Source organism: Engystomops pustulosus, chromosome 2 (assembly GCF_040894005.1).
Source record: "Engystomops pustulosus chromosome 2, aEngPut4.maternal, whole genome shotgun sequence".
Lineage (NCBI taxonomy): Eukaryota > Metazoa > Chordata > Amphibia > Anura > Leptodactylidae > Engystomops > Engystomops pustulosus.
In genome coordinates this window covers 132,910,741-132,982,829 of record NC_092412.1, presented here as the reverse complement: position 1 = coordinate 132,982,829, position 72,089 = coordinate 132,910,741, and the positions used below count along the sequence as shown (strand labels likewise).

The following is a 72,089-nucleotide window of genomic DNA, read 5'->3' as shown; positions in this document are numbered from 1 at the left end:
ACGGCACATGATCCAAGGCACACCACATCCTCTGTAAAACATGGTGGAGGCAACGTGATGGCATGGGCATGCATGGCTTTCAATGGCACTGGGTCACTTGTGTTTATTGATGACATAACAGCAGACAAGAGTAGCCGGATGAATTTTGAAGTGTACCGGGATATACTTTCAGCCCAGATTCAGCCAAATGCTGCAAAGTTGATCGGACGGCGCTTCATAGTACAGATGGACAATGACCCCAAGCATACAGCCAAAGCTACCCAGGAGTTCATGAGTGCAAAAAAGTGGAACATTCTGCAATGGCCAAGTCAATCACCAGATCTTAACCCAATTGAGCATGCATTTCACTTGCTCAAATCCAGACTTAAGACAGAAAGACCCACAAACAAGCAAGACCTGAAGGCTGCGGCTGTAAAGGCCTGGCAAAGCATTAAGAAGGAGGAAACCCAGCGTTTGGTGATGTCCATGGGTTCCTGACTTAAGGCAGTGATTGCCTCCAGAGGATTCGCAACAAAATATTGAAAATAAAAATATTTTGTTTGGGTTATGTTTATTTGTCCAATTACTTTTGAGCTCCTAAAATGTGGAGTGTTTGTAAAGAAATGTGTACAATTCCTACATTTTCTATCAGATATTTTTGTTCAACCCTTCAAATTAAACATTACAATCTGCACTTGAATTCTGTTGTAGAGGTTTCATTTCAAATCCAATGTGGTGGCATGCAGAGCCCAACTCGCGAAAATTATGTCACTGTCCAAATATTTCTGGCCCTAACTGTATATGGGCACAGCACAGTACTACCACTCCCATCCTGTATATATGGAGGCTGCACAGTATGCCTCCTCTCCTGTATATATGGGCACAGCACAGTACTACTACTCCAATCCTGTATATATGGAGGCTGCACAGTACTACGCCTCCTCTCCTGTATATATGGGCACAGCACAGTACTACTACTCCAATCCTGTATATATGGCCGCTGCACAGTACGCCTCCTCTCCTGTATATATGGGCACAGCACAGTACTACTACTCCAATCCTGTATATATGGAGGCTGCACAGTACGCCTCCTCTCCTGTATATATGGGCACAGCACAGCACTACTACTCCAATCCTGTATATATGGAGGCTGCACAGTACTACGCCTCCTCTCCTGTATATATGGGCACAACACAGTACCACTTCTCCAATCCTGTATATATGGGCACAGCACAGTAATATTACTCCAATCCATAATATATGGGCACAGCGCAGTACTACTACTCCTATCCTGTATATATGGGCACAGCACAGTACTATGGCTCCTCTCTTTTATATATAGGCACAGCAATATTATTCCAGTCCTGTATATATGGGCACTGCACGTTACAAGCCAGGGTGACAGATTATAAATAAAGGATTTTCCTTTGGTACATGGACAGCCATTTTTACATGAAAGTGTAAAGACTCTGAGGGTACCAGTACCACTGGAGATAAGGTGAAATTGGCCTCCTCTCACCAGCCCCACAATACCTCTTCTCCTCCTCTTTTTTAGTGCGACTTTGGGCAGAGGTGAGCAAAATACGGTTACACCTCTAAACCCCTGCTGTATAAAGACATGTTAAAAGTTTAGGGGAAACAGATTCCCCTAAATGCCTACCAATGAAAATCTGTTAACTGTATCTATTCCAGCGCAAAGGCAGTAGATGGATTACAACAGATAACAAAGGACCCTATGTTCTGCCACTGTACTTCGTTAGGAAAATAGTGACGCCTAAAAGGGGAAGCCTCGGCGACATAGTAGGGGAAGCCTCTGAGGAGAATGGTGTAATAATTCATGTGCCCTAGACATGACACACAGTAGCGGAAGAACGAGAGCTGGTTGCTAGGGGCAGGGTCTGCCTCTTCCTGCTCTGGCAGTGCACGGAGACGACGGGAAGATGGCGGCGCACTGTGTGAAACGCACTTTGCCTCTCGTAATTGTTCTAGGGGCCACAGGAACCGGTAAATCCAAACTGGCTCTACAGCTCGGGCAGAGGCTCGGAGGGGAAGTGATCAGCGCGGACTCTATGCAGGTGACAGGACCAGGGAAGGCATAGGAGCTTCACTGTATCGTCAGTAGTTGTATCACTCCCAAGTTATGACACTGAAGCAGTATACAGCGTTTCAGGACTCCAGACCACCAGGGCCAATTTCATTTCTGGCTCCCTCTTTTCTTCTGTGGTGCAGTGTACAAAAATTGTATCAATAAATTCATTGTAGATTCATGACACCTCTCATTTATCTGTTGCAGTTACAAATTGGACTTTTTATACAGTCATCTTCATCTAAATATGGCTTCAGAGAATGATTGATTGATATTTGATACTAGAATTTGCCTTAAGTTATAGGGATATTAAATCGTGATGTTATAATATTATAAGCTCTTCTTGGAGACTGTACTGTTCTGTGCTAATTTTTACGCCTGAGGGACTCCAGTCTTTATAGGTTTTAATGGAGCCTAGAGCCCCTCAGGCTCATTTGCATAGAGTCCTTCATCCTGGTGGTAGATGCCCTGTAAGTTGGCTATTAAAAACAAACTTATGCTTTTCATTTCCCAAACCCCAGAGTTACTTTTTTTTTGCCCATGACTGAAGTATATTCTGTCCAAAGTAACATATGGGATTTTTTTTTCCTGCAGTTAAAAGTGGGTCACTTTGACATAAGGGTCTTTCACATGGCTAGAACGGTGTAATTTACTGCATGTTGCAACTTTTAATAAATTGATTCACAGTTCTACTAGTGCAGGAAACGAAGCCATACAGAGGTATCTAGAAAAAAAGAAAATTATACCTGTAGCTATCCAATGTCATCCATTAAACACATGGTATCCAAGGTTTCCATCAGGAAATTCTGGAAAGTGAATCATCGGTGATCCTTGGTCTGACGCCATGTGTTTTAAAAATGGGCTTGGCAAATTGGATTTAATATACATACATTCTTATAAATCTGAATAAGAAGATCTAAAATAAGAGTCAGAAAAGATGCTGGTTCAGGCAGATGAAGCAGCAGCACCTTAAAGGGGTTGTCCACGTTCAGCAAAAAATTTATATGGTTTGTGTAAAGAAAAGTTACACAATTTTTGTATCAATTTATCGCATGTTTCTAGACCTCCCCTTGCCGTCCTGCTATAGAAAGCTTCTACAAAGCTTCTATCCACTGGAAGTAAATGTAGAAGCTTTCTATAGCAGGACAGCAAGAGGAGGTCTGGAAAACTTCGAGGACTTAATGCAAAAACTATATTGGAAAATTGTATAACTTTTCCTTACACAAACCATATTCATTATTTGCTGAAATTGGACACCCCCTTCTAATTCTAATGATTGGGAGGGTCTCTTTGGATGATGTGACATGTCAACAAATCTGTAGAGGATCATGCATAGGGCATATCTGACACTGAAAATTATAGAGAAACGAGGGAGTATTTTAAGCAGTGAGAACATAGGAACATTGCCTGTCACAAGGAGACCGATTTTTTTTTTTTTAGTACTCCCCCACTCCTCCATGTGTTATTTATGACACATGGAGGAGTACTTTCTCAAGGGTGGGGGAAACTGCTCCTTTCCAGCCACTCCCAGGTGCCTAGTCACAAAGCACATGGCATTGAAAGGTACAATATAACATATCTTTTTTTCTTTATAACCTATTTTTTATAGGCAGTGTATGTACTATGCTCTGTGTGGACCAGGGGTGTGCTAAAAATTGGTCTCTTGGTGACAGGTTCCTTGTAACCCTGTGCTGCCGCAGCCCTTTTCCGTTTTTGCGTTTTCATTTTCCACTCCCCACCTTCAAAAATCTATAACTTTTTTATTTTTCCATGTACAGAGCTGTGTTATGGCTTATTTTCTGCTTAACAAATTACACTTCAAAATGGTGGTATTTAATATTCCATGCCATGTACTGGGAAGCGGGAAAAAAATTCCAAATGCAGTGAAATTGGTGAAAAACGCATTTGCGCCGTATTCTTGTGGGGTTGGATTTTACGGATTTCAATGTACTCCCCAAATGACAAGTCTATCTTATTCTTTGGGTCACTATGATTACAGGAATACCAAATTTGTATAGGTTTTATAATGTTTTCATACATTTACAAAAATGAAAACCTACTGTACAAAAACAAATTTGTATTTTGCCATCTTCTGGAGCTAATAACTTTTTTATACTTTGTATACAGAGCTTTGGAAGGTGTTTTTTGCAACTTTTGATGACGTTTTCAATGTTATAATTTTTAGGAGTGTACGACCTTTTGATAACTTTTTATAGAATTTTTAATATTTTTTAAAATGGCAAAAAAGTGCCATTTTCAACTTTGGGCGCTATTTTCGGTTACAGGGTTAGAAGCAGTGAAAAACAGTTATTATATTTTGATTGGGCATTTTCGGACGCGTCAATACCTAATGTGTTTATGATTTTTCCTATTTATTTATATTTATTTCCGTTCTAGGGAATGGGGGTGATTTTAATTTTTATGGGTTTTTTTAATTATAATTTTTTTTAAAACCCTTTGTTTTTTAATTTTTACTATTTTTCAGACTCCCTAGGGTACTTTAACCCTAGGTTGTCTGTACGATCCTATCATATACTGCCATACTACAGTATATGGGGATTTTCCTCCTCATTCATTACAATGTGCTGATAACACATTGTAATGCATGGGTTAAAACAAAGCAGCCTCGGGTCTTCGGAAGACCCGAGGTTGTCATGGCGACGGATTGCCGCTCCCCGATGGCGTCACGGGGAGCGACAATCCTCGGCAAGATGGGGGTTCCCACAGGAAAACCGCCAGCACTGATCGCGGGTGTTGCCGGTAAGCCTTTGCTGCAATATGCAGCAAAGACTTACCGGCTATTGAGAGGACTTAGCCCGTGAGCCCTTTCCATGCACCCGCACCCGGCATGTGATGTAGTATTATGTCACCTGTCAGTAAGGGGTTAAGACAGGCAATGTTGCTATGTTCTCACTGCTTAAAATACTCCCTCATTTATGTGTGAATGGGTCTGGTAGCAGGTTCCCTTTAACAAATGGGGATAAAATGAATGCTGGAATCCCATAAACCTTGCAAAATACAGTCCAAGGACATAGGCCGAGATTTATTATATGCTGGCACTTTGAGTTTGATGGTGGGTTAGTTTTCAAGAATTTACAGAAAATTGCCATAGAAGCACTGATAAGTCTCACCCCAGACTTTAAAAGACTTAAGTAATTGTTTTCCATGGACATAGACTTCCACACATATGAAAATTGAACATTTTACATACTTTCATGTGATCTTAACCTATTTAGTATTTGGTTGTTGCATAGTTTGCACAGTGGACATTAGCATTATGTAGGTACATTTGTGATTCTTTCACAACTCAGAGTTTTGGTATCCAGTGTAACCACAAATGTCTTATGAATATAATGAAAATCTAGGTAAAGAATAGAGAGAAATTAGAAATGTCCGGGTTGTTTAATAGTTGCATCCTTTTTTTAATAGTGAATATTCACCCTGGGGAAACCCATATCTGAACAAAATCAGATCATCTGTTCCCTCTTCTTCTTTATGAAAAATAATCCACTTCCTGAAATTAGTTCCTGCGCCCCAGAGCCATATTTATTCACTGTGCTTCAGGAAGTTCCTGCTTACTCTGATAATGAGATAAGCTGTAACGTGAATCACAAAATTGGAAGAGGTGGCTAAATAGTGCAATTTCTGGCTACTGGAAGACTTTAAACTACATGTAGTATCAATCACACTGTACACTTTGAGTGTGTTGAAGTGAGTTGAAGTTGGTAGAGGTGATAAAAGGTCCACTATGATGACTAAACTCAACATTACCTTTTACATGAAAATATAATCTTAAGTTTACATTGACACTAATATTTAGATATTTACTATTTTTTACAAATGTTTACTAATATTATTTTTATATTCCTAATATTTACTAAGATGGGTTACACCCCAGAGTTCTTAAAGAACTCAGTTCTGTTATTGCTGTACCGCTGTCTAACATCTTCAGGGATTCCGTAATGTCTGGTGTGGTGCCAAGTGACTGGCGCAAGGCAAATGTGGTGCCAATATATAAAAAGGGCTCTAGAACTTCGCCAGGCAATTACAGGCCTGTAAGCTTAACTTCCATTGTGGGGAAAATACTGGAAGGGTTAGTAAAAGACTATATACTGGAGTATGTGACATCAAATAGTATAATAAGTGACAGCCAGCATGGGTTTACTAAGAATAGAAGTTGTCAAACTAACCTTATCTGCTTCTATGAGGAGGTGAGCAGGTGCCTGGATGGAGGAGCAGCTGTGGATATTGTGTTCTTGGACTTTGCAAAGGCATTTGACACTGTCCCTCATAGACGCCTGATGGGTAAAATTAGGACTATTGGTTTGGCAGAAATAATTTGCAATTGGATTGCAAACTGGCTAAAGGATCGTATCCAGAGAGTTGTGGTCAATGATTCCTACTCGGAATGGTCACCAGTTATGAGTGGTGTACCCCAGGGTTCTGTGCTTGGCCCACCACTATTTAATATATTTATTAATGATATAGAGGTAGGAATTAATAGCACTGTGTCTATTTTTGCAGATGACACCAAACTGTGTAGTGTAATACAGTCTATGGAGGATGTTCACAGGCTGCAGGGTGACTTGGACAAACTGAATGTTTGGTCATCCACTTGGCAAATGAGGTTTAATGTGGATAAATGTAAGGTTATGCACATGGGGGCCAATAATCCAAAGGCAAAATATGTACTTGGGGGAGTAAATCTGGGAGAGTCCCTTGTTGAGAAGGACCTGGGGGTACTAGTAGATCATAAATTGAGTAACAGCATGCAATGTCAAGCAGCTGCCTCTAAAGCTAGTAGGATCTTGTGATTTATCAAAAGTGGTATGGACTCTCGTGATAGGGATGTAATATTACCACTGTACAAGGCATTGGTTCGGCCTCGCCTGGAATATGCTGTCCAGTTCTGGGCACCGGTTCATAAAAAGGATGCCCCGGAGCTGGAGAGGGTTCAACGTAGAGCCACAAAAATGATAAGGGGTATGGAGGGTCTCAGTTATGAGGAAAGATTAAAACAACTAGATTTATTTAGTCTGGAAAAGAGACGACTACGAGGGGACATGATTAATTTATTTAAATATATGAATGGTCCATACAAAAAATATGGTGGTAAGTTGTTTCAGATTAAATCAAATCAAAAGACGAGGGGGCACTGTCTCCATTTGGAGAAATCAAGGTTTAATCACCGGGGACGACAGGGCTTATTTACTATGAGAACTGTCAATCTGTGGAATAGCCTGCCTCAGGCGCTGGTCACAGCAGGGACAGCAGAGAACTTCAAGAGGGGTCTAAATGCCTTTTTAAACCTTAATAACATTGATGGTTATGTTATATAGAATTGTTTCCCCTAAATCCCTTCCTCATCCAATCCCTTCCCTTCCTTGGTTGAACTTGATGGACAAGTGTCTCTTTTCAACCGTATAAACTATAATATAAATCTCTCCTTTTATTTTATTTCCTGCAGATGTGCAGTTTGTGACCTGCTCCTAGTTTTAGGCACACTTCCATCCCAGTAACATATGTCTAATTCCCAGGATGCTGTTGTCCATACTGTCTCATGCATCAACAGAGATGCATTACTTTACTGCTTTCTAGTAATTTAACTCATAAGAGATTCTTTGTAGTTGAAGGGTGTGTGATTTCCCTCTCTCCACCAGCAATATCTACTGTACGTGCTCTCCTTTCCCTTTACACTAACCCATTTCCGGAAGATGGATGTGCGTATACCTATGTAATTTGCTTTCCCTGCATTCGTGCATGCTTTCAGATACACTCACACACACTCTGCTTAACCATGAAAAACCTTAAAGGGGTTGTCCCATATCAACAAATAAATATTGTTTGTATGATGAAAAGTTACACCATGCCTCATGGTTTTCCATATATTTGCTGGTGTGTATAGGAAGCTTCATTGTTTACTTCCAGTGTATAGGCTTCTACCCATGGTCATGTAATGTCACACAGGTCCACGGCACGGGTCATTATATAATACACAGCTATGATTACTGTCTGTGCTATAATGAGCTTTGTACCTTTGTGACATATGATGACTAGGGACACATTTCTGTAAACTGGAGGTAAACAATTAGGCTTCCCATAGAATGATAGTAGATACAGAAAGTGTATTGGAAACTTGTGTAACTTTTCATCATAAAAACAATAACATTTGTTTGCTAAAATGGGTGAGATAAAACCAAAAGTATTAGCCCATCACACTACTAAGTCCTGCAATGAAAAGTAAAGATTATATAGAAGTCCAAAGTTTAACTGCTTGCCTCATTATCACTGATGATCTTTTGTGGACAGATGTGTGTACCATTTGGTAAATCCCATACATTTCGTGTTTGGAATAATAAATACTAAGGTCGGTATTGTCATGTCTCTTTCAGGTATACAAGGGTTTGGACATCATCACCAATAAAGTGACAGCTGAGGAACAAGAACTTTGTAAACATCACATGATCAGCTGTGTGGATCCACTTGTCACTAATTTTACAGTAGTTGACTTTAGAAATAAAGCCTTGGCTCTGATATCCTTTCTCATTGTGGCAAGCAATACTTGTAACCATTCCAACTGTAATAACTGATAATAAATGTTTATATAGTGCCATCATATTCTTCAGCACTTCACAGACATTAGAGTTAAACATAATCATGTGAAACAAAAGGGCCCTGCCCACAAGAGCTTACAATCTATAAACTGTTTGTGCTCCTTAATTCTATACATTGAAGATATATTTTCAAGAGATAAAATTCCAATTGTGGTCGGAGGAACCAATTACTACATTGAGTCCCTGCTATGGAAAGTTCTGGTCAACACAGTATGTATGCAGTATCCCATTTTTTTCACCTATGTGTTTTTTTTTTTTTTTGTTAGCTAAGTTTTTTTTAATTTTTTTTGCCTTAGGGCTCTCCACCAGGGGAAAAGACTGCTGCCCACATACATCAAGTCGGAGCTGACAGGAAAACTGAATTGGAGAAATTAGACTGTTCTGAACTTCACGCACGCCTGAAAAATGTGGACCCAGAGATGGCTGCAAAATTGCACCCACATGATAAACGTAAAGTGGCAAGGTTGGTGTTAGAGTCTTAGAGTGTGGTCACATGTGGCGTTTGTATTACATTTACAAATGCAGTAGAAATGCCTGGGGGTGCTGTTCTGCAGTGTTTAAATGCAAGATGGTGGGTGCTGGTATACCAATTTCATGCATTTTAATAGAAACGCATATGCGATCGGTCTGAGCCCCATCCCTGCACATTTGAATTGCATTTGTAAGCGTAATATAAATGCCACTTGTGGCCACATTGTCAAATTCTACTAAGGAAAGACTTCACATGAGTGTATTTAAAATACACACAGACTCCTGGCATCAAAGTAATTTGTGATTGTAAGTGTCTCTGCCTTCCAGTGGGACTAGTGTCCCATGCTGAAATAGGCAGGCAATGATTACTATGACTTGGGTAGTCTGGTTCAGTCCAGGACATACATGTGGAATACACCTTTGTAGAGGTGGCCTAAGGTTGTGAATTAGTTATGGTATCATTCCAGTATATGCTTCCACGGTGCTGATACACAGAATTTGCAGTCACTGCTATGGGTCATTATATCATGTGAAACCCTATTTAAGTGATGTTGGCCAATTCCAGATTATCATATACCCTGGATTAGCATTCAAAAATGAAACGCATCACCTATTAAAAATGGATGGAACATACTTAGTATACACTATAAATGTCATTTTATAAATGTATACAATAGAGCCTGTGAGGGTAAATGGAGAACACTTAACTTGGCAGCTTGACTTGTATAATGTTGTTCTTTGTATGAACAGCAGGTGAATAGTTGCTAAGCCTGTCTAGTGACATACTTCTCAGCAAGATCTGACTTGCTGTAACCCATTTAGGAAATCTAGGTAGTTTTGTACTTCTCCCTTCCCTGAGGCTCTGGTATATCTGCTGCTTGTTTCATGTGATGCTAAGTAGGGCCTTTGTGACTTTAGGGGTAAGAGTTTTCCCATGTCCTAAACACTGTCAATAGGTCAGAGGGCACTCTTTCTCTCATACAGGAGCCTGCAGGTTTATGAAGAGTCGGGTATCTCCCATACAGAACATCTAAGACTCCAGCAAGAAGAAGATGGTGCTGGGCCCCTAGGAGGGGCCTTGAGATATCCACACCACTGCATTCTATGGTTACACTCAGACCAAGAAGGTAAGAGTGCATGATGAAATATACTGTATAATAATGTGATATAACCTTGTATTAAATATGAACATCATATTTGATTTTCAGTTCTTAATTCCAGACTAAGTGCCAGGGTGGATGAAATGCTGGAGATGGGATTGATTAAGGAGCTCCAAGACTTTCATAAACGCTACAATGAGAAGATTATTGCTCAAACAGGGTAGGTCTGGTTCCCAAAGATGCACTTAGTTTGGGAGTTACTTTGATAAGAGGTGTTATATCAGGAAAAGTTAGCCTGATATAGGGCATGGGAATGATTCAGAGCATTTGACTAGGTAACCATTACTTTTTGTTTAGCTATGGCAACATCATCTAGGTAAATTGCCTCACACCAAATTTCCTTTTTATAGCCAGGATTACCAGCATGGCATTTTTCAATCTATTGGCTTTAAGGAATTCCATGAATACTTGGTGACAAAGGATATTACACCCGATAAGGCCGATATTCTTCTACAGAAAGGTGAATAGTGTTGTATTCTTAAGTTGTTACATTTTTTTAAATTCATGTTTAGTCTGGGGAAATAAAGTCCTATCTCATTTAATCAATCGCATGTGTCCTTTAAGGTGGTGCCAGATATAGCAAAGGACTGAGCTGTGCTCTTCTGGTACTCCCATAGAGATTGAATTGAGTTGTTGCAGGCATGTCTGACCTGCAACTCCATCAGTGGGTAGAGGACCTGCACTAATCATACAGTTATATCTTATCCTGAAGAATAATGAAACTACAATTAAACCTGGAATTACGCCTGTAAGGGTATTATTTTGAATATCTTCTGTTCTTTAGGATATTTTAGTATATTGAGGACTCTTTGGATTTATATTTAAGCAAACCTATTTGGGGCACTAAACTAACTGCAGGTCCTTCTTGATGTCTCTGATAAGGCACATCTCTTGTGTTCTCGCACCTGTGTATTGCTTTAATGAAGTTTAGTACACCCCCCTTTTCATTGTGCAAGTTCCATACAACATCGGGATTACTGAATGACTGCACCATATTATTGTTTTTTTTTTTTCTCTGGCTCAGATAAAGTAGGTTCATTTTGGACACTAAATTACCAGCCCATTTTTTACTGCAGTGTGTTAATGGAATCATTTATTGTTTATGGCTCATGTTGAGAGGATATTATAACATACACAATAAAATGTCTTTTCAGGGAAACCATCCCTTTAAGCAAGGAGGATGCATGTGCTTGGTTTTAAGACTAGAAAATTGCTTCGCCATATACTAAGGCATTGGAGACCGCATGTCTGGTGAGTGCGGTCTTTATTGTCCTACTATTTGGTGCTATTATAACATTGTTTAATGTATTTTTTTCTGACATAAACGGATAAACGCAATGGGCTGGTTTTTCCATGACAATAGGAAAAAAGCTACGGATATGTGCCCAAAATACACAGAATTATGTATATTACATTTATTTTACAGGTATTGAAGCTCTGAAACAGAGAACGCAAAAATATGCCAAAAAACAAATTAAGTGGGTACAAAACAGATTCTTGAAACGTACGTAGGCTTATTTAATGTTTCTACTTTTGCAATGTTGCATGGAACGTCTTCAATTTTATTTCTGTAATTAGTAATTTAATTCTTTTGTATACCTCCTCGCATCGCTTGCATAGTATCTGTTGGCCAACTACCAGGAAACGGCTACCCCCAACATCCATTACCATAACAATACATCACAAAATAACTTTGTGTAAAGTATTAGCCCTCCCCTTGTGGTATTTCTTGGACATTTCCACGGCTGACCTGCTACTGCATTTTCCTATCGCTGGCCTATTTCTCCTAACCCTTCCCTCTTGGGTTCTAGCCAATATCAGCAGCTGCTCTTCACATATTATGGCAAAGCCTGCAGCAGGTGCTCCTCCGAAGTTTCATATTTAAGGAAGAGCAGATGGAAAGTAGGCCTCATACTTGCTGTGTTCATAACAATACACTACCTACTGCACATGCTTTTTCTTTTGCTATTTTGGAAAGGCTTTCATTTGATCATATGAAATTATGCATACTAGCTGTGAGCATAGTAAAAATGATGCTGTGCACTTTTAAGCCGTTTTCATGTCAAGATGTCACACCCCCTATAGATCGTAAATAGGACTTTTTAGTGTTAACAGATTGAAAATTAATCCTAGAGTGAGTCAGGTCAATGGCAGTGATATAATGAGCCTAATTTATGAATTACATAGTATTGTTTACACTATCACCTCAATTGTAGGTCCTGGACCAAATGTACCTCTTGTGTATGGACTAAATGTAACTGATATCACTGCATGGGAGACATGTGTTCTGTCACCTGCTATACAGATTGTCAAAAGCATTCTACAGGTTTGTACAAATAAAATAAAATGGGGTTTCTCACTTTCTATTCTATGAATGTTCCCTTTTTTTTTTCATTTTTATGAACACCTTACCTATCTAGAAGATTGACAGGAGACATTACATCCATTCTTCATATGCCTTGTTTGAAGTTTACTCCTATTCAAGTTATTAGGGCTGAGGTGCAATGCCAATCACAGCCAATATACAGGCTTGGCCACTGTTCTTATTAGCACTTCTCTGAAAGCCGCTGTCTCCTCAAACTCCTGATCCATGAGAGAGCCAATTATTTCAGCCCCCCCATTCCTTTGGACACACAAGTGTCCAGAGGATGTAACTTGCGTGCAGTGGATTATGTCACAACTTATGTAACCACTACTGTACCTTCATGCTTGCCCCATTTTTAATCTAACATACTGCACATGGTGCCATCTGAACTTTACAGGATAAAACAGCAGGTGATCTTAGTAGGTAACTATTTGTTCACCTTATAAGAGTGCAATGGTTGTGTGAATACCAACCTCGAATGGGCTAAACAATACTTCTGTTATACTTTTATAAAAATAAAATCCACCTTCACCTGTGAGAGCTCAAATTTTCTTTTTGTAAAAATCCAAAGGGAAATAATACAACCTTTGGGCCAACTTTAAACCTGGGGCTTGATGGCTAAATCCACCCTTATTTGGGGCCCTATTGGTAGAGAGTAGGGATGAACGGATCAGGACCCCAATAACACTTGCAATAGGTGCTGTAGTCCAGCAGCTCCTCCTCATGTCTTCTTCTCAGCATTCAGCACTTAATGTCATGTGACCCAGGTTATGTCATCTAAGGTCCTTTACCTATTAACATTTGCAGAATCTGCCCCATGTATGTATCTGATCACTTGAAATCACAAGGCATACTGTGATTTTTAATTCGATCAGATACATACATGGGGTATACTTTGCCTAATGGGACAGTTGATATGCACAGTGGGACCACCACAAGAGGGAGCAGTCTAGCCATCACTGAAGCCAGATCCTATATTGGGGTGAAAGAATGAATACAGGAGTGGTCTATGGATAGCATCCATAATGATATTAGTACTAGATAGTAGGCAATATCAACCTAGCCTAGACTAAAGATATGCGAGGATTAGGAAATCATGCGCTTTGTGTTGACCATCTTCTTTCTTACCTCTAGGGTCAGCTTCCTGACATAAAGCCTGTGGAGGTTATTTCTGGTAGTAATGAAAGCAAGAGAGCCAGTCGACTTTGTGAGATTTGCAATCGAATTATCATTGGTGATCGAGAGTGGGAAGGTGGGCAGATGACACTCTTCAGTCTAATTATTTGTTTGTAAATAAATAACGATACATTCTTAGGCGAATATTTATCATTTATTTTGCAGGGCTTTTTTGGCTTATAAAAGTCGCATAGAGGGTTTTTGAGACTTTTCATTGCTCAAAAGTTGCACAAGGCTATTCCCACCACTTCACTATACTGGCATAGGCATAGAACTACTGCTAGTACAACGTCGTGCAAAGCCAGATTCATGACTTGTGCCATTTTAAATAAGTCGCAAAATCCCTCCAGCCCCCTGCATAACTAGAACTGTTTTAGTTATCCATGGCAACCAATCAGAGCTCAGCTTTTATTTTCCCACAGCTGTTTACAAAATTAAAGCTGAGCTCTGATTTTCCATGAGCAACTAGGACTGTTTTGCCTCAGAAACTGGATGATTTCCAAAGAAGCCTATCTAATGATAAATCTCCCCCTTAGAGTCTTTTTACTGTAAGGAGTTAAAAAGTATTTCTTGTTTTTAACTTTAGCGCACACAAAATCCAAATCACATCTTCATCATGTAAGAAAAAGGAGAAAACAGGAAGAAGAAATGAGAAATGTAGAAAAAAGGAAGATGAGCTCCTGCTGTAATACAGAAAGTTTTCTCCAAGGGGTGGAAGAGACCTCTCAAATAGACTGTGTACATGGCATTCAGGAAAAAAGAGTGTGTACCCATCATATGAACTACATATCTGATGTTCAAGACCTGGATTCTCTGAAGCCGTCTTCAATTGAATCTAAAGATTTATGAGCAGATATATCCTTTTATTTTATTTCACCAAAATCAACAAGGTCTTTAAAGCTCTTTGTCTGGATTATATTAATGTGGGCAAAAATGATGAAGTGGATTAACCTTGGGTTTTTCCTATTAATTATGTTTTCACATTAGTTATGTTTGCACTTTCATTGCTCTACTGTATAATAGAAAAGTAATATTTTTTTTCTCAGAAGACGTAATATAGATTTTCTCTAATCAAATAAAGCTAATGTTCTGTCAATTACCAGATAAATTTATGAAACACTTTTTTAATATTAAAAATTTTCTTGTCAATCTGTACTTTAAGTACAAGTACAGAATGTGTGATCAAAACATTGGAGCAAATCAATAAGTTGCTCAATGAAACACTCCAAAAATAACTGTTCATAGTTAAGCTTGTGATATTTCTTGTTACTTGTAAAATTTTTAGTTTATTCAATAAGGTAGGGCTGCATCGATACCACCAATTTGAGTGTGTTACGATACCTGGAGAATTATTGTGATACTCTATACCAGTGGTGGCGAACCTATGGCACAGGTGCCAGAGGTGGCACTCAGAGACCTCTATATGGGCACCCGCGCCATCAACCCAGGGCAGGGTTCACCAGACAGGACTCGAGGCCTCTTGCAGTCCCAGGCCGCCCAGGACCATAGAAGGAAGCAACAATGATAATCCTAACTTCTCCTTCTTTCTACTGTATTGGTGTCCTCAGGTGCCTATACAGTTTAAACATGTGAAAGAACAGGGATTTAATTTTAAGTTTCTGCTTAAATTGTCGCATTGGCACTTTGCAAAAAATATGTGGGTTTTGGTTGTAGTTTGGGCACTCGGTGTCTAAAAGGTTCGCCATCACTGCTCTATACCAATACAATACTTTCATGAAAAGAAAAAAGTATCCGAATTAAATGTTATTATCTGAGTTCAATGTTTTCTAATATGAAATATAGTTATAAAACGTATGCAATTTACCCAGGGGCGCTCAGGCTATGGCACCCGAGCGTCTCAGAGAGCCTAGTTTAATTTATGCATTCCCCAGCATAGCCCTAGCGGCCTTTCTATGCATAGTCGGGGGGCAGGGCTGCTACGGGGAAGGGGGAGGGGTTGCATAAATCAAAATACTAAGTACCCCTGTGAAGCTCTGCTGAAGTAGCCTGAGCGCCCCAGGGTAATTTGCCTAACTTTTATAACTATATTTCTGTAATTGCGGCATGTAGAGTTATATGTTCCTCAGGAACTTCTAATTAATATACATCTACCATCAGTTTACCTGATGATAGGTGACTATCACTTACCTCACCTCCCCGTCCTAAGTTTATTTCTTATATCTTTACATGGCCACATTTCCGTAAAAAATGTAAGATATGCAAATTAGCCTTTGGTGCTCTGCAGAGCACCATCAGGCTCCACCGCAGTATAATGGCAGACGCGTTTTGAGAGGCAGTGATTTTTCTCTTTTCAAATCTCACCGGATCTCAGAATGTGGCTGGTGCGGACCCGGGGCATGCTTAAATTATGGTGGAGCCTGATGGTGCTCTGCAGAACGCCATCAGGCTAATTAGCATATCTTATACATTTATTTTTTACAGAAATTAGGCCATGCAAAGATATAAGAAATGAACCTTGGGGCACACAGGGACGAGACGGGGAGGTACACAATAGTCATCTACCATCAGGTAATCTGATGGTAGATGTTCTTTAAGGGTGCAGTTACATTTGTTTAGAAATGCAACGCAAAGGTCTGCATGCATTGCGCAGCCTTATTGCATATGCGTTGCAAATGAAACACATCCGATCAGTAACGATCATCCAGCGTTTTTCGAGGAGTGCTTTAGTTTTTTATGACCGTTTGTCATGTATTGTGAAGATTGTCCTGGTAATGTTACTATTAAATGTATAATTTATTTTGTGTCTTCTTCATTTTTTATTCAATTTAACTGTATTAAAGGGGTTTTCCCATGAAAAAAAAATTCTAAAATTTCAATCCCCCTACTGGTGATTACACAACAAAAATAATTTTTAACCCAATACTTTACAATTTTACTCAGTTTTATTGCTTTTTTTTTTAGTTCCTATCACTCAGGGATGGTCAGTATAGAATTCCAGGGTGTGGACGGGGACTCTTTAAGCAGGCTCTTCATGATCCCTCTATTGCTATGAGATGCTGTGTACTGACAAAGTGATTAGATTATAAAGGTCCAGGTTTATCTACACTTAAGCTGAATATTCTACTAGTATCTGACACATAGAAAAAGAGAGATGAGATGATAAGTTCCATGTGACAGATATAACGTACAATGACACACTTAAGCTCTGCTACATCTGAACAAACACTGTCAGCTCTGCTAAAATTCCTTCCCCTGCTATAAAGATTTTATTTTTATCTGTAGCTTGTAGATTTAGTCTCACACTGCTGCTTGCCGGCAGGAAGTGTCTGTGTGTGAATTTGTCTTGGAATGCAGAGACACCCTGCAGCACGCAGGCAGGAGAAGATATTAATGAGAACAATCTGCAGTTCCTGACCCTTAGAAAATTTTCGGTCCGATCCCGGGGCAATTGAAATTGTATACACCAGGACTGATAGAGACAGGTTGGAAAAATATCTGTGAAATGCTGTATTTTTGTTAATAATATATTTGTGACTTTTGAGAATGTGTTATTTTGTCATCCTGAGTATTTTTATGAATCTTGTCTTTTTGGGGATACCCCTTTAAATATATGTATAAAAAGGATAATATAGTGATGTATAGAGAGATCTCTTACAAGATCCATCTCTATATACCAGTGCATTGAGCTTGTGTCACAGTGTAACTCTATGGAAGCACTAGTGAGATAGAATCATCCAATTGATAACCAGTAAGCCCATATTCTAATGAGTACTGGCTCTGTATCTCTATGGCCAGTATCCCGGCTGGGCAAAAAGAATTTAATTAAATAACATGAAATAATTTAGAGACCTTGTTTCAAAGAAAACCCTGTGAGATGTTGAAACACCATAAAGGGACAGTTTGATATTTTCCTAAAGATGTGGTCCCTGTTATGCCGCTGGCCCGCCACATGTATACAAAGGATTCCCTGACCCGGGCAGAAGTCATTCAGTATTGAAAATGACAGAAACCCAGTATTGAACCATTCCACGTTTAAAAGTATTGAACAAGTACCGAGATACATTGTGCAACCCTACTACAAAGAGGAATTTAAAGGGATTTCAAACATGCCCAACATCAAAATATATAGAAGAGCTAAATAAGGAATTGATGTTAGATTAAATATGCTACATTCATTCCTTCTTTGCTTAAACTGATGCAGTCATGTCAGTGTTCTTCTATGTTACACTGCCTGTTTAACCTGTATCTGGATTGCTTACGACCTTCCTGCATTATCTAAATGGCTTCTTTTTAACTTGCAGTATGTTTTTCTTAACTATAATGCTCTCTAACTTCCTCCTTCTATGTGCCTTTCCCACCCGTATTACTCATAGCACTCCCGCCAATTTGCGCTCCACAGTGCTTGGCGGCAAACCCTTTGTTTTGTACGCGGGGAAAGTTTGACACTCCCTGTAGTCTGGCAGTTAGCCCAAGGTGAGGACAAAGAGTGTATCCTTTGTACATAATTACACCTAAACTGTAGAAAAGTGATGGGATAGTGACATGCAAGTCAGTAATGGCTTATACAATACTAAAGTAAAATGTGTAAGCTTTTAACTGAATGCATAGAATGAAAAGGTTATAGGTTAATTTGAAATGGTTAAGACTTTCTTGTACGCTGTGTTCCTGGTACAACTGTTTGAGTTGCTTAGGTTTGTTCCTCTTGAATTGTTTGGTTTTGTAAATACATCAAATTTAAGTTTTTTTGCACAACGTATATTCAGTTTTCCTGGTAGAAAACCATTACAAACCTTAATAAGCTTCAAGTGCTATACAAGAACCGGCAAAATAATATTGTGATCTCCACCAAGATGTATAAAGTTCACTTACATTTATTACAATTTTTTTTATACATTTTAAATTAACCAGTATATTTAGTTACATACTTGGGTGATTCTGTTGCTTAGGTAGCCCTCTACAGATAAATTGTGTAGGTTTTTGACTAACTGCAAGGATAATTGTTGCTGGATTCAATCAGGTACTGGAATGTGGATTGTCAAACTTGCAATTCATTTGGCTCTGGCTACACAGGCCGGCGGAGTCTAAGGAATTGACAAGTTTGTAGCCTTAAAGGGCTTTGCCCATGAAAGAAAGTTCTCCAATTTTAATCCCCTAGTCATGTTTACACAATAATTTTAGACCTCTTACTTTGTAACTTTATTGTTGTTTTAGCTCCTATAACTTACTGATGGTCAGTGTAAAGTGGGAGTGACACTATCTCAGCAGAAACATCTGATTCCTCTGTGCTATGAGATGCTGTGTGATAACAATGTGCTTAGATTATCAGGGTTTCAGGGTTTATCTACACTTTAGCTTCTGATCAGTCTACTAGTCCAGAAATAGAAAAAGAGATGAGACAGATCAGAGTCATGAGATGGATATAAGACACTAACACACTCAACTCTGCCCCCTCACCTAATTAACAAGACAAAGTCTGCTATACTTTCTCCTCCCTCAGATAAAGAGCCTATCTTGTTTGTAGAGCTCCTAAAGTCTCCTCTGTACGCTGTGGCTGAGAAAAGTGTATAAGCACGCTGCTGCTGATCCAGGAAGTGCCTGTGTCTGTAGAGTGCTCTGCCTACTACCCCTCCCCCTTTTACTGCAATACAAGATGAGCTAGAGGAAATTGTCCGACCATAGTCAGAAGACTTACGATCGGATCCAGGGACAACCAAAATTGTAAACATCAGGACTGATAGACAGGTTGGAATTATATCTGTGAAATGCTGTATTTTTGTTAATGGAATTAGAGAATTTTGTTATGCCGAGTATATTTAAGAGTCTTTCCTTTGTGGGAAATGCCCCTTTAAACCCCAAAGAAACACTGGAACACCATAAGGTCACAGTCACCAACAGGAATCAAATGAGATATCAAAAATTACAGATGCAAAAATAGCAAAGCTTAGGTCAAGAACAGAGGCAATTGCAAAGAGAATGGCAGCTACGACAGTAATGATAATACCAGGTAAGGTGTGGAATTACAATATACAGGCGGTCCCCTACTTAAGAATACCCGACTTACAGACGACCCCTAGTTACAAACGGACCTCTGAATTTTGGTAATTTGCTGTACTTTAACCCTAGGCTACAATAAACAGCTGTAACAGTGATCAAAGGTGTCTGTTAGTAATATTTATTGTTAATCCTCGTTCTTATGACAACCCAACATTTTTAAATCCAATAGTCATAGAGGCCAAAAGAAAATTTGCCTGGGGCTACAATAATAAGGAATACAGTTGTGACTTACATACAAATTCAACTTAAGAACAAACCTGCCTGTACATAAATTGCAATACCATTTTTTTCCCTTGCCTTGTACCAGTAGATCCAAACCAGCAAGACTGTGATGAAGATGGCAGTTGTCACATGCTGAATTGTGACTTTGGATCATGGCAAGGAACATTGCCATTTAAGGAAAAAAATGTAGCTCATAGCAATAAGCTTCAATAAAGTGTGTCCAAAAATCACCGGAAAGATTTATCAAAATTGTCAATTAGTTTTGAAAACCACAAAAGCTGTAGCTAAGGTGAGCATGACAATATCATATTGGGCCCATTCATAAATTATTTTTTATATACTTTATATACATTTCACGTATAATCTATAGTAATGTATTGTTTAATTTTTAATTTTTTTATGTAAAACAAAGCTCAGTTCACACCTGTGTCGGGGGGTTCTGTCACACTCTTCTTGTAGGAGAGTGCAATGGAAACAAAGATCAGCACGGAAACATAACATCTTCTATTTACCTTCTGTTTCACATTGACTTAAATGTACAGAAGGTTGCCTTCCGTTATGCTTACATTATTAATAGTGCAGGCTTCAAGCTTCAGAAAGCCTATCACCCATGTCAAGCACTTTTGAAGAAAAAAAACTAAAACCGCTAGTTTATCCAATAGATGCTTTGAGCTCATTCAAGGGTCATTTGGCAAGGGTCATGTGGTGCATCCTAAAATATAGCTCAGTCAGTGTTACAGTCTCTGTTCCTGGTTCTGAAATATGTCTTAACCACTTACGGATGCAGCGTTTATTCGTTTATTTTTCACTCTCCAACTTCAAAATCTATAACTTTTTTATTTTTCCGTATATATGGAGCTGTGAGAGGGATTATTTTCTGTGTAACAAATTTACTTCTGGAAAGAAATCTCTGTATGACAAGAGCTCACCCCGTGAGCCCTCTTCATATACCCTTCACAACTTTGCGCCTTACATGTAGCGTGAAGAAGTTACAGAAAACCAGCTCCAACCCTCTTTCCAATAGTATTTTTGAATAAAACATTTATTCAGTCTAAGCAGATAAAATAGTTAAAGAAAACCCGTCGGGCAAAATAACCCCCTAAACTAAATATATTTTCATAAACTGTCATTAGAAAGCATTGCCCCTATCCCTTCATTGTCCCTCTACATGCCTGCAAACTTAAGCAATGAGGTCCTAAAGCTGTATGCAAATGACCTCTGAGATGTCCAATGAGTCATTAGCATATTCAAGCTGTCCAGCTTATTCATGAGTGGGAGGTACAGCCACAGTGCTTGACTGACAACCTGTATAATGGTGTGAGGCTGTATAATGATGTGCTTCCTAGTGCTGGCGCCCCCTGCAGCCTGTGTGTATGTATGAGATACTCCTATACACATGACTGTATATTGATGTGAAGTATAATGGTGTAATGGCTTCTCCATGTGCTTCCTGGTGCTGGTGCCCCCTGCAGTCTGTGTGTGTGTGTGTATGGGAAAGATACAACAGCTCCAGGCAACCATGTTATAGCAGAACATGTCAGGTACATGTGTATCTGATGTCTGTGTCTCACACATGTGTATTAGGATAAGAGCATGTCAGCAGATAAAGCACAGGCACTAGCAATGCTTTACATTACACACAGACATGAGCAGGGGGAGGGGTAACAGGAGTGACATCACTGCCTCTGGCCATGTGACCAGCCTCATTTACATAATAAAGAAAATATGATTTTATAATGATTAATGTATGAATTGACTAGATAAAGGCTGGGATGGAATCCTTGTGATCTGCTGTTAGTGGTGACAGAAATAGTGACAGAGACCTTATGACTGGTGTCCTTTAAATTTGTCTTATGCAAATTATTGGCAGAGGCAACTCTGTGGAGTAGTCTCTCTGTGAAGCTCAATAGCCCTGAGTAGATCCTACCTTCCATGCCGTCTTCAGCACACTTCATCTATCCATCTGTCAGTGGTTATACATTTAGGTGAACATCCTATACACTTTTTACTGCAATGACATCTGAGCTTCAGTTGGGTTGCAGTTCTTATTTCCAAAATAGCTCTAGTTCAGTCATAGTGGTTGGAGATCATTTGTGAACAGCAATTTTGAATACAAGCCCCAGGACTTTGGCCCTTATTTGGATATGATTATGCTATGATTTAAACAATTTCATTGTAGCTTTGGATGTATGTTTGGGGTCATAGTCCCTCAATTTGTTAACACTGTGTTGATCGGTGCTAACCATGCTTCCTTACAGCCTGGTAGCACTGGGGTTCTGTGTTCAAGTCCCATCCAGGTCAACATCTGCAAAGAGTTTGTATGTTCTCTCTGTGTTTACGTGGGTTTCCTCCCACAATCCAAAACATACTGGTAGGTGCAGTGCTGTGGAATCTATGTGCGCTATATATTTAAAGGAATTATTATTTTTAATGAGAAAAAGTTCAGAGGTATGACTTTTGCAGCCCACTGTATCGTTCAAGGGGTGAAAAAAGCTGCCACATGTAGGCTCCAGCTGAAGTTAGTGAGGTTAATAAAAATGAGAAAGGAGGACTGGGGACCAGGGTTTACAGAGGTAAAGATGTAAACTTAGATAAGGACAAGAAATAAGAGTGGTGTTTTGCTGGTGACTGGAAATAAGAGCAGAGCCATGCTGAAGACTTAGAAAGGGACCATGTTGGGGACAAAGAATGATGGCGGAGCATTGTCAACTAGGAATGTATAGGTCACCAGGTATCTAAGAAAGAGAGTTGATGAATTATGGTTCTGTGTGTAGGGATGACATGTGTACAGTATGGTTCTGTACTCTGATGTGATGCCCAGCATGAAATACACAATTTTGAGTTCTTTCATTATTGTTTGTGTTTTTTGTTTGGGTTAGTTTGTTAAATGTAGGTTTTCAGGGTATAGGAATAAAACCTAATATCCATGTTTAATGCAATTTCACAATAGTTGCATTATAACTTTTGTTTTCTGTAAGCTCTAGATTTCTTACATGTAGTTAGATGTGTGTTTGTCTTGTGTGAAGTACATTTGGGGAGCGGTTTGTGAATTATTGCTAAATAATGATATATATATTATTGTATAATAATATATTGTGGAGGGTGTGGTATTGTGTTTTCAAATAAAAAAAATGGGCTAAAAGTTTTCTGAATTTCTAAAGTTATATGAACCAATACACCAGGGATTCTTTCATGTCCATTCAGTCTGAATTAATGCTTTATTTGCTTAACACAGACTTGTGTTGTACCAGTATGGTGCATTGTGTATGGTTTCATATCTTTGAAACATGCTGCCCTCTGCTGGTGTTTAGTTTAACTGTGAAAGTGAGCAGAAGACTAAGCAGACAACATATTCTAGAACAGGACATTTTATTGAATCAGATTTAAGAGGAATCACTGGAGAGACAAGAAGTTAGATTGTCTCATGACACACAGAGTCCAGCTGGAGTCCCTATAGAGCATCCATGTGCATGTATTCTTTGTACTCTTACAAATGTTACATCTTGACACTTGTAACACTAAATAATATGATGAGATATACAGTGTCCACACACACGCACATATATAAGTGCCATGGTGACAGCATAATCCACTATTCTACCTGATGATGGATATTTGTGCATATTTGTGTTTTTGGTTGGAACACATCCAGGTTTTCACGTAGTCAAAGCTCTAACGTCAACCAGCATATTGCGTATAACATGGAAAGCTCTGGACACAGTGTGCTTGTAGGTATATATACAACTCCTCATACAGCGCTATTTATATAATAAAGTGTGCCCAGCACTTGCACATCTTATATTTGTGTCTCAATGTCACCATAGTGTACCTTCCTGTCAGCTTTGTAATTATACTGGTTGATGGATCTCTACGAGAATGTTGTCTTGAAGCTCAGAGTTGAATCAATACATGGGACTCTAAAGGACAATAAAGAAAACAACCATAGAACTCTGTGCTGTAGTGAGAACTATAATAGGGTACACGATCTGCTAAGCAGATACAAGGCTGTCAACACCAATAATTTACTTTGGATTCTTCTTATAGAACAGCGACAGTTACTGATCTATAAAATATATAAATATACTATATATAGCCCTTTCGCATACACAGCAAGGGGCAATGCATGGGAATTGTATACACTGTAAAGCTATTATAGAGAAATATTTGCAGAACAGTAATAGACAGCAGACCTGTAGAGACTGGGACATAGATTCCTCTGCAGTAACATCATTAACACAGACCACAGTGAAGAATTGGTACAAGAATCATTGATGTTCACAGCCTTACTAAATGGCATTTTACCCTATTTCAGCAAAATTAAGATTAGATGCAGGGTCAAGGCATCCACTTGATTAGGAACAGACCCCATCTTCTCTCTCACACAGTGTAGGTGCATGGGCTCCACATGCAATGGCTCATTGAAGAAGAGCTCTGATCTGTTTAGATGTTGTGTCATCATGAAGGTGACGGGTCGTGTATCTAAAAGAGAACAAAAAGGTTGCTATTAAACATGTCAATTTCTACCTCATTGTGAGCGCTAACTGTAAAACATACTACTTACCTCAGAGCATTCAGTAGACCTTCTGTGCTTGTCGATGGCTGATCTTTTAGCACCTTGATACAGCCTTTCATCTACAAAAAGAGCACATGGCCATGTAGATATGATATTTACAGTATAACTTAAAGTAGACCTCCAACAATTAGTTTATTCTCTGCCCATACAAATGTATATAATGATAGGGATTTTTTATGCAGGGCCCCAACAGCCCTCCTGACTTTTGTAAGGTGAGTCCTAATTAACCCATGATTGAACATAAAGACCAAGACATACGTCAATCTCTTAGTCAAGATCTTCTACTCTTTAATAATCAAAAATGCATAATATATAACTGACAGAAGAATCATCAAAGGGGCGTGAATAGTATACTACAAACCTATTGGTCATCGGCACATTCTGGGAAAAACAATTAATTGTGCTCAGTTCTCAGAGACCTTGTACACAGATATTGTTTATACTAAGAAGAAGATAAGTGGACTCCAGAATCATAATATAATCAAGGAAAGACTGGATTCTCATTAAATGTCAAAGGGTATTAGCTGACAGGCCAGCAAACAGGTTACATAAAATGAAGTTTGAATGATGATATTAACTTGACAATGGTCAGGGAACATGGCTGCTGTATCTAAGATGGCGGACAGTAGTCAAGATGGCGTCCGAAACCAGTGCGATCTCCTTAACAATAATATAAATAGTTACTGGTGCCTGTATTTCACTCTCTACTGTTCCTCAGCTGTGTCATGTGACCAGTAATCTAGCCATCCAAGAGACAGCTTGTGTCAACAGGAAGTCATTGGGGGGCAATTATCAGAGCTGTAAGTCAATGTGCCTGGAGGGGCATGAAGGAGTGCAAGGTTGGTGTTCATGGGTGAAAGTTCATAGGCCTCGCAGAATTGTATACCAGAGCAGCCTTTAAATGTATCCGATGGCGCCGGGCCCTCATGATATGCTGCCACGGGTAAATGTCCCACAGTGTTTCTGTGCTAGTTGCTATTGGACAACAATTAAAGAGAACTGGAGCACATGGCCTGCCCCTGGTGTATGTGTGGACTATTATACATATTAGTACAATAGGATTTTCTCATCATTGATTCGATGTACTATTAAACTATTACATTTTAAAAGTCTTTCCTAATTTAGTAACAATATGCTATGATAAGACCACTATCTCTAAACCCATGACTGAACAGAAAGCAACTCCTTTCCGGGCATGTGATGAGATCAGTAAATACTGCACGCAACATCAATCTTAAGTAATATCTCCAACCTGCCACCACTCACATGCTCTAGTAATTTTATTCAGTTGATTCCTTATTTATGTATGCTTTTATGATAGTTACAAGGACATCAGTGTTAATAAGTCATTCAATTCTCCAAAAATAATAAATCAATTTTTTACATTGGTCCAGATACATTTCACCAACACTGTCATTAGTTGGAGCCAGTTATTTTATAATTATCATTCTAGCATCTGCAAATAGCCTGTACAAAAGTAAACTTATCCCTTAATTTTCATAATAAAATTGATATTAAATTGGGAAGTGAAAGCCACAGAAAATGTAAAATCCTGGTGGAAAATGTGGCTGTAGAAAATTTCAAATACAGTATTTTTCGGACTATAAGGAGCACCGGAGTATAAGGCGCACCATCTATAAATGCCTGATAAAACGTCTAGGTTCATATATAAGGCGCACCGGAGTATAAGGCGCACCTGATATAAGGATAAATGACCAGCAGGTGGCAGACCTGTGCACAGTTCAAGGCAGCTGTTGTCTGTAAGTACGGTTCATATATAAGGCGCACTGGATTATAAGGCGCACTATTGATTTCTGAGAAAATCATAGGATTTTTAGTGCGCCTTATAGTCCGAGCAATACGGTATATGTAAAAGAGATAGTAGACCCATTCTCATCTAGACCTCAGCCACATTGCATAAAGGATACAGGGGACCCCATGCGCCCCATTTATACATTTACAATCAACACGTCTATGGGATTAAAGCGGTGTTTTATTTGAGCATGTCACAAAAAACATCTACATGTATCTGTAAGAAATTTTGGCAAATTCATAAAGCTCAATACAACACAGAACCCGACTAAGCCTGTGTTCATGAGTTTTCATAAAACTGAAGGGGCTATAAATGTACCACTTGATGTATTTTACATACTTACATCAATTTTGGAAGTTTTTGCAAATGCTCCAACAGGATGCACATGATCATACAGAATGATAACACCAACCATCACTCTCATGCAGAACAGAAGTGTTTCAGTACTGGTAAACCGGCTCCGGTAACCTCTGCAGTGAAAGAAACAAATACTTTTTAAAAAGTGTATTATTCTTAGCATTCTTGGGCTATACTAAATTTTCTCACCATTTTGAAGAATTATGTGGTGAGTGAATAATAACATCCCCATTTTTTGTATTCTGACATGTGGCGCATAATATGGTTATAACTTTTAAACACTCTAACTTATCAAAACGATTCTGAGATTGTTTTCCCCCACATGTTGTACTTCATTTTAGTGGTAAATTTTGGCTGATAAGTTTTGCGTTTATTTACAAAAAAAAGAAAAGATGTCGAATTTTTTGAAAACGTTGCCATTTTTCGAAATTCGAAATCATTGCGTTTTCAGGCAGATAGATTTATCACCTAAATAAGTTGCTGAATAACATTTTCCATATGTCTACTTTACATTTCATAATTTTTGAAATGGCTGGATAATTTATTTTGATGTCACGCGGCTTACAAATCGAATATCGGTTTTCCGTATTTTCAGAATTGACTATTTTGGGGATAAATACTGTTTTGAATGAAATTTTACATATTTAACATAAAAAAACCCCCTATATAATCAACCCATTTTCAAATCTGCACCCCTTTAACTTATCAGAAACAACTTTTAGGAAGATTGTTAACCCCTTGAGATCTTCATAGTAATTGAATCAGAATGGAGGTGAAATTTAGAATGGTCAAATTTTGTCGGTTATATGTTAATTTAGCCCTAAAATTTACACATTTCCAAAAGATAAAACCCACCTTACAATTTGTTATGCAATTTCTCCCGAGTACAGAGACCCCCCTTATGTGGCCGTGACCTCTTTTTATGGGGGCACAGCGAGGCGCAGAAGGGAAGGAGCACCCTGCAGCTGCCAGGATTTTATTTTTCTCATTGGCCCCTTTTGTAGGCTATAGAATTTTCGCCATTTTCGATATTGGGGCCATGTGATGACATATTTTTTGCGGGACGAGATGCTTTTTCCAGCGCTATCATTTTGGGGTTGGTATCACCTATTGTTGAAAATTTAGGAACTTTCTTTTGAGAGCAGGAATAGAAAAGCATCAATTCTGTACTGGATTTTTAACTTTTTTTTTTGCTGTTCCCCGTATAGCCTAATAATCATGTTATCTTTATTCTATAGGTCGATACGATTACGGGGATACCAGACTTGAATATTTCTTCTTACGTTTAACGAAATTTGCCAAATAAAACCCTAATGTGGGGAAAAATCTATCATTTTTGAATTGCCGTCTTCCAAGTGGCATAACATTTTTACTTTTTAGGCTATGGGGCTAGTTGATGACTTGTTTTTTGTGGGACATGTTGTAATTTGCAAAAGTATTATTCTGGAGTACATATGGCTTTTTTTGTTCACTTTTTATTGCGTTTTTTTGGGGATTCAATAGGTAAAAATCATCATTTTGGCGGGTTTTTAACAGTTTTTCAGCGTTGTTCATTGTGCGGGTTCAATAATTATTTACTTTTATTCTACGGGTTGTTACAGACGCAGTGATAGTATCTATGTGGGGTTTCTGTTATGATTTAGACAGTTTTTTGTGTTATATGACACCATATAAGTAAAATCACCATATACTGCAATACATCTGAAAATACGGCTGAAACTGCATTACAGCTGTGAAATAAATCAAACAAACTCCCCCCTTAAACCTAATATAAAAATATAAATACACATAAAATCATAAGCAGGCCATGTATTGCTGCATCCCAAAAATCTGAATCTATCAAAATATAAAACAATTATTCCCTGCGGTGAAGTCTGTAATGGATGAGATATATATATATATATATATATATATATATATATATATATATATATATATATATATATATATATATATATAATCAGGCAGATGACATTTTTAGCATGCTTCACATCTGCATTGAAGTCTGTCATACAATCTGCCCAAAATCACAGATTACATGAAAGGCAATGGAATGGTAATCTAATGGACCCCATTATAGTCAGATGGATTTTTTAGAGTTCATTGGTGTTATTTTAAAGATCTAGAGGCAATTCATTTGTTAATCTAATCATATTATGCAATAGATCAAGATATACCATATACCAGTGATGGCGAACCTTTTAGAGACCGAGTGCCCAAACTCCAAACCAAAGTCCATGTAATCATCGCAAAGTGCCAACACGACTAAAAATCACACCATACCACTCTATAAGGGACATATAATACTGCTACATGATGACCATTACCAGTACAACAAGATAAATACCACCATATTGATAATAAACAGACCACTAAAGAAAGTCCAACATCACCAATTATATCACAAAGCAGGAGCAAATACACCAGAGAACACTACCCTCATCCAGTGAGGAACACTACCCCCCCATACAGCGGGGAACACTACCCTCATCCAGTGAGGAACACTACCCCCCCCCCATACAGCGGGGAACACTACCCCCATCCAGTGAGGGACACTACCCCCATTCAGTGAGGATTACTACCCCCATCCAGTGAGGATTACTACCCCCATCCAGTGAGGATCACTACCCCCATCCAGTGAGGATCACTACCCCCATCCAGTGAGGATCACTACCCCCATCCAGTGAGGATCACTACCCCCATCCAGTGAGGAACACTACCCCCATCCAGTGAGGAACACTACCCCCATCCAGTGAGGAACACTACCCCCATCCAGTGAGGAACACTACCCCCATCCAGTGAGGAACACTACCCCCATCCAGTGAGGAACACTACCCCCATCCAGGGGCAATATGAAGGATTGTTGAATTTGGCAGGGGGTGTGTAGGGTAATGTGTATGTTGTAGGGTGGAGGGTGGGTGCACTGAACAGCAAATCTACATGGAACCAGGGAGGTGAATTTACCATCAAATCACCACATATGACACATGTCTGTGGCCACACACACATACACATATATATACTGCCCTTGGTCTGGAGCTCTGGGCACCTGTGCCATGCTGTCAGTGAGGGCAGTGTAGTGCACCCCAGGGTCACTGGCAGCATAGCACAGAGACAAGAGATCTGGACCAGGGGCAGAATATATGTGGCCACAGACATCTGGTCATACAGGGCAGTTTGGGACACTAAACAATAAGCACCTATAGTAGTTCAGTGTCCCAAAGCTGCCTGCCTGCTGCCTGTGTAATACACACAGAGCAGCTCCTGCCTCCTCCCTCTTGCTGCACTCCTCTGTACTCACTGGGCACCGGCTGCTGCATGCTCCGGCAGTTCCCTCTCACTCTCCTTGTGTTCCCGGGCTGAAGGGGGAGGAGGAGGTAGTGGAGGGGCGGGCACTGACCTGCTGCTGTGTCTCTAGGAAGCACTAATGAGCACAGAGCAGGTCAGACGCAGCCTTCAGTGAAAGAGATCACTGGAGCTCTCGGCGATCGGCAGCTTTTCCTGCCTGCCGGGAGTTCTAATGATTTATATATAGACAGCAGGGGAGATGGTCCGCGTGCCCTCTCTGGCACGCGTGCCATAGGTTCCCCACCACTGCCATATACCATATCTAAATGAAGCCTGATGTTTGTTAGGTTTTTTTTTCCCAAGACATCAAACTCATAAATCTTTATGTTTATGGACCATATCTGAGTACTTACGGGGTTTCCAGCATGACTCTGCACACACAAGCCATTGTGCTCAGGCAATCTGTTGTGTCCTCAATTGGCAAAGACTTGTTCTACAGAAAATTAAAGTATACAATAAGAATTATTTTTGTGCCTAGGCTCGGCCATCACACAAGGTAGGTATGTACATCATTCAGACTATGGGGGGTTATTTATCATTGGTTTTCCTAGGCTTTTTTGCGTAAAAAAAAGTCTCAAAGTAGTCGCGTTGAAGTTTTTTGAGACTTTTCACTGCTAAAAAGTCTCACAGGACTACATTCACCTCTTCATTAATCTGGGCTAAACATAGAGCTATTGCTAGTGCAACACTGTGCAAAGCCAGATTCATGACTTGGGACTTTTGCCCGTGCCCGTACTTTTGTCCCGTGCTGGTCTATGTGCTGATACTTTTTATGTATTTTGAAACTTTTTTGGCACTTTCTGAAAAAGAAATCCAGACAGAAAATACACTATAGCCACTATAATTACTCTGATGGGCAGCGGAGCTCCAAAAATAGACAAAGAACTGTCCCAATGAGCCTGTCTAATGATAAATAGTCCCCTATTACTTTATCTGCCAAAGGTGAAAGTGAAATGTCCATCGGGGCATTTCAGGTGTTGAGACTGGCCCACTTTCCCTCACAGTGGCTATAGGTATTGCCTAATATTTTGTCATGTATGCTTACTTACTACCCTCTGTTTAGGCAGGGAGACTATTAGAAAGTAATATATTTGGTGTACCGAATAGACATAAGTTGTAACATGTGAGTAAACTGTGGTCTCATAAGACCTTTTTTGTTCAGTATTATTTTAGAGATATTCACACATTATCTTGATAATATAGTCTCATCTGCTCGTGACATAGAGTTATCTGTATTTGACAGCATTATACATTTATTTATTGTCATCTTGTGTTGGCAGGTTGTCACCATCTTCTTATATCTACGTGTCCAAAAGGTATTGCCTGTTTTTTCATAATGCAATATGAATTATAACTTTATTATCTGTGATGGAGTATTAATAACATTTGCTTTTTCCTGTAATAAAGGCTATTCTGTGTATGTTAGCTTTTCTGTAGGTGTTCATAAATAACTTTACTCAATACATGGCTTTTGTTACTCACCTCAGACACAAACTTAGTGGTTGCATTGCTCAAAGTTTTTAACATGGGAGTGGCATCTGCGTAAAACAGGGACATGCGATTGGCCATCTCATTGTTAACATCACAGTCAGAGTCCACCTGAAAGAGACGAAAAAAAACACCTTAGAACTGCCTAACTTACCTGAGATGAAATGATAACAGCAGAACATAGAAATTACCTGGAAATTGTTCAATCTATTGCGACTCACTGTCCTTCTATAGTAACTAAAGTCATTTTGTATTGCGGGATTTGTCATCTAAGGGGAAAGAATAGTTACAAATCAGGACTTCTGAATAAAATGTTGAATGTATTCATTAATAATATGGCTTCCTTCACACATCTCCTCCTTTTTTTTCAAAAAATTGCAACCTTATATTTAGCCTCTATTAAACTTTTTAATGAACTTGAGACCTTAAAGGGGTTTTCCCACGAACAATAGTTAGGTCCTATCCACGGGATAGGGCCTAACTTGCTGATCAGTGGGGGTCTCAGTGATCACCCCCCCACAGATCACAAAAACAAGGGGTCCGATGGGGTCCCACGTACCTCCGTCAGACCCCCACTGAGACCCCCACTGATCAGCAAATTAGGCCCTATCCTGTGGTTAGGGCCTAACTTTTGTCGGTGGGAAAACCCCTTTAAAATATCATCTGGCTACAATGAAAACTAAACAGTAAAAGAATCATTACAAATGCTGCTAGAAAACACTGTACAATTTGTAAAATGTAATGCAGATATCTTTTTAAACTAGTTTATTTGCAGTTTGTTAACCAATTTCTCTACAGAACTAAAAATAATTTTTTAAAAAGCCTGAGAAAAAAAAAACATTCAGCGCCCCTCAAACATCTATCCATTTATCATGTTTTTAGAAAATGCTTGTATAACATAACATTTCTGCAACATCATTTAATACAATTGTACATTTTACCATTCTGCTCTTCCTTTTCGAAATGCAGGAATAAATTTAACCTCGCTATTGAGGTATACCGTATGTCCCCACTGTCATTTTTTGGACAGCCTCATGCATACAAACTTATGGTATATTTTGGACGTTTGGCAGCTGTTTTCATGTCTAGAAAGCAACCCCTTTACTTCTATAGGCAGAATTATGGTTTCCCTATAGTTTCCATTTCTTGATAACTACAGTACCAGAGAACAAGGTATATCAGTCAGAACAGTGTTACAATAGCACATTTCCTGACTACAAGATTCAGTCTCATTTATACCTTAGTTAGAGATGAGCGAACATACTCGTCCGAGCTTGATGCTCGATCGAGCATTAGCGTACTCGTAACTGCTCGTTGCTCGGACGAGTATTTCGCCCGCTCGAGAAAATGGCAGCTCCCGCCGTTTTGCTTTTTGGCGGCCAGAAACAGAGCCAATCACAAGCCAGGAGACTCTGCACTCCACCCAGCATGACGTGGTACCCTTACACGTAGATAGCAGTGGTTGGCTGGCCAGATCAGGTGACCCTGGGATAGACTAGCCGCTGCCCGCGCTGCTCGGATCATTCTCTGTCTGGATGCCGCTAGGGAGAGAGCTGCTGCTGGTCAGGGAAAGCGTTAGGGTGTTCTATTAGCTTACTGTTAGGCAGGAGTGATTCTAAAAGAACCCAACAGCCCTTCTTAGGGCTACAATAACGTTATAATTTTTTTTTTTTTTTATTTGCAGCTAGTACCATATTGTGAGGAATTAGCAGGGGGACTTGCTACCGTTGTGTTTAGCTCTTAGTGACACACATATCCACCTCAAACACCAAAGTGGGAAAATTTATTAGGGGTTTGAGTAGAATTAGGCACAGTCTGCCAGTTTCTTTTTATTTTACGTTTATTGTTTTAATAACTCAGTGTCATCTCATCTGGCATAGTAGTGTGCTGTAATACTTGGCTAGAAAATAGCCATAGGAGAATACAAACGGCTTAATTACGCCTACAGTAGCGTTATATATATATTTGATTTCTGGTTGATCTGCTGGTGGCTGTAGTTGTTGCAGTGCATCTACTAGTAAATTGTGAGCAATTTGGAGTCAGACTTGCGACCACTGTGTTTTAGTGACGCACATATCCATCGCAAAGACCGAAGTGGGAAAATTTATTAGGGCCCGGGGTTGTATTTCAATTAGGCACAGTCTGCCATTTCCTTGTTTATTTTACGTTTATTTTTTTCATAACTCAGCGTCATCTCATCTGGCATAGCAGTGTGCTTTCATACTTGGCTATAAAATAGCCATAGCAATAGGATAGCATCGTTTGGTTTTAAAAACTAAAAAACACACAAAAAAAAAAAAAACACAAAAAAAAGTTTAAAAAAAAATTCAAGTTATAACTCTCATTTTCAAAATGTTTAACCCGAGGGCTAGGGGTAGAGGACGAGGGCGGGGACGTGGGCGTCCAACTACTGCAGGGGTCAGAGGCCGTGGTCCTGGGCGGGGTGAGACACCACCTGCTTATGAGGGAGCAGGGGAACGCCGCAGAGCTACACTCCCTAGGTTCATGTCTGAAGTTACTGGGACTCGTGGTAGAGCACTGTTGAGGCCAGAACAGTGCGAACAGGTGATGTCGTGGATTGCCGACAATGCTTCGAGCAATTTGTCCACCAGTCAGTCTTCCACGCAGTCCACCCATGTCACCGAAATCGGTACTCCTCCAGCTCCTGCACCTCAGCCTCCTCCCCCCCAGTCTGCCCCCTCCCAGCAAAATTTGCCATTTGAACCGGCATACTCTGAGGAACTGTTTTCTGGACCCTTCCCACAGTCACAAACCACTTGTCCGGTTGCTGATGAGCAATTTTCCGATGCCCAGGTTTTCCACCAGTCGCAGTCTGTGGGTGATGATGACCTTGTTGACGTACTGGAAGAAGTGTGTAAAGAGGTGTCCGACGATGAGGAGACACGGTTGTCAGACAGTGGGGAAGTTGTTGTCAGGGCAGGAAGTCCGAGGGGGGAGCAGACTGAGGGATCGGAGGATGATGAGGTGACAGACCCAAGCTGGGTTGAGAGGCCGGGTGAACACAGTGCTTCTGAGACGGAGGAGAGTCCTCAACCAGAACAGGTTGGAAGAGGCAGTGGTGGGGCCAGACGGAGAGGCAGGGCCAGAGCTGGTGCATCAGCACCAAATGTGTCAACTAGTGAAGCTCCCGTGGCGAGGGCTCCTGCGGCGAGGGCTAGATTTTCAGAAGTATGGAGGTTCTTTAAGGAAACACCGGATGACCGACGGACTGTGGTGTGCCACATTTGCCAAACCAGGATCAGCAGGGGTTCCACCACTACTAGCTTAACTACCACCAGTATGCGCAGGCATATGAATGCTAAACACCCCACTCAGTGGCAACAAGCGCGTTCACCTCCGGCCGTGCACACCACTGCTCCTTCCCCTGTGTCAGCTGATAGTCAGCCCCCTGCCCAGGACCCTGCCACAAAAACCCCATCGTCGCCTCCACGATCCTCCACAGCATCCACCAGCGTTCAGCTCTCCATACCCCAGACGCTGGAGCGGAAACGCAAATATAGTGCAACCCACCCGCACGCCCAAGCCCTTAATGTGCACATCTCCAGATTGCTAAGCCTGGAGATGCTGCCCTATAGGCTAGTAGAGACCGAGGCCTTTCGCAGCCTCATGGCGGCGCCGCCCCTCGGTATTCGGTCCCCAGCCGCCACTACTTTTCCCGATGTGCCGTCCCAGCCCTGCACCAGCACGTGTCAGACAACATAATCCGTGCCCTGACCAACGCCGTTTCTGACAAGGTCCACCTGACCACGGACACATGGACGAGTGCTGCCGGGCAGGGCCACTATATATCTCTGACGGCACATTGGGTTAACTTGGTGGAGGCTGGGACCGAGTGTGACCCTGCGGCTGGTCATATACTGCCGACGCCGAGGATTGCGGGGCCTACCTCGGTCCAGGTGTTTGAGGCCTACTATGCCTCCTCCTCCTCCCACCCCTCCTCCACCTCCTCCTCCGAACGACCATCCGTGGGCATGGCGCCATCAGTCGGTAGCTCTAGGCACAGCAGCAGTGCCGTCGCTAAGCGACAGCAGGCGGTGCTCAAACTGCTGAGCCTAGGCGATAAAAGGCACACCGCCCAAGAACTATTACAGGGCATCACGGCGCAGACTGATCTGTGGCTGGCACCGCTGAACCTGAAGCCAGGCATGGTTGTGTGTGACAACGGCCGTAACCTGGTGGCGGCTCTGCAACTCGGCAGACTGACACATGTGCCATGCCTGGCCCATGTGTTAAATCTGATAGTTCAGCGTTTCCTCAAGACATACCCCAATCTGTCTGATTTGCTCACGAAGGTGCGCCGCATCTGTGCGCATTTCAGGAAGTCCAGCACAGATGCTGCCACTCTCAGGGCAGCGCAGCGCCGCCTCCAACTGCCCGCTCACCGACTGTTGTGCGACGTGCCCACGAGGTGGAATTCAACACTGACCATGTTATCCAGAGTTTACCAGCAGCGCCGAGCGATTGTAGACTGCCAGATGTCAACTTCCACCAGAACTGGTAGTCAGGTCAGTCAGCTTCCTCAAGTCTACAATGAGGAGTGGACGTGGATGTCTGATATCTGTCAGGTGCTGAGTAACTTTGAGGAGTCAACACAGATGGTCAGTGGCGATGCCGCCATCATCAGCCTCACCATCCCGCTGCTTGGCCTGTTGAAAAACTCTCTGGTCAGCATGAAGTCGGAAGCTTTGCGCTCCTCACAAGAGACGGGGGAAGAAGATTCCCTTTGTAACGATCTGGGTCTGGTTTTGGAGTCTAAGTGTTGTGACTTACTTGAGTTATTGCAGGCAGGAATCGTAGTCAGTAAGGCCAGAGGTCGGAACACAGGAGAGGCTTAGCAGTACAGAGGAGCAGGCAGGTATCGTAGTCAGGAGGAAGCCGGAGGTCGTAGCACAGGAGATCAGCGTCAGTATTGAGGGAGCAAGCAGGTATCGTAGTCAGGTGGAAGCCAGTGGTCGTTGCACAATAGAGGAGTCAATCGCAGGAGAGTAGGAGACAATCTAGACTACAGGCTGGAAGCACAATAATCTTGCAAGGATGTATAGGCAAGGCTGGGTTTAAATAGGAAGTCCAATCTAGGAAGGGGTGGAGCAAGGCCAGGGAAACAGGAACTAGGAACTGGAGAGTCACAAACTAGGCCAAGGATCAGCACTGGAGCTGTCCAGCTTGTTGCTTAGCTCAGTTGGTAGAGCTGCAGCCTGGGACAGCGGAGTCCGCCGGTTCAAGTCCTGACAGTAGTCCCCTCCTTTCAGGATGGCCTCTGGACATCCTAGGGGCTGGTTTTTCTGGATGTCTCTGATGAAAAGCTTTTGTTAGTCTAGGGGCATGAACATTATTTTCTGGCTCCCAAGAATTTTCTTCTGGTCCGTACCCCTTCCATTGCACTAAATACTGCAAACGACCTCTTGAAATTTTAGAGTCCAGGATTTTATCCACAACATATTCCTCTTCCCCTTGGATCTTTACTGGTGCAGGAGGTGGTTGATTTCGTCCTGGAAAGGGGTTTTCAATGAATGGTTTAAGCAATGATACATGGAACACAGGATGTATTTTCAAACTGTTGGGAAGTTTCAAACGGAAGGCAACTTGGTTAATTTGAGCAGAAACCTGGAAAGGTCCAATGAATTTTTGGCCCAATTTGGGAGAAGGAACATGTGTTTTCAGATTTTTAGTAGATAACCAAACCTTATCACCAACATTTAGGGTAGGAGGAGTCTTGCGATGTTTATCTGCCGCCTTTTTGTAGTTTTCTTGGGCTTCTTGTAACATTTCAATTAGTTTTTTCTGAGTTTCATGTAATGCTGTTAGTCTGTCAGTAACTGCAGGAGTCGATGTAGACGATGGAAAGTTAGGAATAAACACAGGATGGAAGCCAAAGTTTGCATAAAATGGGCTTTCAGATGTAGAACTATGTTTGGAATTGTTGTAAGCAAATTCTGCTGTTGGTAAATAGTCCATCCAATCATCTTGAAGATAAGAAATAAAGCAGCGGAGATATTGTTCAAGAGTTTGGTTAGTCCTTTCAGTCTGGCCGTTTGACTGAGGATGAAAAGCAGAAGATAAATTAACTTTGATTCCCAAGGCTGTACAAAAATTCTTCCAAAATCTGGATGTGAATTGCACACCTCTATCTGAGATGACATTGTCTGGTGCACCGTGCAGCCTAAAAATCTCTTTTATCATTAATTCTGCAGTTTGTTCAGCAGTAGGGATTCGTTTGGTTGGTATAAAATGAGCCATTTTTGTGAGTCGGTCCACAACAACAAGAATGGTGGTCATTTCTTTAGAAGGAGGAAGATCCACAATAAAATCCATGGAAATTGATCCCCAAGGCCTGGATGGAACTTGCAGTGTTTGAAGAAGACCTAGAGGGGGAGAACGTGGAGTCTTGTTTCGTGCACATGTTAAACAGGATGAAACATACTTCTTAACATCATTTTTACAATTGGGCCACCAAAATGAGCGAAGCAACAGTTCATAAGTTTTCATAACTCCTAGATGCCCTGCAAGTTTTGAATCATGGATCAGCTTTAAGACTTCAAGGCGAGCAGATTCAGGGATATATAGTCTGTTGTCCTGCTTCCAGAACCCCTCTTTTAAGGAAAGATTTACATCCTGAGAAGGGTGATTGAGAAATGAGTCATTCTGATATCCATTTTTGATCATGGTTAAAAGTTCTTTGGAATCAAGTATTCCTACAAAATTTTTGGAAGGTAAGATGGTTGACTCTGTCTTAGACCCCTCCTTAGGTTCATCAAGAATCCTGGATAAGGCATCAGCCTTGCCATTCCTTGAGCCTGGTCGATAAGAAATTATGAAATTAAATCTAGAGAAAAATAAGGCCCACCGTGCTTGTCTTGCAGATAATCTCCTGGCAGTACGGATAAATTCTAAATTCCTGTGATCTGTTAGGACAGTTACAGGATGATTTGCGCCTTCCAAAAGATGTCTCCATTCAGAGAAGGCAATTTTAATGGCCAACAGTTCTTTATTTCCGATGTCATAATTCCTTTCTGCAGATGACATGGTATGGGAAAGAAAGGCACATGGATGAAGTTGCATCTTGTCACCAACTCGTTGAGACAGAACAGCTCCCACAGCAGCGTCTGAGGCATCTACCTCCACAACAAATGGCAATTCAAGATTTGGATGTACCAGTATGGGTGCAGAAGTAAAAAGAGTTTTTAATTTATCAAAAGCCTCCTGTGCCTCTGGGGACCACAAAAATGCTTGGGTTCTCTTTGTGAGTGAAGTGATTGGAAAAATTACCTTAGAAAAGTCCTTAATGAATCTCCTGTAAAAATTTGCAAAGCCAACAAACCTCTGAATATCTTTAACATTTTTGGGGGTAGGCCAATCCACAACGGCTTTGATTTTACCAGGATCCATACATAGGCCTTCTGGAGATATGATATGTCCCAGAAATTGGATTCTGGTTTGTTCAAATTCACACTTCTCTAATTTAATATAAAGATGATTCTCCCGTAAACGTTCCAAGACTAACATAACATGTCTGCGGTGTTCCTGCAAGGTGTCTGAAAATATTAGAATGTCATCAAGATATATCACTACAAATTGATCCAAGAAGTCTCGAAACACATCATTTATAAAATGCTGGAAGGTGGCTGGGGCATTGCATAAGCCAAATGGCATAACCAGGTATTCAAAATGTCCATATCTTGTTCTGAAAGCTGTCTTCCACTCATCCCCTGGACGAACACGTATGAGATTGTATGCCCCTCTTAAATCAAGTTTGGTAAATATCTTGGCACAGCACAGTCTTTCCAGTAACTCAGGAATCAGGGGGAGAGGGTAACGATTTTTAATAGTAATCTTATTTAGTTCTCTGTAGTCGATACATGGCCGCAAGGATGAGTCTTTCTTTTCTACAAAGAACAAGGGTGCACCAGCTGGGGAGGAAGATGGACGAATAAAGCCTTTCTTTAAATTTTCATCAATGTATTCTCTGAGTACTTTTAATTCTGGTTCAGAGAGACTGTAAATTCGCCCAAAAGGAATAGCCGCTCCAGGAAGCAACTCATTAGGACAATCATATGAGCGATGAAGAGGTAGCTGATCAGCTTTTTTCTTGCTGCAGACATCATTGAATTGTTGGTACTGAGGTGGCAACATGTCCTTTTGAAGAGAAATCTCAGAGACTTGCATTTGCTTTTGGATAAACAGATTCATATGACAATTGTCCTTGCAGTATTTAGATGGAAAGGTAACCGACCTTGATTCCCAGTTGATAAAAGGATTATGTATAGCAAACCATGGAATTCCTAGAATGACTGGAAACTTGGGAGAAGAAATCAGATGAAAAGTCAAAGTTTCATGATGATCAGGTTCAATACAAATTCCAAGATCAATTGTCTCCTCAGTTACAGGCCCAGATGATAAAGGTGATCCATCAACTGTTTCCATTTCGATTGGAATGGATTTCGGCCTACGTGCAATGTTATGGTCAAGTGCAAACTGTAAGTCCATAAAATTACCCCCTGCACCAGAATCCAACATAGCAGAACATTGTACCGTACGGCTCCCAATGGTGATTTGTATAGGAATGACAAAATGAGATGAATTAACTTTGTCCTGAGTTACAGAGGAGATAGACTGAGAAGCAGAATCTGGTAGTGTAGAAAGTTCAACATTGTTTACTGACTTCCCACTTATGCAGACTACAGTCCTTTGGAACTTATTTGGACAGTGGATGGCATAATGTCCCGATTCTCCACAATAAAGACAAAGATTTTCAGTACGGCGCCTTTCTTTCTCAACCGCAGTAAGAGGTTTGCGGATTACATCAATCTGCATAGGTTCAGGTGTTGTTTCAGTCTTTTGTTGTGTAGATTGGCTGAAAGAGTAGGTCGGATTGTTTCCAAAGATTCTCAACTTTTCATTCCTACGTTCTGTAAGTCTCTGATCAATTCGAATACACAGTTTAACAAAGTCCTCAAAACTATCAGGGGCCTCCACTCTGGCAAGCTCATCTTTCACTTGTTCTGATAAACCTCGTCAAAATTGACTCTTCTGGGCTGGTAAATCCCATTTGGTGTCAGCAACCCAGCGACGAAATTCTGCCATATATTCAGCAACAGAGCGTCGTCCTTGACGCAGATTATGTAATTTGTTTTCAGCCGTGGCACAACGATTAGGGTCATCAAAAACTTGATCCATAGCTTTGGTAAAAGTTTCCAAGTCATTGAGGAGGTCACTGTTCTTTTCCACATAAGGCGAGGCCCATGCAAGAGCTTCATCTGTCAGGAGATTGATTATAAACAATACTTTTTTCTTATCTGTGATGAAAGGTGCAGGTTGCATTTGAAAAAATATGCGGCATTGATTTAAGAAACCTCTGTAATGGCGACGTTCTCCATTGAACTTTGATGGCAGGGGCATGCGGCATGAATCTGCGCCTTGGTTGTGCATAGCCAGAATTTGCCTTTGTAATTCAATTATTTCTTTTTGTTGATCCATTACCACAGTTTGCAACTTAGAGAATTTTTCCTGATAAGTAGCACCAAAATCTTGTAGCTCAGCCACCTGTTGTCTCAGAGTGGTCACAACAGACTCCATGGTAGGCAAGATTATTCTGTAACGATCTGGGTCTGGTTTTGGAGTCTAAGTGTTGTGACTTACTTGAGTTATTGCAGGCAGGAATCGTAGTCAGTAAGGCCAGAGGTCGGAACACAGGAGAGGCTTAGCAGTACAGAGGAGCAGGCAGGTATCGTAGTCAGGAGGAAGCCGGAGGTCGTAGCACAGGAGATCAGCGTCAGTATTGAGGGAGCAAGCAGGTATCGTAGTCAGGTGGAAGCCAGTGGTCGTTGCACAATAGAGGAGTCAATCGCAGGAGAGTAGGAGACAAGCTAGACTACAGGCTGGAAGCACAATAATCTTGCAAGGATGTATAGGCAAGGCTGGGTTTAAATAGGAAGTCCAATCTAGGAAGGGGTGGAGCAAGGCCAGGGAAACAGGAACTAGGAACTGGAGAGTCACAAACTAGGCCAAGGATCAGCACTGGAGCTGTCCAGCTTGTTGCTTAGCTCAGTTGGTAGAGCTGCAGCCTGGGACAGCGGAGTCCGCCGGTTCAAGTCCTGACACCCTTGTTGATAGCCAAAGCACCCTTAGGTCTGTTTCTCAGCGCATATCGGAGGTGGAGGAGGAAGAGGAGGAGAATGTTGGCGAGACACAAGAGGGGACCATTGTTGAGTCCTTCACTGTTGAGCGTGTATGGGCAGAAGAAGAGGAATTGGAGGAGTTGGAGGAGGAGGAAATGGACAGTCAGGCCAGTGAGGGGAGCGAATTCTTACGCGTTGGTACTCTGGCGCATATGGCAGATTTCATGCTAGACTGCCTATCCCGTGACCCTCGCGTTCAAAGAATTTATTCCAGCACCGATTACTGGGTGTTCACTCTCCTGGACCCACGGTATAAGCAAAATCTTTCCACTCTCATCCCTGGAGAGGAAAGGAGTGTGAGAATGCATGAATACCAGCAGGCCCTGGTGCACAAGCTGAAACAGTATTTCCCTTCTGACAGCGCTAGCGGCAGAGTGCGTAGTTCTGCGGGACAAGTAGCGAGGGAGAGTAGGCGAGCAGGCAGCTTGTCCAGCACAAGGGTACGCTTTACAAGGCTTTTGCCAGCTTTATGTCACCCCAGCAAGACACTGTCACCTGTCCCCAGTCTCGGCAGAGTAGGGCTGATCTTTACAGAAAGATGGTGAGGGAGTACGTAGCTGACCATACCATCGTCCTAAATGATCACACAGCTCCCTACAACTACTGGGTTTCAAAGCTGGACATGTGGCACGAACTGGCGCTGTACGCCTTGGAGGTTCTTGCCTGCCCTGCCGCTAGCGTCTTGTCCGAGCGGGTTTTCAGTGCAGCTGGTGGCATCATCACCGATAAGCGTACACGCCTGTCGACTGACAGCGCTGACAGGCTGACGCTTATCAAGATGAATAAAGCATGGATTTCTCCTAATTTCCAATCTCCAGCAGGTGAAGGAAGCTCAACCTGAATAATTTATCCACTCCTCCTCCTCCTCCTCCTCATTTTCCTCCTTCTCCTGCTCTTTGTACAGTAAAGCAGAGGAAACTGGCTATTTTTTGACAGGGCCCACTGGCTCTACCTATAGTACTTTATGCATTTAATTTTTCTGGAGGGCCACCGACCCGGTCCTCTGTTTTAAACAATTTTTGGGAGTGCCACATACAGGCACTCAATCTATTCAATTTTTCTGGAGGGCCACCTACCTGCTCCTCTGGTTTGAAAACTTTTTTGGACTGCCACATACAGGCACTCAATCTATTCCATTTTTCTGGAGGGCCACCTACCTGCTCCTCTGGTTTGAAAACTTTTTTGCACTGCCACATACAGGCACTCAATCTATTCCATTTTTCTGGAGGGCCACCTACCTGCTCCTCTGGTTTGAAAACTTTTTTGGACTGCCACATACAGGCACTCAATCTATTCCATTTTTCTGGAGGGCCACCTACCTGCTCCTCTGGTTTGAAAACTTTTTTGGACTGCCACATACAGGCACTCAATCTATTCCATTTTTCTGGAGGGCCACCTACCTGCTCCTCTGGTTTGAAAACTTTTTTGGACTGCCACATACAGGCACTATCCAAATTAAATTGTCTCCATAGCAGCCTCCACACGTTGTCTCCATTGCTTCCTCCAAAAGTCGTCCATATAGCTGCCTCCATACATCGTCCCTTTATCAAACGAGGTGTGTCAGGCAGAAATTTGGGTTGTTTTCATGGATTCCACATCAAAGTTGTTAACTTTGTCGCCACCCAGCTGTGTTATCCACAAAATATACTGGCAAACTTTTATCATTTACCAATATTATTTCAGCGCTTCTTGCGCTTCTGTTTACATTCCCCTCACCCGCCATATCCTAAACTTATAAGAACGCTACTACACTTGATCTTATACAAAAGGTTCTTAGAAGTGCTGTTTGGGGAGTAGCCTAGAGACACGGGCTTGGATTGGCGAAAGCTCGCCTGGCAGCGGAGCGCCAGCTCCATGCCAAGATCCAACTAACATAGTTTTAACTGCAGCACCTTTAATCTACTACTAGTTCACTGCCTCCATACATGGTCCCCTTATCAAACAAGCTTTGTCAGGCAGAATTTTGGGTTGTTTTCATGGCTTCCACAACAATCTTGTTAACTTTGTCGCCACCCTGCTGTGTTATCCACAAAATATACTGGCAAACTTTTATCATTTACCAATATTATTTCAGCGCTTCTTGCGCATCTGTTTACATTCCCCTCACCCGCCATATCCCAAACTTATAAGAACGCTACTACACTTAACTTGGTGCACGCTGGGACCGAGTCTGACCCTGCGGCTGGTGATATACTGCCGACGCAGAGGATTGCGGGGCCTACCTCGGTCCAGGTCTCAAAGGCCTACTATACCTCCTCCTCCTCCCACCCCTCCTCCACCTCCTCCTCCTCCGAATTACCATCCGTGGCCATGGCGCCATCAGTCGGTAGCTCTAGGCACAGCAGCAGTGCCGTCGCTAAGCGACAGCAGGCGGTGCTCAAACTGCTGAGCCTAGCCGATAAAAGGCACACCGCCCAAGAGCTATTACAGGGCATTCCACATCAAACTTGTTAACTTTCTCGCCACCCTGCTGTGTAATCCAGAAAAGATACTGGCAAACTTTTATCATTTACCAATATTATTTCAGCGCTTCTTGCGCATCTGTTTCCATTCCCCTCACCCGCCATATCCTAAACTTATAAGAACGCTATTACACTTGATCTTATACAAAAGGTTCTTAGAAGTGCTGTTTGGGGAGTAGCCTAGAGACAGGGGCTTGGATTGGCGAAAGCTCGCCTGGCAGCGGAGCGCCAGCTCCATGCCAAGATCCAACTAACATAGTTTTAACTGCAGCACCTTTAATCTACTACTAGTTCACTGCCTCCATACATGGTCCCCTTATCAAACGAGCTGTGTCAGGCAGAATTTTGGGTTGTTTTCATGGCTTCCATGTTAACTTTGTCGCCACCCTGCTGTGTAATCCACAAAATATACTGGCAAACTTTTATCATGTACCGATATTATTTGAGCGCTTCTTGCTCACCTCCTTTGGTTCCTCTCTGCCACCCATTGGTTTGAAGCCTGAGTCCATTTAGGGTATGTCGCCATGCCACTCTCTAGCCTGCCGCTGCTGCCGCTGCCTCTGCATGAAGTCCCCTATAGTGTCAGGGTCAATTATTGGATGTTTTAGATGCTATCTAGCTTCATTCTGTCACTCTGTCATGGCCATGCTGTTGCCCATAATTTTGGCATAATGGTGCGATTAAGCAGCCTCAGAGGCATCCATGCATGCTGCCCCTGCTGTTTCCTGTCCATTTCCGTGGTGTTTCCATCCTTTTCTGAGGTTCCCAGGTGTTTGGCCAAGCTTCCCTGTGCAGAGCCTTGGTCCCCTTGAAAAATGCTTGAGTCTCCCATTGACTTCAATGGGGCTCGTTATTCGAGACGAACACTCGAGCATCGGGAAAAGTTCGTCTCGAATAACGAGTACCCGAGCATTTTAGTGCTCGCTCATCTCTAACCTTAGTACATTGTAACTTTATTGCTATTTAGTATTAGGATGCTGTGTAAAAACAAAGAAAATTCACATTTCTGTCTTAGTTAAAGATGGATACAAGCAGTAAAATGGGCAGTTTAGATGGAGGAATACAATGTTTCTTGACATTTTAATATATAATGGGTCAGTAATCGTTCAGAAAAACACAGGAAAACGTGAATAAGACCTAAACCTTATATTGATAAATAAAAATAGAAAAAAAGATATTTTATTTGGTTTCCTCATACCTTGAGCTCATCAAAGCTGAGAGTGAAGTGCAGTATTTCGGCAAACTGCTTGGCCAAGGCCTGCTCTCTTTCCAGGTGCTGTGTTGGAGCATATGGGGGTGATGTAAGAGCTTCCAGGAGGCTATGCAGTGCATTTTCTGTGAGAGAAACATAGTAATGTCATGCTTTAAAGGAAAGGCCTAGATTTCAGAACATCAGTGTGTTACTGTGAAGAATGTTATATAAAAGTATTGCATATTATTATATAATAATAATATTGTATATATTATTGTATATATTATATAAAAGTGTTGCATTCATTATATATTGCTAATGGTAAAATAAGGTAATGCACCATTCACTCTCCTTTTCCTAATCCATCATTCTTAATAAATTCCCATAGAATTGGAGACATATAGGTCTACTTATTTAGTTATTGATAAATAAGAGAAATAACCTTCTTACCAAGTCGTAGAGAAAATTCATAGAAGCGCTTTAGTTTAGCTACAAGAGGACAGACGGCTCTCCATGCTTCCTCCTGTAGGTGCACATCTGATGGGTTCTGGATGGCCTAGCATAGGACAAGAGAAAGATATTTATACTTATACTGCATTATCACTTGATCAGCCCTCAACCAGGATGATCACCCTTTGTAATTGGACTTCACAGTTATTTACTGGAGAGCATAAGTAACATGTTTGCCCTTAAAGTGAACCTGTAATTTGGAATATTATTTTAAGCTGGTGACAGGTTCCAATAGTCTATGCTATGTTTATTTTAAAAATGCCATTTTCAGCATTTTGAATCATTTCAGAAGTTTAATTCACATTACCTAGCTCCTTGCCAGCAGCATGTGATGAGTCCTGGGGCAGAGGCAGCTTTAGCAGTCTGTGCCACAGTCTCCTCGTGCATTCTTCCTCTCCTCCACACCATCTACCTCCCCCCCTGCCTATTCAATGCATAAGACAGGAGGTGGGGAGAAAGCTGTATGAAACACAGGCTGCAGTTACCCCCTCGCCGGGGACTCATCACATACTGCTAGCAGGGGGCCAGGTAATGTTCTGGCAGGCCTGGAACAGGCACTATCTGAGGAGGGCAATGAACTGTGGTGGTGCAGGTTTCAGTCACGTCATACTCCAAGGCCTGGATGTACCTTTTGGTTCCAGTGCCATCTCTTTGTTTTTGTTCATGTTGGCCTCACATTAATAGCTCCAAGCGTCATTTAATCTGCATTAATAAATTAAAGGGGAATTCCCACCTCACTTAGTATAGTTACTTCAATCCCTTACACAAAAAAAAAATATTTCTTAATTTTTTAATTACCTACATGCCCATAATATATTGTAAATGGGGCTTATCCACCCCCTAGTAATGGCCCTGTGTTGACACTAGATACAGCCACTGCTGATCATCTGCAGTGGTGGCTGTGAAAGCGCTTGGAAAGAGGCTTCCTGGCCACCGAAACCCCCAGGAATATGTGAATAGCGAGCATTGACATAGAGCATAGCTCACTCGCTAGCTCGCTAGATCAAGACTGCTGCGCAGTAGCTTTACAGATGTCCTGAATGTTTGAGTCTTATTGTGGGACAGCTGTGTACTGCAGCAAGCCAGAACTACTAAGTCATCTTCATATAAAAGCAGCAGTGAAGCTACTGCCCATGCCCAGCAGCCATCCTGTTCTAGTGATCGAGGTGGCTGGGGATATGAGAACTGTGCATGCGTTAGCTATGTACATTCACATTTTCCTGGCGGGTTGGGAGGCTGGGAAGCCTCTTTCCATGCACTTGTATGCACAGTCCACTGCTGCTGATAAATGGTGGTGGGTGTATCTAATGTCATCACAGGGCCCTTGCTAGAGGGAAGGTAAGCCCAATTTACATTATATTATGGGCATGTACAATACATGTATTTTTTTTTAAACAACAATGAATTGAAGAATTTTTCTTTTGTGTTAGGGATTGAATTAACTAAACTAAGTGAGGTGTATACCCCTTTAAGTCAATAAATATATACAACTAAATTAATAGCAGATTTCTAACAAACATATATTGATGTATTCAAAAGCATTTCCTACATCTTTCACAGCACAAGAAGACAACTACCCATCCTGTCCTATTTGTAATTATGCACTGGATAAACTGTTATTAGCAACAAATGCTATAATTGAATAATTGCTGACAGGCCATACGAAAAGCACATGGGTATTCTCGATGGAATGTAATACTGTAACTACCATCTTAGCTTTACTTCCTGGATTCTGGTAATAATTATAAGTGGCCTTGAATTCTCACCTGTCTTATTTCCTGCCCAGCTCCCCGATATGACTGCAGTTCAGCTAAGATACCCTGGGCCTCTTCTAGGACAGAGTTGACTTGATTCCACACTACAGTCTCTGCCTCCGTAGGCTGAGCATCTGCAAGCAACATATGAAGTATGCTGTTATCAATACAGAAAAATGGAAAACAGTAAATTTTGGGGTTCAAAACGGTTTAAGTACAGAAATCAGAAGGGAATTTATATTTTTGCAATTATGTAAGATAGGAAAACTCAATAGACTTATTGACAAAAAATAACACAAGAGGGCATAAAAGTATTTCCTCCACTGCCCTATAAAAAGGCTCCAAAGCAGAAAAGCAGGATAGTTGTTTCAACAAAGTTGAAAGCCGTTCCGACCTAGTTGTTAAAGAATGTTGGGTACATTGGTTAACGTTGGTGAACAGACCATGAATTACCTACACAGACCACAATTAGTGCGGATCATTTTATATGCCGCCAAACAGTTCGATTAGTTTCATGTATATTACATTAAATATTATGTGTATCCAGGCAGGAGGCGTCTAGAACTTTCCATTATACAATTTTCCCAATAAACATATGTTTTTGCTCTAATATTGTATCCCTTTTTAGAACAAATATCACCATAATATTAACAAACATATCATTACATTCACACTGAGAAAGTTTAATTTGATTCTGAAAACTCCTTCTTGGTGCTTTAATTTTTGAGTCAGAAACTGTATAATCATTTTAAGATTTTTTTACCATTTTTCACGTACCTACTACAAACTCATTAACCACCAATGTGAATTCTGTTGCAACTTCAGTGGCATTGCTAGCTTCTATGCTAATCTAGGGCTAGGTATGGTATAACATTCTGCAACTACATTTGGTGGGACAGTTTAAAATCTAATGATCTGAAATGCTAGATCATAAGGCGATATCCAAATGCACAAAGAAAATGGTATTTTTTCCAGATGAACATATTTATATGTTTATTTCCATTGGGAAAGTTGGCTACTAGGAGCCACACTGATAAGAAACAAAAAGTTAATGTACAGCTGTTAAATGTTTCATGTTCTATACAGTTGTATACAAAAATAGACCGGCAGTATGAGGCAAAGCAGTGGCTGAACGTGAGCACTGGAGGGGGTGAGTATGAGAGGTTTATTATTGTCACAGATGTCCCAACCATATATAATAAAATTGGAGTGGTGGAATGCAGAATGTGTTTCTTTGCATTCCATTCTGCATATCTTTACATTTAGGGCAGGTGTTAGGGGCCTGAAATTATTGTTGAAATGATATGGAAGGAGGGGAGTCAAGTATAAGCTGAGGAAACTAATTTTAACACAAAAAACTGGTAAAGCCTATTGACTCAAGTATAAGCCTAGGGTGGGAAATGCAATGGTCACAGGCTCCACCCAGTATATAGTTACCAGTCCCCTTCCCCCAGTATATAGCCATTCAGCCCATGCCCTCTAGTATATAGATAGCCAGCCCCCTGTCCCTCAGCATAGAGCCAGCTTCTAGTATATAGCCAACAGCCCCTGTCTCCAGTATATAGCCAGCTAGCCTTTGCCTCCAGTATACAGCCAGCCAGCTCTTGCCCCTTAGTATTTAGCCTGCCAGCCCTTGTCCCCTAGTATATAACCAGCAGCCCCCTGTCCCCTGTATATAGCCAGCAGCCCCCTTGTCCCCAGGATATAGCTAGAAACCCCTGGTCCCCAGTATATAGCCAGTAGTCTCCTGGCCTAGTGTAAAGCCAGCAGCCGCCAATACATAGCCTGCCAGCACCCTGGCCCCAGTATCTAACCTGCCAGCTCCCTGCCTGAGGTATATCCAGCCTATAAGGCAAAAAACGAACACTGTACTCACCTTTTCGACACACACACACAGGTTCTCTTCTTTCTTTGGCGATGCTCCAGCTCTGCGCGGTGCCCTCAAATGCACCATGATGTTGCCCGCTTGCTGACATCATAGTGTGTTCCAATGGCAGCGCACACAGAATGATGTCAGCAAGGGGCTGACGTCATGGTGCGTGCGTCAGCATCACACAGGGACACGGAGCCAGAGCTTTGCCAAAGAAAGTAGACAACTTGAGGGGAGGACCTGAGGAGGGGCATCAGAAAGATGAGTACAGAGTTGTTGTTTTTTTATAGACTCAAGTATAAGGCGAATCTACCAAGCACACTTACATGCAGGTGTGTGCCCCCTCTGGCAAGATCTGCTCTTCTTTTAGCTTCCTATGGCCTTGTTTTTCCAAAAAAATGGCTTGAAAATTATGCAAAAGAGCCTGAGGGGGCACACACCTTCATGTAAGTGTACTTGGTTTACAATCATTCATCCTGGAAGTAGATGTCCTTTAACATGATTATAAATGATGCCCCATGTGCAGCATTAAAAATCGGTCCAGTTGATCTTAATTGGGTTGAATTGGTACTGGCACATGGATTTCTGCAAATGTAATTCTGATAAATAGGACAGTTTAAGACATTTCTGCAATGATATGTGCTGCTTGGGGTTTCACCATGAGATGGTTTATGGTGACTCAAAGTGAACCTGTCACAGGAATGTAATATTTAGCTGGTGACAGGTTCCAATAGCCCATGATATACTGATTTTAAAATTATGAACATTCTGAATACTGCCACTATTTTATAAAACATTATTTCACATTATGTGCCTGCGGCAGCTGCCCCCCCCCCCTTGAGATTCACCATGTGGTGCTCCGTGGTGAATCTCGAAGGGGCGGCTGCAGCAGTCTGTGTCTCAGTCTCCATCTCCTTATGTCTCTTCAGTCACAACTTCCTCTACTCCACACTCATCCAGCTTCCTCACCCCTCCCCTTTTCCTGTCATGTGCATTGAACAGGAAGTGGAAGGCGGAGGATGGTATGGAAGATGGTTTGGCCAGACCACACGCTGCTAGCAATGAACCAGGTAATGTGAGATAACCTTTAAATCTGTCTCTAAATGAGTCAGTCTGAAGGTAACTTTTTGGAAAACTATAAAGATAATGAATAACTGATCTAGTATGCTAAGAAAGGAAATGAAGTTGATATCACAGATCAGGATGTCTGAGGAATTCTACTGATTTCAGATGAGACAGACTGGTAGCTAACAGCTATTCCCCATAAACATTTGACTTTGAGTTTTCAACTGAAATAGGCTTGGTTCCTAGTTATCCACCATATGAACAGTCTAACTATACAAGTATGTTAGGTTTGGTAGTTATAATTATGCCCTCAAAGGCTAAACTGTTACAGAATATGTTTTTGTTTATAATCTCTTTTACTCTATTTTGGATAAGAAACTAAACTGTACCACAGGAAAACAAATGATGACAGCATAAATTATAGCTCTTTATATAAACCTTGAGAAATGAACTGTCACAGTAAGATGCAGTACTTCATGATGACATAAAATAAAACAAATATAAAATTAAAATGAACACAAAATAAAAAAAACATGGAAAAATAAAATGATCTCACGTTCAAAGTCAAGGAAAAAAGTGGGACACTGTTCTAGGTCGTTATAAGACAAGACTTTTAGAAGGTTCCCCATCTGACACCTGGAAAAAAAAGACAAAAATGAGGGAATGATGGAGGAAACATAGTAATAAGCAGGGGAAATTAAATGGGTTCTTCACAATTTGGAAACCAGGAGAATTTGGTGAAATTAAAATAAGAAATTTACATTGTGCTTAAAAGTGTAAATGGAAATTGATGAATGACTACCATTGCCAGTGATTCTGCAAAAATGCATCAGTGAAGACAAAATACATATAGATAGAGTTCAGGATGTTTAACTGTAGAACTTTAAACTATACTTTTCTTTACAGGTTTCTGCATTTTGGATATAAGCCACAATGTTTCCATTTCCTAAAAGCAAATAAACTAATATACGTAGTTTAATGAAAAAAATTGTGTAACTTCACATGGTACTGGTTACAGAGGATTTGTCATCAGATTTCACAATAGGATCTGCATTCCTGTATACATAGGTCTCTTAGACCTGGGGAAGCAAGGGTACTTACATTAAAACATTCTCAGAATGGCTGTATAATGCTAACATTAAAATAAGCAGTCCACTTAGAGATTGCCTGAATTCATGAGTACAATGGGGGGGTCATTTATTATACGCGCCCGTGTATGATAATGTCTCAGCCCTTTCTTTTTCACCCTTTTGTATTCTTCATGTATTAGGTGGCCAGCTGTGTAGCGTTTATTTCTACTCCAAGTCTTACCTGGCATAGAAATATTCCACAACTTTAACTATTGAAAGTTTGCATGCTACAGTTTGTGTGCAGGTGTGTGGCAGGAATGCCCCATGCCGGCCAACTCTATTACTGACGTTGCCCTGCCTTTACACCCCTTGTCCCCTTGGGAGGGAGCTGGCTGAAAGGTGGAAATAATTGCATGTGCTAGCAAATCGCTAGCATTTGCGATTATTTTCAGGGCTTCTATGCCAGTTTTCTGGTGTAGAAGCCCGGATAAATAACCCCCAATGTTTTTATGAGCCAAATTCATATCTATTCACCTAATCTGACATACTGCAGCTTGTTCTGAGGAATTACATTAAATAAATCTGGTTAGTTGGGCTACATGGAAGGGTTCATCAAACATCTAAAGAATGGTGCATGAAAAATTCTCATAAAATTTTCATCAGGGACCAGATTACATAAAGTCACAATCCCACTGAGAATATATCTCTATGATATTTATTTAAAGGGAACCTCTCACCAGATTTCTCACAAATACAGCTGGTGACAGGTTCTCATAGAGCCCTATTAAATAACCAACACCCTTCTTTTAGCTAAAAATTATTTACCACAGATCCCCATAAATCACCTTTATCCAGGGATATCTATAGCGAGTTAAAATGTTATAATGTCCTATAATGTCTTTCTTGCCCTTTCATTTATGTTTGGTATGTTTCCAATACCTAAAATGGCTGGGTGTTGCGCATTGCTCCAGTGCGTGTGCATCCTCCAGCGGTGGGTCTGCACTTCTGGTTCATGATGATACGCGTGTCATGCGTGTTGTGCGTTTTCCAGAACTCCGGATGCGGATACGGGGACCGCGGCAATGCGCACGAAGACACACCTGACCGCCTTTGAAAATTCGATAAGATTGGAGATGATAGGCTCTTCAGGCAACTCAGGCATACCATGCCAGGTATATAAATTATGTACTAGCCACACCACAGCACGCCCCCTTGGTGGTCTGGCTTTAATGACCTCTTTCTAGCAGTTTACTATGCAATGCCGGGGTGGATGAAATGACTTTAATATCTATTGTGTACTTTTGAATTGGACTATATTTGAATACTCATAATAGAATCTGTATGTATTTTACTAATTGACCACCACCTCATTTTCTGTTCCTGTGGATTTTAATAGTCTATGTTTTAGTGTTTATTGATTGTAATATTATATTTATAGAATTGGTGTTACAGTTTATGTATAATTTTTGATCCTATTTACTTGTATTGGTAATTACATCCCGAAAACAGATCAGATCAACTAAGATCCTGCAACACTATGAAATCATGTGGCGCAAAGTGTACATTATTGAGGCAAATTACACTAAGGCAGATGGCACCAGTTTTCAGATATCTGGGGCATTGTGTCAAGCCTCTGAGTCTCTATATCGCTTAAAACAGGAAATCTTAGTGGCATTTAACAGATAAATCAACAGCTGTCATACAGGCAGTCTATATACCACCTATGTCTGTAGATCTATCCAAATTTACCAAGTTAAAAGAAAAAAAATTTAGTAGAAACCAAGATATCTTAAACTCACTTTAATCTCTTACTTTTTAAGGAAATGTGTCAAAACAAGAAAAATACCTATTTTTTAAAACATGTTTTTATATTTTCCTGTTTCATGAAAAGAATTTTTTTCTATTTTTTGGCCACTAAGCCTCTTAACAGACTGAAACTTGGTAATTTTATTGGGTATTCTTTTCATTTACATGACAACCAAGGTTACAATTAATAAAGGAAACATCATCACAACATCCACTACTGACGCCCTGGACCCTATCTGTACAAAATATGCCAAGAAAACTCTTCATATACCTCAGTAAGTTGGCTCCACACTGTTGCAACATATAACCCATAAGGCTCTGTAAAACATGACTAAATGCTGTTAAAAGCACTAAGGCAAGATAACAGCCCCATAACCATGGACAAAAAATAAAATAATCTACAATCAGAAAATAAAGAAAAATTGGCGACACATTCGTTGCCATTAATGCCAATTCATTTTTTCAGCCTAAGTAAACAGTGGCTACCCAAAACACGCATATTATGCACTACTGTTGTTTGAAATGGATGATAATTTCACTTCAATGTGACTGCTGAGTGTCCTAGAACATGCTGTAATAGTGTTATGTTGGAACTTACAATGTGCACTCATACTGAGAGTTTATGTAAGAGAACTGTCTGAGAGTTAGTCTAGCTACATGTTGGCCAATATTTATTAATATATTAATTTATTTTTTAACACATTCTACTCACAAATAACATTTGTAGGGTACATTAACCATATATTCCATTATTAAAAGCCTTTATTAAAGTGTCATAAAAAGTAAAATAACATCTCTTTTGTATTTAAAGATGCAACAAATGTATCAAGATCTTTCAACATGTTGATACATTTTATTGCAAATATCAGCAACATTGCCTACAGCTAAAATTATTTTTTCAATATCAGCCATTATACACCCCCCATTGAATCTAGTGTATTAAATGCAAAATGATAAGCCACCTTTAATTTCTGAACAAATGCATAAAATGTGCATAAAATTTCATACCACATTTCAATATGGTACAATTCTCAGACAATACAAAGCTAAACTGTCTGCAAATGTGCAAGATTTATCACATTGTCTGCTGGTACACCTGGTCAGTATAGTTGGGTTACCTTAGACCAGTGATGGCTAACCTATGGCACTGGTGCCAGAGATGGCACTCGGAGCCCTTTCTGTGGGCACTCAGGCCATCACCAGAGATGACTCCAGGTATCTTCCTGCAGTCCCAGACAGCCCAGGACTTGCTGTGCACAGAGGTATTTTAAAGTGACAGGACTACCTGGGACTATTTTCTGCTTTATTGGTGTCCTCAGGGTGCTGGTATCAATGAAAACTGTGATAGAGAAGGGAGTATAAATCACACATTACATTTCTGTGTTGGCACTTTGCAATAAATAAGCGGATCTTTGTTGTAGTTTGGGCACTCGGTCTCTAAAAGGTTTGCCATCACTGCCTTAGACCATGCACCATTTAGCCAGTAAGCAACTTCCCTTTTCAATCAAGTCTGAAAATAAGGTCCAAAACCAGATGAATTAAGATGTTCCAAATCGATGTAGATGTCACTGCATTGTGTGCCACTCTGTGTGAGCCCTGTAATTGTGTATGTTCTACATTGTAATTGTTATTATACTGACTTTTTAATTCTCACACTTACAGATTCTGCATTATAAGGATGTGTACGGTGGAAATTAAAAAAAGGGTCATATATGATGAAGCAAGAATATATGTACATTGAATTAAGTAGGTGAATTTGCAGGCCTTCCTATACAGCGGTTTTCAAATATTGTATTGCATATTTCATGGTATTTAACATTACTTAGCTTTTTTCATTAACTTAAATACAAAAGTTCAATGAATTAACTAAAAATTATATATCATAATAAACCCCATAGGGAGATTTACCTGCTGCATATTTTTGATGGTCTACTGCTAGATCTCTTTTGTTAATAAGTTGATTAGTTGAATAAGTTGATTAGTTGTTAATCAGTTGCATTAGCTACAACTGATTTCTTAAGTACTATGGCATGCAATTCTTACAGTTTATATCTAACATAATATTCAGTCATGTAAAGAACTCATATTACAATGAAATACAAGTCCATATACACAAATCACAATGATCTCAAGAAGCATGCCAAAGTGGACTAGAAATACATCCAGTGTGCAGCTGCACCTGGAGGCCCTCAGCAGTCCCAATTCTAACTCTATCTGTTCCCTTAAGATGTGTGAGTGCAGAGGCAATAACGTAATAATGTCTGCGTATGCTATAAGTACATGAGTGTCTGCTCCTATCTTGCATTTGCTGTATGGGCACATTAAAGTAATACTACTCCTGAATCCTGCATATATGGGTACAACACAATACTACTCCTCCCACCCAACAAATATGGGAACAGAAAAGTTAATTAATACATATCCTACATATTCAGTATGTTCATATACAGTTTCTTAATATAGTGTGACCAAACTTTCCGTGTATTTCCTTCTCCTACTGATACACATCAATTTAATGTTTCCCTTTTTTAGAAACTGTTTACACTTTCTGCTCCCTGCAATTTTACCTATCATCCTAAAAGTCTGCTAATTGTTTATAATCTTTAAGTTACAACTATAGCATTAAAATTTATGATAGCTTTTATTATAAGGCCCTCAATAATACTACTGTGAGAAGCAAATTAAACCATTACAATACGATATGTGAAGTTTGTTAATATTAAAGAGGTTGTCCTGTTTCAGAAAATAATGTTATTATTCTACAATTTTCTAATATACTTTCTATATCAATTCCTCATGGTTTTCTAGGTCTCTGCTTTCGCTCCTTAGACTGTTTACTTTAAGTAGATAGGTGCATGGCTAGTTATAACACACAGGCTCTGATGACTCTCGGTGATACTATTGCGTTGCGCACCTGTGTGACATCACATGACCATAGTCAGATTTCTGTGTATGGAATGAAAACAAGCAGAGACCTGGAAAACCATGAGCAATTGATACAGAAAGTATATTGAAAAAATTGAATAACTTTTCAGTTATACAAATATTATGATATACTTGCCAAAATTGGACAAACCTTTACATATTTCTTGTTTTGTATTTATTTACATGTTTTTTTTCTATTTGTGTTTAAAGTTTAATTAAAAAATATGCTGGTTTCCTGTCTTCAGAGAGCACTAAACTGTAGGTCAGGGACACAGTTACAGCGTAACAGTTAGGGCACATGATTGTAATCCTACTTGTTATAATGACACAACTCTGATTTTTGGCGAATGCTTGATGATAAAGATATTTGATTATAAAGAAAAATATGAACATATAGCAAAAGCTCTGTTGCATTATTGTTACTATATAATAACTGCTATTGTAACCTCTAGCATCTTGCATAATTGGAATTTATGATAAGCCATAAAGTTATACCACCCAACACAGTGTATCTATGCTTTTCTCAGCAAAAGGAGCTGCAATGAAACTGTAGAAAGCAGAAATGCCACAGATGTTATATGTAAGTAACCGCTCATCTTCCTCTCGCTTTCACCATATATCTCAAAATTTTCCAAGTAGTTCTCTCTTTGTGCAAAAGCTCTCAAGTAATAAGATGGAAAGGCAACTTACTTTCAAAATCCAAGAAAAAATGTGGACAATTCTCTAAGTCTTTGCCCAGAACCTTAATGAGATTTCCCATGACCCGTCCACCTAAGAAAGATCAGATTATAGTTTAAAATGACTCACATGTATCATTCCATTGTCTTAAGTTGTAAGTGTGTATTGCAGAGTTTCTCAAAGATTTTCAGAAAGCTGTCTGTCAGATCTGTCAGGCTTACATGATGGTTTAGGTGTAGGCTTCTCTCATGCTTTCTTCACGGAAATGCAGCTTTTTGTATTACCACTTCTGTTTTTGTCTATTTCTGAGCAGCAGGAGGAAGCTGGGAGTTAGTACGTATTTTTCACACTTCCTGTGTGAGATATGCTATGATCAGTGTGCTAAATGTTATATGCAGATAGCTATCTATTAGTGTCCTCTATTACAGTGGATGGTGATTTCAGACATTTATTCAACAGCCTAAATTATGGAAGCACCTCTTAAAGGGAAATGTCATTATTGACAAATGATATAAAGAAAAACCTTCATATGCTAAACTCCTGATTAGGCCTGTGTAGTGTGTCATTTGTGTTTTTGCTCAATAAAAGTTATCTAATGTTATTTCCTCACCAGTTACAGCTCTATGACCGGCAGCTGGAGAGCAGATACCCGGATTTACTTCATTAGCACACAGATCTGAAAGTTAAAAACATGTAAGGTCAATTAACTGTACATAGGAAAATAGCATCAGTACTTTTCAATTATTTTAATGTCTTTTACATGGAATATAATATTTAGCCATGATAATCATTTAAAATAAGTATTAGTTTACAGGAATATTACTAGCCATAGTTCGAAATAACGCACAGACTCTATACCAGTATTTTTGGTATGTGACTGGGTTCAACATTGTGGCCTCTTTGTAGCCAGCAATTGAGTGCCTTCTGTGGAACATTTTTTATGGTGAGCACCATGCATCAATGGTTATTGTATAATACAAAAGCAGATAAAGCAAAAAAGATATATCTATTGTGGAATCTACGGTATTTCAAACATTATATGGAACCTAGACATTATTTATTTTCCATGCTCTCTTGGACGATCAAATGGACAATCAAACATATTTGACAACACAAGGGACATCTACCACCAAGATGAAGGATTGTAAACCAAGCACACTTACATGCTGGTGTGTGCTCCCTTTGGCAGGATCTGCTCTTCTTTAATTTTCTTGTGTCATGGTTTTTTTTTTTTAAAAAAGGTTCAATTATGCAAATGAGCTTGCGGGGCTCTAAGCTCCATAGGTTTCAATGGAGCCTGGAGCCTCTCCAGGCTCCATTGAATTTGAAGCCTTTTTTTGAAGCCTTTTTTTGAAGCCTTTTTTTCCTTAAAAACCAGGGCATAAGAAGCTTAAAGAAGACTGGATCCTGCCAGAGGGGACACACACCAGTTTGTCAGTGTGCTTAGCTTACAATCCTTCATCCTGGTGGTAGATGTCCTTTAAAGAGTAACAAAACCTTTGGAGTAAATGTTTTAATTTCAGAAATTAATGAAGTAGGGGATAATAGTAAACTTGGCAATATGCTTCTTTCTTTTACAAAGTTGACTACAATTATCTGCACTATTGATGTATGCAATTTTGTCAAAAGTTTAGTTACACTTTCATTATTGAATTTTTCTCTCCAATAATTGTTGCGTAGTACCAGCCACTATGTGTATCTCCTCTCTCTTTTTATTTTTTTTTAACTCTATGTTTATTAAATTGAAAAAGAAACCAAAGCAGAGATAGTATAGAGAGTAGTACATGGCTGTTTATATACACCAGGCAGCCTCAACACAGGAGGTTCAGTAAAGGAGGTTTTCTTCTAAATCATGTTGCTTTAATTGGGCACTGCTACTGTTGGACACCTTATCACTTTCTCAACCCTCTGCCATTGATTCTGGTAGTAACATGAAATACATCCCTCTGTTTATTTATATTGCACCCCTCTGTGTGTTAGTTCTGTTATAATCTCCAGAGTTAAGGAACAAAATAAACTACTAATAGAAATTTGTCTTTGCAGGCCACTTTTACAGATGTATGAAGTCTTAAAGGCCACATCAGGCTTCATAAACATAGAGGTAGAGGGAGCCTCCTTTTTTAAGGGAGTCATAGCCCCCAGTGGAGCATGCATGTCATTTAATAGCATGCATTTTAGACTCATTTCGTCCGTAACGGTGGGCAGCAATGGCAAATCTCCATAAGGAGTTTAGTTTCTTCCCTGACACATGGCAATGGGCTCAAACCTAGACAGGACAGATCCCTGTAATGTACTGAGGAAATGTAATATTGAAACAGTTCTGAATTCAGTTGGTAGTCTATCCCTTTTGGAAAATACTATTGATATGGTTATTTTCTCACGTCATGTCATGTCACTAGGCTTCTTGAAAGTCAGGCATAGTTTTCCTTTTCCAACTGTGGAAAACGTATTTTGGTATTGTTCTTTGCTAACGATAGAAGAAGTTTGAGATTAATGCTGGGGATAAGTGGAATGCTCACTGGGTAGTAAGGATAAGGAAGTACGATACAGCATTAGCAGAAGCCTAAGAATCAGAATGCAATTTGCAATTCTAGATGAGTTGATGGCAGTAAAGGAATATATTTGTTTCTGGGCAAATAAAAATGTTACAGTGAGTTTTATAAATAAAGGAGGCGTTATGGAACATAACCTTCTGTACATAACTCTTTTGGTAACTGAAGGTTATAAAAGTATAATGGAAACCTATAGAACTGAGGTGAACCGGGCCTTATAGCCACCAAAGCTATTTAACCACATAGGTGCTTTAAGCCCATACTTTTTCAGATACATTATAAAGGAGTTTTCTGGGCTCACTGGAAAACATGTGGCCAAGGAAGAAAAAACATTTTTACTCACCCTCCTCTGGCTCTGTATTAAAGTATTGTGGTCCCATTGTGTGTTTACGGTACTGATTTGACCAGTAGTGCAGTACATCAGTGACTGCTGTCACAGGAGTAAGAAGGCTGACATTCAGCAGTGACATTTCCATTCTTGGCCTACCAACAGCTTTCAGTGAGCTCATAAAAGCTCTTCAACCTCAGTGGTGTAAAAACCTCCTCCTTTTTGCATCCCTTTTCCAGACAATGGCAGTTATGGTAAATCTATACAAAATGCAATACATTTCTTACTTGTATACTGTGCATGTGAAATCATGGCTTGAGAGACTGTGAAACCACTACATTATTTATTGTTATTGCACTCTATGCATGAATAGGGAATTGCAAAGGATACTAAAGCTTTATACTGAAACCCCTAGCTCTGTTCTGTAGTCAGTTCTTCCTATTTGAAGGTACACTTCCTAGCATGTCACAGGACAGTAGCAGCTTAGTGGAAGTGGCCAGAGAGGGACCAATGCCTTCTTTATTCACAACTCTCACTTCCCCTTTTACACAGACAGCCCTAAGTGTTTTGTTTCTTTCTGATTTAAAAACATGAACTGGATTTATAACTATCATAAATTTTGCTACATAGAAGGACACTTACTAATAGGAAACAAGAATATGTACAGTACAGCAGTTCTTTTGCAATTCCGTCATGTTATATATTTAGCTTTTTTTTACTAACGGACTGCAGGTATATTATCTGAAAACATGCAGAGCCGGGACTTGCATTTCTTGGAAATAAGAAGTGAGATTAATTGTTTAAAGGGAACCTGTCACCACATTTTCTCACTGCCACCCTTCTTTTAGCTAAAAATTGTTTCCTTCATATTCCCATAAATCAATTTTATCTTAAACTACCTGAATCATAGGGGGCGTGTCCTGCTCGACGACTCCCATGCTTTTGCTTCCTCACTTTTCAGCAGTTCATGTCATATGACCGGGGTACTGCTGTCAAAGGTCCTGTTCGCTTTACATTTGCAAAATGTACCCCATGTATGTATCTGATGACATGAAATTACAGCAGTCTCCATGGATTTCTACTCCTCTCCATCCTGCATGGAGGCTGCTGTGATTACATGTCATCGCATACATACAGTATGGTACAGTACCGGTACAGTTTGATAATGTTAGGAGTCTAAAGGACCTGAGAGGATGTCACTCCGGTCACATGACATGAACACAACAGAAGGCAGAGCTGTAAGTCAAAATTTTGGGACGTGGTTCACTGGCAGCACAGAAGAGAGAAGAGTCAAAGCCAGAAGACATGAATCCAAAAAATGGCTGTAATTAAGGTACAGTACCCCACTGGCAGCTAATTTTAGTTTATAGGGGGAGTAACACTTTACCAGCAGGTTTTGTTAGTCAGGGTGGTAAAATTCTGGTGACAGGTCTTCTTCAAGGGCTTGCCCCAGTAGGAAAATATTTGTCCATACGGACCCTCTCAATAAACTGAATAAAATGCAGTTATTTCTGTTTTCATCCCGTCCAAGGTTAATACGGTTAGAGTCAATGGGGCACATTTACTTACCCGGGCGAGTCGTGATCCCCAATCCACACTGTCCGACGATGATGCACTGTGTCGCGATCCACATAGACCGTGCACCCGATGTCGTGTATGTGTTGCTCCCCGCTCAGGTCCCCCGGAGTTCACCTTCTTCCTGGTGCATGTAAGTGCATGTCTTGCAACACAATTTAACCCCTTAACGCTGAAGCCACTTTTCACCTTCCTGACACGGCCCATTTTTTCAAATCTGCCCTGTGTCACTATAAGTGGTTATAACTTTGAAACGCTTTAACATATCCAAGTGATTTTGAAATTGTTTTCTCGTGACACATTGTACTTCATGTTAGTTACAAAATTTTGGTGGTATGTTTTGCATTTATTTATGAGAAAATCAGATTTGGTGAAAATTTGGAAAAATTCTCAATTTTTTCGAAATTCAAAATGTTGTACTTTTTCCACACATGAGTCATAACACCAGAAAACGTAATAACTAACATTCACCAAATGTCTACTTTATACCTCCGTGGTTTTTTATACTATCATTTTTGTAAGCTGTTATGGGGCTTTGAACGTTAGGTGCGATTTTTCACATTTTCATAAAAAAAAGCAGAATCCTGCTATTGAGGGACCCTCTCAGGTTTGAAGTCACTTTGAGAGGCCTAAATAAAAGTAAAACCCCATAAATTACCCCATTATAGAAACTACACCCCTCAACGTACATAAAACAACTTTTATGAAGTTTGTTAACCCTTTAATTGGTTTACAGGGGTTAAAACAAAATCGGATCCAATTTTGAATTTTTTTTTTTTTACTAAATTAATTTGTTTTTCATAAAATGTACAAATTATAAAATACCAAAACGCTCCACAAAATTTGATACCCAATCTCTCCCGTGTATAATAATACCCCATATGTTGTGGTAACCTGCTGTATGGGCACACGCCAGGACATCGAAGGGAAGCTGCGCCATTCAGAGCAGATTATGCATTGTCACTTTATATTGGCTATACAATCTTTATTTTTTTGGCAATTTGGACATATAAGGGCTTATTTCTGCGACATGAGATGCACTTTACAAATACTTCATTTTAGTGGGTCTGTAGCTTTTTGATGAGATTTTATTAACTCTTTAATGTATGGAGGAAAAGAAAATTGTCAATTTTGGGTTCTTTTTTTTTGTATATTTTGGCGGTCATACACTAAAAATACTATAATATTTTTATTCTCTAGATCACTACGATTACGGTGATACCTCATTTATATAGTTTTTAAAAAATATATTTTTATATATTTTACAGGAAAAAAACGAATATAAAGAAAATCTCATTTGTTTTTGCATCGCCATCTTTTCGGAGATATAACTTTTTTTTGGTTGACAGTGCTAGTTTAGGGCTTATTTTTTACGTGTTGAGTTGTCCTTTTCAGTGGTACCATTTTGGTGCACATAACTTTTTTATATCACTTTTTGGAACATTTTTGTGAAGGGATTTTATGAAAATTTACATTTTTGGCGAGTTTTTCACTTTTTGTTTTTACGGCGTTCACCGTACGGGTCCAATAATGTTTCTGACGCGGCGATACCAAATATGTGGGCTATTTTGGTGATTTACAGGTTTTTTCACTTTATTAGATGTGTATAGGGAATGTTTGTGTTTAGGGGACTTTAACTTTATTTAATTAATTCTTTTTATTCAAAAGTGTGTTGAATTAGTGTTTTTTACCTTTTTTCTTTACTTTTACAGGTTAGCTTGAACAAGTGATCCACTGATCACTTGTTCAAGCAATTCTTCACCTAATACAGTGTAATACAGATGTATTACACTGTATTATGTGACACACTGAGCATGCTGCGGCCGGCTCCCAGAAGGAGGATCGCGCAGCCCCGGGCACTGGCGGTCCCGGGGCTGCAATCGGAGCAGCAGACCCCCCGGTAAGCGCCGTGGGGGGGGGGGTCAGGTTCCAGCTAAATGCCCCTGACACGCTGTGATCAGCAAAATCTCCGATCGCGGGTGTTAGAGGCAGGTGTCGGCTATATAGCCGACACCCGCAGCTTCTGGCGCCGGCTCCGTTCAGGAGCCGGCGCCAGAAACTTGACGTACTATTACTGCATTTTGCGGGAACGCACCTCCCGCCATGCAGTAATAGTACGTCAAATGTCGGGAAGGGGTTAAAATCCCGCCCTTCGTCCGAATCAGTCGGAGCACCCAACGGCCTGCGCCCCTGATTTGTGTCTCATGAAAGCCGGCACCAATGCGGCAAAATCGGATCGCGTGCGACACAAACCCCTTTCAAATGCGCAAATACTTGACAAATACAATACAATGCGTAATACCCGACGAAAGTGCGGTCAATGGACCCTTAGTAAATGAGCCCAAATATGTTATAGGAACCCCAAATCGGCACAACCAAGACCCTTAATCAGTGACATTGAATGAAAGATGAGAAAGCTAAGGCTTTTCAGAACTTTATATAAAAAAAAAAGAAAAAAAAATATCGGTTCTGAAGGCCCAAACTGACTATGTCCTGAAGTGGTTAAGAGATATGTATATCTGAATATGGTACATCATCTGGCCTCTATGCACATGTTTCTCAAATGACAAGTCTGTCAAAGAATAAAAAATTATTTATGCCAGTTTATTTTGTACAATATGATGAATTTGTTGTGCTAGGAGAGGCCATGGCTCTTTTGCTCAGCTGTTTGCAATGAAATTTGTGACTCTTACAAAACTTTGTTTAGGAGTATTATGAATTCTTCTAATTAGTTTTTGGAGGTGTCCTGGTGTACACATTTTTAATTGCCCCCAGAGTACACAGCCATCTTGCTTTTCTGTCTGACGTTGTGGAGCTGAGCTGTTTTCTACTCTCTGCCTTTAGACCCTGCATTCCAAGACGAGCTGTCACTAATGCACACACTCACTTCCTGCCGGCAAACAACAGCAGCAAGCGAAAAAAATCTACGTGCAGATAAGTTCTTTATCCTGGGGAAGAGAAAGGGAGGCACACCATATCTAGCAGTGTGTTATGGAAGAGCAGAGATGTAGCAGGGCAGTGTCATTGTGCGTTATATTCAACTCATGGATCTCATCTACGATCTACGATCCTCATCTCTCTTTTTCTATGTGTCGGATACTAATAGAATGTTCAGAAGTTAAATGAAATGGACCCTGATAATCTAAGCACATTGTCAGCACAGCATCTCACAGCACTACAGGGATCATAATGTGCCTGGTTAGAGAGGCCCTGCCCACACTCTAGGACAGTGGTGGCGAACCTATGGCACGGGTGTCAGAAGTGGCACTCTGAGCCAATTCTGTGGGCACTCAGACCATTGCCCAGGGCAAGGTTCACCAAGTATGACCAAATCCACCAAATGTTCCTGCAGTCCCAGGCAACTTAAGAGTTGCTGCTCTCAGCGCTATTTTAAAGTCACATTTAATTGGCTGTTAGGAACTGCAGGAAAAGTGAGAAGGTGTTGACAGAACTGCAATATCTTTGGAGGTCTTCCTGCTGGAACCACCATTCATCCTCTACAGAGAGGGCCTGGAGAGAATCTATAATGTGTATGAATTTGTCCTCCTTCTTTCAACTATATTGATGGCCTCAGGGGGGCTGATACGATTGAAAAATGTGGAAGAACAGGTAGCAAGAAGTTACTGCTTAAAAAGCCATGTTGGCACTTCATGGCAAAAAAGTGGATTTTGCCTGTAGTTTGGGCACTCTGTCTCCAAAAGGTTCATTATCACTGCTCTAGGATTTTAACACCTTGCCGACAGTGGACGAACTATATCGTCCTCGTACGGCAAAGGGTGTATGGAGAGAGCTCACAAGCTGAGCTTTCTCCATACACACCGGGTAATGGCTGTATAAAACAGCCAACACCCGCCTGTCACTGCCGCTGTCGGTGCTGGCACCGATCGCGGCAGTTAACTTGTTAAGTGCCGCGGTCAAACCCGACCGCGACACCTAACTTACCATTAGATGCGCACCGCCAACTTGGATGGCCGATCGGCGCCCCCTGGAACGTCATCGGAAAAAAAGTAAAAGTTTAAATCACCCCCCTTTCCCTAGAACTGATACGAATATAAATAAACAGTAAAAATCACTAACACTTTAGGTATCATCGCGTCCTAAAATGTCCGATCTATCAAAATATATTAGCGAATTTTCCCAGCGTTTAACCCCGTAACGGAAATTGGTGCCCAAAGCCAAAAATGCCACTTTTTGCCATTTTGAAAAATATAAAAAATTCTATAAAAAGTGATCACAAGCCCATACAGTCCTCAAAATGATAGCATTAAAAACGTCATCAAAAGTCACAAAAAATTACACCACCCACAGCTCCGTGCACTGAAGTATGAAAAAGTTATTAGTGCCAGAACATGGCAAAATGAAGAATTTTTTTTTGTACAGATGGTTTTAATTTTTTTATATGTATGAAAACATTATAAAACCTGTACATTTTTGGTATCCTTGTGCTCGTACCGAACCAAAGAATAAAACAGACATGTGATTTGGGGCGCTCAGTGAAAGCTATAAAATCCAAGCCCACAAGAAAACGGAGCAAAGGTGTTTTTTTCATAATTTTCACTGCATTCTGAATTTTTTCCCCCTTTCCAGTGCACGGCATGGAATGATAAATACCATCACTATGAAGTGCAATTTGTTACGCCGAAAACAAGCCGAAACAGAGCTCTGTACATGGAGAAATAAAAAAGTTACAGATTTTTGAAGGTGGGTAGTGAAAAATGAAAATGGAAAAACTAAAAAGGGCCACGTCCTTAAGGTGTTAAACCGACCATCAATGAGTGATAGGAGATAAAATAGCAATAAAACTGAGTAAAATTGCAAAGTAAGGAGTCAAAAATGATCTTTTTTAAGCTTATACACTATGAGCTAACAAAACCTGCAGTAGTAGAAAAAGTGTATAGTGCTCACCCCGTTTAAGTTGCTTCTTCCTTCAAATAACATTTATTCAAACATACTCACATATGTGAGGTGTTGTAGTCCTCCCTCCACCATGTTTATGCTTGTAAGTGAGTATGTTTAAATAAACGTTATTTGAAAGGAGAAACAACAAAAAAGCGGGTGGGTGCCATTAACTTTTTCTACTAATGCAAGTTTCATTGGATGTTTATTCATGAATAGAGCACAACCCATGAAGCCACCAGTATCCAAGTTTGAACTAATGTGCTTTTTGGTTATCGCTGCCCACAGCCATTAAGCATTGCCATCTATGTGGTTTTTTTTGAATAAGTGAATTCTACTAGCTAACACACTATGATGAGCCCCTTGTCCAAAGCTGTCAAGTTAATATAAAACAACTACTGTAGGAAGTGAGTCTGCTTTCCTAGGTCATATTCACTTTAGGATATAAGAAATTGAAGTAATTTGCTATAAACAGAGACATTCTAAATGTATACATTGACTCCAGTGCATGTTAAACATGTTTAGGTTTAAAGACGTGATCTGTTTTGTAGAGGGGCTAAGGTGCCACACTGAATGTCAACATGATAGATATTAGTGTTATGACTACCCTGACCATACACTAACACAAGAACACAACTATTCCACTTGTTTACAATTCTTCATTGCCAGGTTTGTTTCTGCTGTCCACTTTTAGATTTCTATGTAATTCACTTTTCAAAATGAGGTATTACATTAAAACTGATTTGTTAAACCAAATGCTCCACTTATGGTACATAATTATATATAATCGATATATAATCTACCCAAAATATATCTAAAGCAGACACAGAGTCACTTGACCTGTCTGGGAAGTTTAAAACAACTAGATTTATTTAGCCTGAAAAAGAGACTACTAGGGAACATGATTAATTTATATAAATATATGAATGGTCCATACAAAAAATATGGTGGTAAGTTATTTCACATTAAATCAAATCAAAAGATGAGGGGGCATTGTCTCCGTCTGGAGAAATCAAGGTTTAATCACCAGAAGCGACAGGGCTTTTTTACTGTGAGAACTGTAAATCTGTGGAATAGCCTGCCTCAGGCGCTGGTCACAGCAAGGACAGCAGAGAGCTTCAAGAAGGGTCTAGGTGCCTTTTTACACCTAAATAAAATTGATGGTTATGTTCTATAGAATTGTTTCCCATAAATCTCTTCCTCATCCAATCCCTTCCCCTCCTTGGTTGGACTTGATGGACATGTGTCTTTTTTCAACCATATAAACTATGATACTATGAAAAATAGTTTTGATATGTAAAGTGTTTCCTGAGATGTTGTCAGTGACCATTTGTCATGAAGAGGTTAAAAAGGACTGGATTTATTCATATTGCTGACAAAGTAATTTTTAAAATAAACATGCCTTTGGCTATTCGAACCGGTCTGCAGTTAAAAATGAGCTTACTGATGACAGTTGAAAACTCTGTTAATGAGAAAAAAAATCAAAATTCCGAGTGGACAAGGCTACATGGTCAGAATTGTAAAACTATGGATATATAACATCAAGGCCAATGTCAAGGTCAAGAGATTATATGGAAATATGAAAACCCATTGATGGTAATCCTTATTGGGCTTTCATGTTGGTACAGTTGGCTATGTGTTTACATCCTGGCACAATGATGATCTTTGCCATAGTCACATCAAAGTAGTCAACTATTGACAAATTATATTACTATGGAAAAAACATTACTGTGTCCATCAGCTTTTAGTCAAGAATCCTTATCAGATAGATATATACACATATGTTATCCAATCCATGACTGCAGCCGTTTACCAACTCCTATTTGCCATTTCTCTGTTGTCCTGTGCACTCCTGTGGGGTAAGTGCTCCCCTCTGGTAATCTGTCCTCCACTAATCCAAGTGGACCACTGGTTATAGAAGACATCTTCAGAAGGTGTAGAGAAGGTGCCTGGAGTAAAGTGTAGATCCTGCTAAGATAATATGCATTCTTGAATGTTTGTGCTGTCTTCCATGTTCCTCACCTTGGCTTGTTCTGGGACTTAGACTTTCTGGGGGGCATTTAGCAGGCTCGCCCCAAGTACACTTTAACTCTAACCATACTCAGTTTCACTTGGTGGCACACCTGGCACTTGCACTGGCATCTCTTGAGTATCTAGGTAAGTTGCTATCGACACTGGTTCTACTTCAAGTGTTAGTGGCCTGTAAGGGTTTTTTTAAACCATATCATTGAGTACCTACTAACTATGTTATTTTTATGTACTTTTTCCTATTTGCACAAATCATCTGAAAAATAATTGGTCTGTTTTTGCACCCTCTTTAATACTACAGCAAAACCATATAAGGTTCCTTACAGAAATGATTATGGATCATGTCAGCTATATATGTTTGGGTAGTAAAACAAAGTATCTAGATAGCTTCTATGCTGTATAAACAGGTAGGGTTGGTTTGGATATATACCAGAACTTTTTTGGCAGCTAAATTTCGGGGACACTGTTTCTTTCAGTGTAACACTAAGAATACTAAAGTATGTGTTATCATACAACACAATTCAATGGCAGATGTATCTAAAATATATTGTCACACAGTTGCATAAAACTTTTTTTTTCATGAATCAGATCTCCATACCCTAAACTTGATATAAATGGGTTAGGTGAAAGATGATATACAATAAATACATTCTTACTAAGGTTTTATCACAGTTTGTAAAACATGTATGATTTTTGTTTGAAAAACCTAATGGAGTTCAGGTCTTGCACCCTCTGTGATCTAATTTCAAGCCAGTTAACACTGCACAGTTTTTAACTTGGTGAATATGTGAAACATACATGACCTGTATATCTGTAAAAAATAAATATAAATATGTAAATATAAGAATTGTGGACGGCATTGGAGTGTGGCGTAAGTGATGGTTAACAGGTAGTGACATACATTCCTTTATTGTTATGCCAGGAAAGGAAAGTGATATTTTCCCCTCAGCACTCTCTCTCTCTCTATATATGTATAGCTGTAATGCCATATAGCAGTGGTGGCGAACCTATGGCACGGGTGCCAGAGGCGGCACTTGGAGCCCTCTTTGTGGGCACCCAGGCCATCTCCCCAGTATGAAGTTCACCAGACAAGACTCAAAGAATCTTCCTACAATGATAGGCGGATTTGCCCTCCTCCTTTCAACTGGGTTGGTGTCTTTAGGAGGCTGAACAATTGAAAGTTGTCAAAGAACAAGGAGAAATAAATTACTGCTTAAATTGCTGCGCTGGCACTTTGCAATAAATAAGTCGCTTTTGGTGGAAGTTTGGGCACTCAGGCTCAAAAAGGTTCGCCATCACTGCCATATAGTAAGGGAATATATCAGCTCTCACACTATTGTTCAACCTGATTTTATTAGTATGTGGAAAATCTTAACCAGAACCTGATTCTTCTGCTAAATCATTCCGTTACTATTAAAATGAACCTGTCAACATCAAAATGCAGTGTAAGAGAGACAGCATGTAAAAGCATGAGTAGCTGAGCATTTTGATGTACAGATTTGTTGGAAAAATTCAGTATAACTTGTGGTACATTTTTCTCTCATTATGATGAGAATTGAAAGGCGGGCCAATCGATTACTATACTACACACTGTCTCTATATGTACCCTCTTACACAGAGGGCTGTCTGTCACTGATAGGACCTCCTTCCTCTGAGTATAGAACCAGCTGAAATTTAAAATACATATTTTACTGATTCTCTTCTCACAACGTTATACTGTATATGAGATTACACTGCATTTTTATGCTGACAAGAGCAGTTAACATAGTCATGACCCTTTAGAAATGTAAAAAAAGGTCTTACATTTTTGAATGGTATCTAAGAGCGAAACATTATGATACTGTGATGGTATATGGACACAATATAGAACATAGCATCAATGGCACATAAAGTGAAATGAAATATTCTTTTAACAGAAGAATTCATTTGCATTAAACTACAAAGTATTATTAACAATTAAATTTAAAATTTATTTTACAGTTGAAATTTCCTTTAACATCTTTAAATCACCACCCAGTAAGACAAAATACTTCCTTTGTTCCAGCCTCAAATACTGCAGAGCCTGTCCATGTTGTAACACCCTTATGCCGACCATTAGAGGGTTATTCCACTTTGTGGATGCTATGTACCACTGTACTGAGCTGCAGACAACTCCCAACCTTCCTCTCTACTGCCTCTCCCATTGAATCAGCTGTGCCTTACACAGAGCTAATCCATTATCCAGCATCACTAGAGGGAGCGAAGACTGTAAGGAGGGGTTGAAGCACAGTGCGGCAGGAGAAGTGAAGGAGAGAAAAATGGAGGGAAAAGAAGGCAGGGGAAAAGAACCAGAAAGGGAAAAAGCTGGGGGTTAAAGATGGAAAGGATGGAGCAGACACTAGGTGTTAGGCATGACCCCCATGTCACTAAATTACATCAATTATATGAATACATGTTTACAATTTTCATATAATTTTTTACCTACAGATGTTTTCAAGATAAAATGTACAGCCACAAGTACATAAATTGTAGAACAAATCATCTACAAATAGACTTTGAACCATTTCTATTCCACTAGGCATCCATTTTTAATGCACACCTCACATCATACAAAGCCAGATGTGATAAGATCTTTGTGTGAAAGCACCTTCTGTTCCATTGAAAATCTTGTAAGTCACATATTGTTGCAGAATGAATGACCTTACTGACAGCATGTTACATAAAGCTTACATATAACATGCACCATATTTTCTACAGCGATGTAGAACCGGCACATCCCCTGTGATAGGCACATCTGTAAATTACATAATAATGTAAGTTTTCAACACATTATTCTATCCACCTAAGAGAAATACAGGTACATATCTGTCTATCTATCTATCAATTCATTCATTCACCTTTTTTTCATCTCATATAATAATGCAAAATAATGACACCATAGATTCCCACAAAAATATACAGAAAATTGACCAATGACCATTTTGTCCCCTTGTGCCCTTTCCACACACAGTCACACACAGCACTCACCGCACAGCCATCTGCAGGAGCGTGTGAGGATAGGATAGTCAGCAGCACAGTGTGGCTGTGTGTGTATGTGTATGTCTCTGTACCAAGGAGTCCTGCAGCTGCTAACTGTGCAAAATACATTACAAAAGCAGACACCCTCCCCCCAGACCAACTGTGACGTATGCATGGGCAGATTAACCTGCTGTATGCTGACAATTGGTGGATTACCCCCATGTAGAGCATCAGCACCTTGGAGCGCTTTCTTAAAATAGCAGCAGAGCAGCCCTTTAACCCTCTATATGTAAACTGTTATTACTTATGGAAAATTCTGCATTCCTGCCTGAAGAGATGTCACTGAGCAGTTTGTTACTTATTCCCTACTGTTCCTGGCAACATGATTTTTGTCATTGACAAAAGGAATTCTGTGGATTTAAAAAAAAAAATGCTTTAAATCGTATTTTTTAGTTTTAAATAAATGTATGTCAAAATGTGTATCTACCATCAGAATCATGAATGAAGCAGGAATACAG

The 72,089-nt window shown here is 40.2% G+C and overlaps 2 protein-coding genes across 6 annotated transcripts; one reads left to right on the top strand and one right to left on the bottom strand.

Moving 5' to 3' along the window:
- The first annotated feature begins 1,780 nt into the window (after nucleotides 1-1,780).
- TRIT1 (tRNA isopentenyltransferase 1) lies at nucleotides 1,781-16,608 on the top strand. Its single transcript, XM_072136495.1, has 11 exons — nucleotides 1,781-2,054; nucleotides 8,458-8,600; nucleotides 8,796-8,889; nucleotides 8,976-9,142; nucleotides 10,135-10,277; nucleotides 10,359-10,470; nucleotides 10,661-10,770; nucleotides 11,737-11,814; nucleotides 12,527-12,636; nucleotides 13,810-13,927; nucleotides 14,438-16,608. The coding sequence occupies exons 1-11, from the start codon at nucleotides 1,920-1,922 to the stop codon at nucleotides 14,698-14,700; spliced, it is 1,473 nt and encodes a 490-aa protein (XP_071992596.1). The 5' UTR covers nucleotides 1,781-1,919; the 3' UTR covers nucleotides 14,701-16,608.
- A 6,832-nt stretch (nucleotides 16,609-23,440) lies between these two features.
- LOC140118495 (CYFIP-related Rac1 interactor A-like) lies at nucleotides 23,441-71,761 on the bottom strand. Of its 5 annotated transcripts, none has more exons than XM_072136490.1 (12): nucleotides 71,581-71,761; nucleotides 57,806-57,871; nucleotides 57,208-57,288; nucleotides 47,794-47,915; nucleotides 45,968-46,073; nucleotides 45,524-45,660; nucleotides 31,859-31,936; nucleotides 31,662-31,778; nucleotides 30,533-30,612; nucleotides 26,818-26,944; nucleotides 24,650-24,720; nucleotides 23,441-24,567 (listed from the first exon to the last, which is right to left on the bottom strand). In XM_072136490.1, the coding sequence occupies exons 1-12, from the start codon at nucleotides 71,744-71,746 to the stop codon at nucleotides 24,504-24,506; spliced, it is 1,215 nt and encodes a 404-aa protein (XP_071992591.1). In that variant the 5' UTR covers nucleotides 71,747-71,761; the 3' UTR covers nucleotides 23,441-24,503. The 5 variants fall into 5 exon arrangements, with proteins under 5 accessions (XP_071992591.1, XP_071992594.1, XP_071992593.1 ...); XM_072136493.1 differs by lacking the exon at nucleotides 71,581-71,761 and adding an exon at nucleotides 51,273-51,352 and having other exon boundaries at nucleotides 57,806-57,823; XM_072136492.1 differs by lacking the exons at nucleotides 57,806-57,871; nucleotides 71,581-71,761 and adding exons at nucleotides 51,273-51,352; nucleotides 57,417-57,481.
- Between the last annotated feature and the right edge of the window lie 328 nt (nucleotides 71,762-72,089).

What these genes read in the sequence shown, in the direction of transcription:
- TRIT1 (XM_072136495.1), top strand. Translation starts at nt 1,920, where the DNA reads ATGGCGGCGCACTGTGTGAAACGCACTTTGCCTCTCGTAATTGTTCTA. An exon ending in TCAGCGCGGACTCTATGCAG is followed by an intron (nt 2,055 to 8,457) that starts GTGACAGGACCA and finishes TGTCTCTTTCAG; the next exon opens with GTATACAAGGGTTTGGACAT. An exon ending in TTGTCAAAAGCATTCTACAG is followed by an intron (nt 12,637 to 13,809) that starts GTTTGTACAAAT and finishes TCTTACCTCTAG; the next exon opens with GGTCAGCTTCCTGACATAAA.
- LOC140118495 (XM_072136490.1), bottom strand. Translation starts at nt 71,746, where the DNA reads ATGCATACGTCACAGTTGGTCTGGGGGGAGGGTGTCTGCTTTTGTAAT. An exon ending in CTCCTGCAGATGGCTGTGCG is followed by an intron (nt 57,872 to 71,580) that starts GTGAGTGCTGTG and finishes TTTAACTTTCAG; the next exon opens with ATCTGTGTGCTAATGAAGTA. An exon ending in ATAGATTGAACAATTTCCAG is followed by an intron (nt 31,779 to 31,858) that starts GTAATTTCTATG and finishes CGTCTCTTTCAG; the next exon opens with GTGGACTCTGACTGTGATGT.